This window comes from Haliotis rubra, unplaced genomic scaffold (genome assembly GCF_003918875.1).
Source record: "Haliotis rubra isolate DU_JTF1 unplaced genomic scaffold, ASM391887v1 Scf733, whole genome shotgun sequence".
NCBI classification, from domain to species: domain Eukaryota; kingdom Metazoa; phylum Mollusca; class Gastropoda; order Lepetellida; family Haliotidae; genus Haliotis; species Haliotis rubra.
This window is the reverse complement of record NW_025767450.1, coordinates 398,077-470,165: the sequence shown is the minus strand read 5'-3', so window position 1 is coordinate 470,165 and position 72,089 is coordinate 398,077. Positions and strand designations below refer to the sequence as shown.

The window sequence follows — 72,089 nt, the reverse complement described above, 5'->3', positions numbered from 1 at the left end:
AGCCATGGTGTTATGTTTCTGTGGGTGGTAATCCAGCCATAGTATTATGTTTCCTGTGTGTGGTAATTCAGCCATGGTGTTATGTTTCCTGTGTGTAGTAATTCAGACATAGTGTTATGTTTCCTGTGTGGTAATCCAGCCATGGTGTTTTGCTTCCTGTGTGTGGTAATTTAGCCATGGTGTTATGTTTCCTGTGTGTGGTAATTCAGCCATGGTGTTATGCTTCCTGTGTGGGTAATTCAGCCATGGTGTTATGTTTCCTGTGTGGTAATTCAGCCATGGTGTTATGTTTCCTGTGTGTGGTAATTAAGCCATGGTGTTATGTTTCCTGTGTGTGGTAATTCAGCCATAGTGTTATGTTTCCTGTGTGTGGTAATTAAGCCATGGTGTTATGTTTCCTGTGTGTGGTAATTCAGCCATAGTGCTATGTTTCCTGTGTGGGTAATTCAGACATGGTGCTTTTTTCCCTGTGTGTGGTAATCCAGCCATGGTGCTATGTTTCCTGTGTGTGGTAATTCAGACATGGTGCTTTTTTCCTGTGTGTGGTAATCCAGCCATGGTGCTATGTTTCCTGTGTGTGGTAATTCAGCCATGGTGCTATGTTTCCTGTGTGTGGTAATTGGGCTTCATGGTGTTATGTTTCCTGTGTGTTATGGTAATCCAGCCATGGTGCTATGTTTCCTGTGTTTGGTAATTCAGACATAGTGTTATGTTCCTGTGTGTGGTAATTGGGCTCATGGTGTTATGTTTCCTGTGTCTACTATTTCAGCCATGGTGCTATGTTCCTGTGTGTGGTAATTAAGCCATAGTGTTATGTTTCCCGTGTGTGGTAATTCAGCCATGGTGTTATGTTTCCTGTGTTTGGTAATCCAGACATAGTGTTATGTTTCCTGTGTGTGGTAATCCAGCCATGGTGCTATGTTTCCTGTGTGTGGTAATTCAGCCATGGTCCCATGTTTCCTGTGGGTGGTAATTCAGCCATAGTATTATGCTTCCTGTGTGGTAATTCAGCCATGGTGTTATGTTTCCTGTGGGTGGTAATTCAGCCATAGTGTTATGTTTCCTGTGTGTAATTCAGCCATGGTGTTTTGCTTCCTGTGTGTGGTAATTCAGCCATGGTATTATGCTTCCTGTGTGTGGTAATTCAGCCATGGTGTTATGTTTCCTGTGTGGGTAATTAAGCCATGGTGTTATGTTTCCTGTGTGTGGTAATTCAGCCATGGTGTTATGTTTCCTGTGTGTGGTAATTAAGCCATGGTGTTATGTTTCCTGTGTGTGGTAATTCAGCCATAGTGTTATTTTTCCTGTGTGTGGTAATTCAGACATGGTGTTATGTTTCCTGTGTGTGGTAATTCAGCCATAGTGCTATGTTTCCTGTGTGTGGTAATTCAGACATGGTGCTTTTTCCCTGTGTAGTAATTCAGCCATGGTGCTATGTTTCCTGTGTGTGGTAATTCAGCCATGGTGCTATGTTTCCTGTGTGTGGTAATTAAGCCATGGTGTTATGTTTCCTGTGTGTGGTAATTCAGCCATAGTGCTATGTTTCCTGTGTGTGGTAATTCAGACTTGGTGCTATGTTTCCTGTGTGTGGTAATTCAGCCATGGTGTTATGTTTCCTGTGTGTGACCTTCCCTGTGCTGTGTTGACGTGTCTACTTTCGTTATGTACAGGGAACCGACTACCCTCATCTCACACAAGTTCGTGTGTGGACTTACCGATGCACTGACGTCAGTAAATTACTATGCCTATCATGATCATATCTACACATAATACAGTTTTGAGAAAGTATGGGTGTATAGTGTCAAGTGGCACTGCATTTGTTGGGCAATCTCTTACAGCCTACTTTCGTTATAGAAATGAGTTTTGCAATCTAGGTTAGTCCATTGTATACGCGATAATAAACGGAAATGCACCTGTTGATAGCGCCTCTGGTGATACATGAAAGACCTTTATGAGAGACTAACTAGAAATCTAAGCTTGCTTCAATTCTGGCTTTAGCACTGCAGGGAAGGCTAGGCTGTAGGGAAAATAATGTGGTTCAGGGACTGTGAGACAGACTAGAAAAAATATATGTCAAATTAGTTTCAAAAGTCGTACATTGGGAGGAAATGACTGAGAGATAAATGCACGTAAGCAATGGCAGAAGTATATGTGCTTTATCGTGTTGTATACTTGACACGCGAACCCTGACCCCCTCATGTCTTCTCGGAGGGTGCATTTACGTCGTGTTGTGTGTCGTTGCTGACCAGTAGCCGTTTATTATGTGGCTCAACCTCACCCTTCACCGACTGGCTGGAACGAGGAAATGAAGTTGAGTAAACGTGCAGACGGTATTTGCCAGACTTCACGTACACTACAGTTCTAACAATGACCAGGTATAGCGACGTAATTACGCGGTGATCAAACGACAAGGTGTGAAGAAATATGGTGATAATGGTCTTAGAATTCAAGTCCTTCCCTCTGTGCTCCGTGGTCTACTCTCACTATATACAGATATATCGATATGTACAGCCTAATCTCAGGTGACTCGGTCTGTGGACATAACGGTACATTGACTCAAGATGGAAAACTATTAGGGCTGTCATTTCTACATTTAATCAAATATTTAGACAGTAAATATTCACAGCTGGAGTTGCGTTTGTTGGCGCAAGCAGTTGACACTAGCCTAGGTACTTTCGTTATGCAAATGAGCGCTGATATCGACGTCAGCGCTTTATGTGGCAAGTGCACGAGTCATTGTTGCTTCTTGGTGTAAATGGCGGGTGTGTTGTCGTCTTCATCAACGTTTTGCGTCAAACGAAAGCTGGACGTCCACGTAGTTGGCGGAAGCAGTGTGATTGTTTGGACGCCAAGTTTACACAATGGCAGAAACAAATGTGTTTCATCTTCGTCACTTCATCACAGTACCGAGATCACGCAAGCTGAAAATAAACCTGTCAACCATCCAAGGACTCTCTGTGTACAACATTGCTTAACTTTGACTGATAAGTGACCTGGGGTATTTGCACAAGACGACACCCCAACAGGCTGTTCTTGTCTCCCAGGGTGGGCACACAAAATATTGATTGCAGAAGACCTTGATCTTAGAATTTTCAGTCTTTCTCCAGAACACACACACACACACACACGTGCACGCACGCGCTCGCGCGCACACACACACACACATACATCTGTGAGGCTTGTCGGCTGTGGTTGCGCTGGTATGTCCAAAAATTTGAAATGAACACTTACTATCGTTTATATATAGAGAGAGAATACTAAATGGTGTCCCGTATAAGACCTTATTCATTCGTTAAATATTCATTTTTTACCCATCCAACATTAGCACAAAAATATATCACAATTCAACTTACAGAACGAGTGCATTACGCCGTCATAACAGAGGTCAAGGGTATGAATACATTTCATAAATGATTGTCAACAATAGTCTGTTTAATTTGATTTTTTTAAATGAACAAGGGCTTATGAAAAAGGGTTCAAATAACTTCAACCAACATATCATTTATTTTGTATAAATGCTATTACACGCAACCGTTACTTTGGCCATATTGCCTAGTGCAAATAGTCCCGTTAGCATGCAATGCGTAATAACATTGTAGATTTAATGCATCTTCATTTTGCAGATGGCGACGTCTCAGAAACTGCAAGAACATTTTCTCACATGCACCATATGTACAGAAGTATTTGACAATCCATGCACCCTTGTCTGTTATCACACATTCTGTCGGAAATGTGTCGTCAACTACACCAAAACCAAACCGGAAGCCATCAGTGCCAAGTCTCTGCTGTGTCCTTTCTGCAGCAAGATGACGAAAGTGACCTCCCCTGAGAGACCAATAGATGTGTGGGCGGATGACGTCAAACCGAGCTTTGTCATCCAGGGACTGCTAGACTCATTTGGTCCCGGATGTAAAGGTAAGGATCAATGGTAAACTGGTACTGCAATGCACGATGGTCTTTTGGATGTGTCTTGCATCACTCTCAAAAGAAAGGAAGGATAGACACGTGTAAAATCTGTGAAATATTCGTCTGTGGTCATCGTATAAAGTTTGTAGCCGCCCCATGTTCGACTCTTAACCTTTGCGAAGGCAACACACTCCCCTTACTCAATGTGAAAATGACTGATCTAAATCTACATGTAATTGTAAATACATTCATTATTTACTGATACAAATTTCAATTTTCATTATGTCAAACTAGTCATTCAAGTTCCCGAAATCTGAAGTCAGTCTTGCGGATATCTTTGTTTAATATATCGTGTTGTGAGGTAGCTTACACTAAAATTACTAGTAACAATAATTCATAAACCACAACAAATTGTGCAATTACGTATACAGATAGAGTGAGTGAGTTTAGTTCTATGCCGCCTTTGGCAATATTACGGCAATATCATGGCGGGGAAACCAGAAATAGGTGTCACACATTGTGCCTATCTGGGAAATCGAACCCGGATTTTTGGCATGACGATCGAACGCTTTGACTACAAGGCTTGCCTACCGCCCTTAAATAGCTACACGTGAGAACAAACACTCGATGATACGATGCTGAATGATTTTCATTCAACCATGGTTTTTTTGTCCAGATACAAAAAACTGCACGTTCTGTCATCGCGAAGGGGAGACAACTCCAGCGACTGTGTGGTGCTCTGTTTGTGATGACGCCCTGTGTGATGAATGTGCTAGGGCGCACAGTCGCATCTCATCCACACGTCATCACGATACAACTGACCTGACTAGTGAGGCCAGTATCCCCAGGAAACGAAACATTAAGTGTAAAGAACACAAGGATGAAAACATCAAATTCCTGTGCAAAGATTGCAAGAAAGTCACCTGTCACACCTGTTGTGTTATCTATCACAGGAAATGTGAATCAGTTGTCACACTGGAGTCGGAGTTACCTGCATTAAAGTCCCAGCTGTTGAATAAGAAGAAAACTATTTGGAAGAAGCAAATCCAAATGGAAGCAAAAGTTGATGCTGTTAAAGTGAACGTCGTTTCTGAGAAAGATCGATATGCAAGAATGGAACATGACATCAAGTCTTTTGGTAACAACGCGAGAGAAAAGATAACTTTCATGGAAAATAAACTTCTAGATGAACTGAAAGAAGTTTCTGAAAAGCACATTGAACAACTGACAGCCGACCTAAAGTCTGTTGAAATGTCAGTACACATGTACCGACGGCAGGCTGAGCTGATAGACCAGATTCTAAAATCTGAGTGTGACGTGGGCGTGTATGAGTTGTATCAGGGATGTGAGGCCGGTGATGTGGAGGTTGATGGAGACATAGACGTGAAGAAGAGGGGTAGAATAGCCAGGATCATGTTGAGACAGAATGAAGACATGTTGAGTAGAGCTCTGGACGATCTACAGCTGGGGGAGATAGATGTCCAGTATGACGGTATGGTGAACTTGGAGGCAACACCTGTATCTCAAGACACCAGTAACATGCTGGACCTGAAGGCTGCTCCTGTGTTACAGGACACCATTAGCGTTAAGGTAGCTGGAGATGAGAGTAATATGTACAATGGTGACTTAACAGTGTTGCCGGTGAATGGTACAGACACAGTGGTTGTAACAGACTACAGCAACAACAGTGTGAAGTCCTTCTACACCAGGAACAAACAACGACATCACAGCAAGCTCAGCCTGGGAGGTAAACCGTGGGGTATAACAAGACTGAAAGATAACCAGGTTGCTGTCACTGTGCCGCGTTCCAGTCAGATTGTAACAGTTGAAGTGAACCCTGACCTGGTGCTGCTGTCGACCATCAGAACCAGCAAACAGTACCGGGGTATAACGTCTGTGACACCGTCAACACTAGCAGCAGGTTCTAATAGTGACAAATGTGTGGATATTCTGGACACTAGAGGAAACGTCCTGAAGTCAATTAAACCTATAGTTCGTGGGAAGGAAATTATACATATTCCTGAGTTTCTTTGTACAACAAGAACAGGAAACATCCTTGTGTCGGATAGCTGTTCGAAGCGTGTCCTGTGCCTGACAGCTGGAGGGGACGTTGTGTTCACCTACCCTACACCAGGACACACAACACTGGGAAGTCCACGTGGTATCACAAGAACCAGCACAGGTGACATCCTGGTTACTGACTACTATCAACATACTGTTGTTCAACTGACTGAGTCAGGACGGTTTGTCAGAAACATACTCACTGCAGATGATGGCGTCTCATACCCGTTCGGAGTTTGTGTAGATGGACGTGGCCGTGTGTATGTTTGTAATTTGGACTCAGGTGAAATCAAAGTATTCAGTTTCAGTAACACAGTATAGACCTTTGATTCACTATCATTTGATCATTACATCTGAACATACTATAATCAACCACATTTACCACCACCTCCTGACTGCAGATTGACGGAGCTGGTAATGTACAGTGTTACAAGGTTTAACTACTGAATAGTGTGATTGAGTGTGAGTAAGATACAGTGTGACTGGGTGCAATTACTGTACAGTGCGACTGGGTACAATTACTGTACAGTGTGACTGGGTACAATTACTGTACAGTGTGATTGGGGACAATTACTGTACAGTGTGATTGGGGACAATTACTGTACAGTGTGACTGGGTACAATTACTTTACAGTGTGACTGGGTACAAGTACTGTACAGTGTGATTAGGGACAATTACTGTACAGTGTGACTGCGTACAATTACTGTAAAGCGCGACTGGGTACAATTACTGTACAGTGTGACTGCGTACAATTACTGTACAGTGTTACTGGGTACAATTACTCTATAGTGCGACTGGGTACAATTACTGTCCAGTGCGACTGGGTACAAGTACTGTACAGTGTGACTGGGTACAATTACTGTACAGCACGACTGGGTGCAATTAATGTACAGTGTTACTGGGTACAATTACTCTACAGTGCGACTGGGTACAATTACTGTACAGCGTTACTGGGTACAATTACTGTTCAGTGTTACTGGGTACAATTACTGTACAGTGTTACTGGGTATAATTACTGTACAGTGTTTCTGGGTACAATTACTGTAAAGTGTTACTGGGTACAATTACTGTACAGAGTTACTGGGTACAATTACTGTACAGTGTTACTGGGTACAATTACTCTACAGTGCGACTGGGTACCATTACTATCCAGTGTGACTGGGTACAAGTACTGTACAGTGTGACTGGGTACAATTACTGTACAGTGTGATTGGGGACAATTACTGTACAGAGTGACTGGGCACAATAACTGTACAGTGTGAATGGGTACAAGTACTGTACAGTGTGATTGGGGACAATTACTGTACAGTGTGACTGGGTACAATTACTGTACAGTGTGACTGGGGACAATTACTTTACAGTGTGACTTGGTACAATTACTATCCAGTGCGACTGGGTACAAGTACTGTACAGTGTGACTGGGTACAATTACTGTACAGTACGACTGGGTGCAATTACTGTACAGTGCGACTGGGTACAATTACTGTACAGTGTGATTGGGGACAATTACCGTACAGTGTGACTGGGTACAATTACTGTGCAGTGTGACTGGGTACAAGTACTGTACAGTGTGATTGGGGGCAATTACTGTACAGTGTGACTGGGTACAATTACTTTACACTGTGACTGGGTACAATTAATGTACAGTGTGATTAGGGACAATTACTGTACAGTGTGACTGGGTACAAGTACTGTACAGTGCGACTGGGTACAATTACTTTACACTGTGACTGGGTTAAAGTACTGTACAGTGTGACTGGGGAAAACTACTGTACAGTGTGACTTGGGAAAATTACTGTACAGTGTGACTGGGAACGATTACTGTACAGTGTGACTGGGTACAATTACTGTACAGAGCGGCTGGGTACAATTACTGTACAGTGCGACTGGGTACAATAACTGTCCAGTGGGACTGGGTACAAGTACTGTACAGTGTGACTGGGTACAATTACTGTGCAGTGCGACTTGGTACAATTACTGTACAGTGCGACTGGGTACAATTAATGTCCAGTGCGACTGGGTACAAGTACTGTACAGTGTGACTGGGTACAATTACTGTGCAGTGCGACTGGGTGCAATTACTGTACAGTACGACTGGGTACAATTACTGTACAGTGTGACTGGGTACAATTACTGTACAGTGTGACTGGGTACAATTACTGTATAGTGTGACGGGACAATTACTGTTCAGTGTGACTGGGTACAATTACAGTACAGTGTGACTGGGTACAATTACTTACAGTGTGACTGGGGAAAATTACTGTACAGTGTGACTGGGGAAAATTACTGTACAGTGTGACTGGGAACAATTACTGTACAGTGTGACTGGGTACAATTACTGTACAGAGCGGCTGGGTACAATTACTGTACAGTGTGACTGAGTACAATTACTGTACGTGCGACTTGTGTGAATGGTGACAATCACTGAATTGTAAGGTCCAGACTCAGTTTGTTTGCAAACAACATCGTGCATCTGTTATACTGCTGAAACAAATATATGCTTGTGATATAGTCACAATTGTACACTCGACTCAGCGTTTAACAGAGATTTCCTATGAATGGGGAAACGGTTTTGACGCTTTTGTTAGTATGTCTAACAAAGTGTGTGACTGAGGTAATCTGTCAGTGAGCATCTCCTGAATGTCCTTTGAACGTCTTGTAACGTATGCAAGTTAGAATAAGTTTAATGTTGTATTGTCTACGCAGCAGGGCTAAACCAATGAAGACACGGTTATTGGTATGGCATTACATTACATACTGAATAGTGCGGCGGTACACAACAAACCAAACATCCAAGCGTTTGGTGTGACATCACTATTTCTATTGCATTAACAGTTTCTGTTTATTAGATAAATGTCTTTCCAATAAACAGAGATTACGTATGACCTGTTATGTTGTAAATAGCCAATACCAGACACTGCTGGCATTTCCTGAGTGCAGATATTACTGTAGAGAGTATAAGGTAAACTCTACAGCACGTGAGATGAACCTCCTTTCTTTCACACCTGTGAGTGAGAAGTCCTTGTTACTGGTATCAAACGGGTGGCTACTCCAAGATGATGATCTGAGATGTTTTTATTCTAAATCCTTTTATAGTTTGCTGCCGTAGCAATGAATTCCAAGGGTCTCGAGCAATTAATAGTACCCGTGCAAACAATTATGAAGATATCGCAGGTAAGGTCAAGGATCTTGTTATCTCCATTGTGGATCCTATTGGAACATACAATGTGTACAACATTTGTATTTTTACTGGAGAGATGCGTTAAATTTCATGCATCGTATTGCAAATGTACTGATCCATTAACGTCAGGGTCTGTTTATGGTGTGATGGATTTGGCGAGTGGTTAGAGTTTACACGTTATATTTGGGACTATGCTTTCTCAGTAAAGTAGAGATTCTAGTAATTTTGTTGTGTTGAGTCCCTTCCGGAATTCGAACCCGCATTCTCAGAGTCAGGCACCTAATCGCCAGCACACACAGTCAGCCATCTAACCCACTCAGCCACTGATGCTTTCACAAAAATGGAAGTCGGACAACTGGTAGTCTAAATCACGGACTTTGTGTGCCCCTCTGACAAGTGTAAATTGGCTCGGCTCAAACGGCCGGAAGCTATGACTACACAATGCCATTTAGAAAGTGGTCAAATTTAACACATGTTATATGTGGGATTACACTTTTTCAGTAAAGTGCAGATTGTAGTCATTTTGTTGGGTTGAGTCCCATCCGGGACTGTAACTGTAACATATATATACATGAATTGAAAATATTGCCGAACATAACAAATTATTGTAATCAGTCATGGCAAGCCTTTTTCACATGTAGCATGAATTAATTTATTTAAATATATCAAACACGTTTAAACATAATTATTTTAAGTAATTGAAGATGTCCTCAATTAATTTCTAATGTTCAAAGTACAATTTATATGACATCTTAAACTGTACACTTCTGTGATATGTCTGAGAGTGTGACGTTATAAAAAAACAATTTCTACCACACTGTAAATATTCATATAAATCCAGATATCTCGAAAGGTTTTATCCACAAATTCATCACATATATTATTGTATTTCAGGCGTCTTTAATTCAGTCCATGATTTCATATCAAAAGTGAAATTAAAGATATAATTATTCTGAGGATTATTTGCATCAATTGTTGAAATAAATTAGAGCTTACACTCGAGGTGACTTCAACACATCTTGAAATGATATCTCAAATACAAATGATTTCAGATATCTGCAATTTAATTCGTGATATCACAAACGATTTTAGGATATGGTGAAGCAAATTATTATTTTTTCTATTTTTATATTGGTACATAGATTCCAGTCATGTTTAAATACATATTGTAGATTTCAGTTAGAAAACATTTAACAGAATACATCATGCAGAAGTTAAAACATCATTCTGAAAGCGGAATGTGGCAGATCGACCAGAATTTGAATAAATGATTTATTCTTGAACGTATCATAGCAGAATATTTTTGTCAGCTCGTAATATTTTTTTAAGCTCCTGTTGTAAAAACTGAAAGGTTGGCATCTGTTTGGATATTTTATAGCTAAGAAGATATTTTTGAAGAGGATAAAAATCACGTTGATTGGATCATTATTTTTATGGCCGAATCAGAGCAAACTTGGTTCTTTCGTGAACTTAACATTTACATCCAGAATTCCAGATTTTGCCAAATAGGAGTAACCTTGCTACAATCATAAAATAGGTGTGTTATAGTCTCTAAAGAACCAGAAGAATAGCTGCACAAGTCATGGTCGATTGCATCTTAAAAAGTCTATTATTTGTTGGCAAAAGATAGAGTTTGTATTGAAACCATTGCAGATTGGTGTCTTTGGGACAGCGGAACGGGATATGGTTATATTGTTGCCAATAGTTTGTATCGATTTCATTCTCTGGTATCCTATTCCATTTTACACAATGCTGATTTTTGATTGATTTTGTTTCAAGTAAAGTCCTGTAAAATATTTGACTTTCGTGTTTTTGTCTAGTCAAAAAGTTTAACATATATGGTTGCTAAGTTGACATTACTTCTTTTGAGGAATGCTCTAACTGAGTTAATGACTCCTGAATATATTAGAAAGTTTGTTTTAACATACACGTAAAATAGTTTTCCTATCGATTAAGATGTTTTGATTATACCAGATACATTTATTGAGAGGTGAATTTTGTGAATCTGCTGCCCAATGTCTTGATGGCAAGTCCCATCAGGCATTCAGAAGATCACAGTAGAAATTGTTGCGAACAAGTGGAATGATAACTTTTTCTTAGATTGGACAATTATATTCAAACATACTGAAGGAAATTATGATATCTTGAAAATATTTTTCTATTTCTTAAATTGGATTAATGACATAGTAAGAGAATTTTAAAATGTTGAATCATGTTTTTCTAGTGATATCCGTAATTTAATTCCTGATATCCTGTCATTAAATATAGATATGAAACATATATACCCGACATCTTGAATTGATACGTTTCTTATAGGCATCTTCAAATAATGAAGTACTCTGGGTAATGTTTCAAATCATGGCGTTAAGCAGACACGCCATGATATAACTTGGCGGTGGGGTAGCCAGGTGGTTAAAGCGTTTGCTCGTCACGCCGAAGATCACTGATTCGACTCCCCACATCGGTGCAATGTGTGGAGCCCATTTCTGGTGTAATCCGCCGCGATATTGCTGGAATATTGCTACAAGCGGTGTAAAACGATACTCACTCACTCATGAAATAACTGGACAGGGGGGTTGCTACCATTGTAAAAAAAGCCAGGCCTTACACATAATTGTTGCTAAAAAGTTGCGCGAGCCCTCAATACTATCAAATATAAAGTTTTGCAATCTATCGGGCTTGCACGAAAAAATTGGCTTGCAACGCGCCTGCTGGAATACTGTTTGAAGCGGTGTTAAGCCACAATTACTCACTCACTCATTCTCCCTTATCCGGAGGCGTATGCCTTCACTTCGGTGATAACCATAAAGACCTAGCCCAGATGGGGTCTGCCCTTGCCATGCTGCAGTCTGAAATTTCGAACTATGATTCTATGAAGTGGAAGACAAAATATCGTTAGCACATAGCTGGGCAGTCAAATGTCCAACCAAGATGACCAAGTCAGTTCGCCTGTCATGTGTGATGCCTACCCCAACGATGGCACAATGACACTGGCATAAGGCTCCGTTGCAAACAACGTTTTCTGCCATTTGTCGATTGGGGACAAAACTTTGATTCGTCTGTAAACATGACATAAAGCAATTGAGCCATTGACCGTTCCTAGTGTTGCAAGCCTGGCCCCAAAATTTGCCGCCTGTGGTAAGCCGTTAGGGGCACGTCCTTTACAGAACGCCGTGCTTTCAGGCCGACTGTATCCTTGTGTCATGTAAGTTCGATCACTTACGAACTGTCGCTGAAGTTTCAAAGTTTTATTCATATAATCTTATTTTCAAATCTCTTACCTCTAAACTTGTTTATTTATGTCAAACATTTCCAAAATCCAGGTATTTTTACTGCTTTTCACAATCGCGGCATGGCCGCAATCTCACTGTCAACGCAAGTGACCCAGAAAGCTACGTCACATAAGTTCGATCATATGATTGGCTGGCTTGTCGCGTAAACAGGATGACTTGTAAGGACGAACTCTTGTGTCAAATTCAGAGCTAGAGCAGTTCCAAGTAATTTAATGGTATTTATGTCCATGAAACGTTCATTATATGTTTCAATACTTCTAAAAACGATGAAAAGTCACCAATATTCAGCTTATATACAAGTATTATGCAGGGAATTATTCTTCAGGCACATCGTGACGGGCTTCAAACCTCAGAATGTAGACAAACACCACGAACTGGCTTGCAGAAACGTAAATGTGTTCTGTGCTGACATATAGGGTGGGTACATTGTGCCCAGGCTGTATTTATCAATGAGGCAATAGCTCGAACTTTATCAGGTACAAATTCACGGAAATTCTCAAAAAGCATTAAGTTTTCTATAAGAAATGTCCCTTACTTGTTTCCAAAGTATATCACGTGTCTGGACATGTCACCATTAGACGAGCAATGTAAACAAACAGAAGACAGGGTTTCTGTCAATTTACAACGTGTGAAAATTATACTGTTTACATTTTATTTGAGCTGATAAAGTTACATTATTGATCTAGGGTTAAAAAGTAGTTGTTTGCTGAAAATGAGCTATAACGTACATTTGGTAACTTGACACGAAACATTTTCCGGTCCAAACGTAAGAAAGTGGTGTCACCAGAAGATCAAAGCTGCAAATATCGTAAGTTATCCTTACATATTGCGACAATTACTATTCAAAATGGGCGATCGAAGTTACATGACGATCGAACTTGTGTGACTTGACGATACTTAGAGACGCATTTAGGATGGTGTTGAAGTTCGCCTTCCTGTTATATTGTACGGAATTATCTACTGATATGTCTGAATCTGTTTTCTCTTGAGTAGTCACTTAATGTAGTGAGAGGACGTTTGAACGAGCCCGTCCCAAAATTACACTTTTGATTTGGCCAACATACAGTGGTGACATTACACCCGGAATTCGCCATTTTGTCTGTCCACCGCCATTTTGTCTGTCCACCGCCATTTTGTCTGTCCACCGCCATTTTGTCTGTCCACCACCATTTTGTCTGTCCACCGCCATTTTGTCTGTCCACCGCCATTTTGTCTGTCCACCGCCATTTTGTCAGTCAGGGAGGTGTTATCAAGTGTATGATGAACTCAGTTGCACATGTACAAGTGCAGTCAAAATAGTTTTAAAAACTTTGTGATAATCTAGTTGTAATACTGTCCTCCGACGACTTATCATTGATGTATAGTGTTCTCTCGTCACCCTTCTCCATTACGTGCTGTTGATGTGTACTTTGGAACTGTATTGTGATTAGTTGTTGCACTCAGATAGAACCCGCAGTATTGTAATTTACACCTTTACGAGTGCACGATTCGGATGATTAGTTCCCGCGTTTAAAAGACATTACATATACATATTATGTCTTGTATATTTATGACTTATAACCTTATCCAACGTCAAACCTAATTAATTTCAGTGTTATGATATGAAGGAAAAACTCACTACATTACTGGTCTATTTAGAAAACATCAGGCATGCATTAGACACGCTAATAAAGAAATACCCGACACGGTGAGTCAGAGTTTGTCCTACCAATGATGTTTATGTACGCTAGGGTAGACTTGTCTTTAGAGCGTTCGCTCATCCTGGTTTGGGGTTGATTATAAGGGTACAATGATGAAGCTCAACTCTGGTGTCCTTCGACGTGATATTGCTTAAAGCGGCGAACTCTTCTCTCAATCACTAACTGGTCCACTTGAATTTACCTCTCCAGGTTGCTTCAAGTTATGTGTTCAACATAGAACATGTATATGCCACGCATACTTAATATCATTCTGTTTATGTTATCGACTCAGCTGTGTCAGCTATAAGTATTACATCAACAACATGTAATCTTTAACTTATAGCCATCATCAAAGGGGCGGTTATGTGCGGTGACGCTTTGTTGATGACCAGCCAATAAAGAATAGGACTGAGGCCACTGCCTTGTTGAACACCGACAATAAGTTTCCAAGAAGTTCACTTGATACGGCAGCTTAATGTGACGTCACTCATGTTCAGATCATGTTCATATTTAGTCATATGTGATATAGTCAAATGAACATTCTTTTGTATCATTCTTTTTTAGTAATTAAACACCTGAGCACAGAATGCTTTTCTCTAAGGGCATTTGATACTAGTCCTATGTAATGTTAGAAAAGATATTGTAATTTTCCTACAATGAACTGCGCATGTGCACCGACATGCGTATTTAGTTTTCCGTGGACATGAGTTGGATGGCTGTCATGGTTGTCCAACGAAATCCACATTCCGAATTTCCACTCCTGAAGCAACATCCCAGATTATGTAAGCACTACTTTTATAACTGGTCCTGTCATGTATCTTTATTTATCTTTATGGACATTCAAACTAATAGATTATTGTTCAGATTTTGAATCTTGTTATATTTGTAACTGTGTGTAAGCAATGACGAGTCCACTGGACATGTTTTTCTTAATGATAAGTGAATTTATTATAGTGTCGGCTGTACAAGTAGAAATCGCGTTCTTAAAGAAGTATTTTCCTCCTTAGTTGAAACGTTTCATGTTTGTTTACAACGTAGTATTCAACGGTGATCTAATCATATAATGGACGCCATTTGCAATCCACATGACATTAAACAACAATGAGCAAAGTGTTCCAGTATAGAAAACTCGCAATACAAATGTTACAATACAATAGAAGCAACTATTAAGTACATTGATGTTCTGAAAGATACATATTGTGTTCCTGTAGAACACTGCTCTCTCGTATGTATTCCAGTGAACTGTAAATGAACTGTTTTACTTGGAAAAATGAAAAAGAAAGTAGGAAACCGGTTTTATAATCTAGGTCAATACATGAACAACAACGGGCGAGGCGTTACATGCAGCTGACAGAAGGCTGTGGTTATCTCACTGGAATGTTTGCCTGACTTATCAAGTGTACACGAAAATGAACCTATTTTTCTTGCTCTTTTTTAATATGAAAATTATTTACTTGGTACTTTTAAAGACGAAAACAGTAAAATTATAAAATTAACTATATATTTTTTGCAGGAAAACGATTTTTATTTTACACATTTACCAAGTGTTCCATTTCAATAGTAAAAACACCATGGCTTATGTCCCTTGGAAATGACGTAATTGGTGCCACATTTATAAACAAATGACGTCATCAGGTTGTATGGAACCGCTTCACGTAGTGCAAGCACAAGTGTTTGATTCCAGCGTCTCAGATGCGCATACTATTGAATTGAACATGGTGCACTGTTCGGTTCCTCGCTGTATGAACCACAATGCAAACAAACATGAAACCAAAGTAAGAAGACAAGAATGGATAAAATTCTGTAAAAAGAAGGATAGCGACTGTAATGGCCCGACTTGTGAATCGCGGGTGTGTGTCGCGCACTTCGATACTTGCTGTCGTGTGTCGCGATCGACGACTCTCAGTCAGTCAGCTGATCGGAAACAACTACGCCCCGATGCGGTTCCATCCTTGTATGGTAATGAGGTCAAGGGACAGCACTCTCATCAAGCGCCCGACTGGTCAGTTTTTGTAAACAAACGACGTAAAGTCGAGGGAACTCTGGTAAGTAAGTGAATACCAAAATAATGTAAACATGCTACCCTAGTTTATAAGACTGTAGTTTATATATATAAAATAAAGAAGTATTTATTCATAGTTTCGGTAGCTAATTACGTGTGCGTCTCGTTCACTTCCTGGTTTCAATGACATCGATCCTCGTTGATCAGCTGATCGTTGAGCTAAAGTATTGTGCTTGGTTTTGTGATTTTGAATCGGAACCATTTGTGGAATTTGGGGGGGGGGGGGGGTGGTGAATAACGTCATCGAATGCTTTTCTTTTGAAATTTGTAGCCGTTCTCATTCACGACTGGGGGTAGTGTTTACCAATACCAGTTCCTCTCGATGCCGGAGGGCAGTCAGTGTGTGGAGGAAAACGAAGCTGTCAACATCCAATCACGTACATCTCTACTACTGAGACAGTTGACGTGGGAACAGACACAAACCAACTCATTTCGGTAAGAGCATTAATAAAGATATAAAATAAAGAACAAAGTACCTGTATGTTATTTCGCATGTTAATTAATACAATATTTAAATCTGACTTTCCTTATAGACCATGCTTTAAAAAATACAGAAAAGTTAGGGTAATAAAACAACACTTACTGACAATTTTTAATTAATGTAAATTATATTGCATATTCTTTTACAATTTTTGAATGTTTGTATTGTATATTCCAAATGTGTAGTGTCGGAGTAAGTCCTGTCAGTGTGTGACACCCTCCTTGATGTCGACTGGTACCCAGAAGAGCATGAACACATCTTGGTGCACAATTGCTGTCCAGTGTACACCAGATACATGCGACTGTGCTACACAATATGAGGTAACAATAACATGTTTACAATAACTATCCTTTCAAAATCTACATCCAGTGACTATTGTTCTGTATTGAAACATGTACGTTATGTTATGTTTTAGTGATATTGTAACAGAATTGATTTTGATGTAAATATCTGGTAGTAACTGAGCGTTAGTGTATGCACTTACAGCCCTAATACTATTTAGGCAAACTGGTCACATTGTTACACAGGCACCAGGTGATGCTGACAGCAAGAACAATATGCCTGACACAACTGATGATGGAAATGACACTGATGAAGATTACAATCCACATTCAAGTCAGATCAAGTTCGAGGAATTTCAATCCCCGCCAGAGTATGTATTAAATGTGCCAATTCCCAATTCATGATATACCTGCCATATAACGTGTAATAATTGTGATCGCACTGATGTAACATGTACAATCTTCTATGTGATTTTGACAGTTGTTAATTCACATTTCAGGTCCCTGAACAACCATATGGAAGAAACAAAGTTCCTGGTGTTTGAATCCAATTTGCTGTCACTTTTCATGTTTTGCAAATTCTGCTCTTATTCATGCAGAGCCAAAATTTATCATATCTGTGGTAGTCTGGTGACAGTGCAGGTACAGTGCCTCAGACACCAAGATCATGCATACTTCTGGAATAGTCAGCCAATACATAAACAATTGCCACTTGGCAATTTAGCCATAGCTTGTGCTGTTTTCTTTAGTAGTCTTTGCCCAGCAAAGGCTCTAAGGAGCTATTCAACTATGAACATGTACAATATAAGCATGTCAACATTTCATAAACTCCAGAGAAGCTACATAGTCCGAGCTATTTCAAGGGTGTGGTCAAAACACCAACCTCAGCTATTAGCTGAAAGGAAAGAGAAATCTGTACGTCTGGCATGGGATGCAAGGTGTTGTTCACCTGGACATACAGGTATGTCCACACTAGTTTGGCTTCAATAACTTATTTGGCTTATAAATTTCATGTGTAACTGGGAATAGTAAGAAGAATTGGCTGAAAACCATTATGAAATAGAAATGTTTCACTGTATTTGATATATTTAACATGAGCATGTCTTGGAAGAAAAGTTGTGTCAATTGTACATAGTATGTATGTGTTTATGTATTACAGCTAAGTATGGAAGCTATACATTGATCGATGTGGACACACATCAAGTTTTGGACATCCAGTTGGTGCAGGTAAGAATACAATCCTGTCATAACATAAAATGACATGCACAGCATAAGAGTGACCATGCTCAGTTGTGTACAGTAATACTTTCTGATATCAAATACTTGAAAATGACTTAATTTACATTGCTCTGTTTCAGTCAAATGAAGTGGCCAATTCGAATGCCATGGAACTTGAAGGATTGAAAAGGGGCCTTGCACATCTTGAGAATGCCAGAGTAAATGTTTCAGACATAATAACAGACCGACACATTCAAGTAAAAGCCTATATAAAGAGGGAGAAAGGTGGCATTAAACATTGGTTTGATGGATGGCATGTTGCTAAAGGTGAATAGTTTTTAAGACCCATCATATCGTGATTAGACTTAATATTTAGTGTCATTGACACAGTTATGGCATGAAAATGCTTTTCAGAAAGTGGAATATAACTTAAATATTATTCGACAAATATATTAAATCACCTTAACCTTAACAAACACACTCCGAGGTAAGAAAGAAAAGCCGTCTGCACGTGTGTTTCTGAGCGAGGCCAATATATCTTTTACACCACGCCAAGAAAGAAAAGCAGGCTGCACGTGTGTTTCTGAGCGAGGCCAATATATCTTTTACACCACGCTACGACAGAAACGCAGGCTGCACGTGTGTTTCTGAGCAGGGCCAATATATCTCTTACACCACGCTACGAACGAAAAGCAGGCTGTACGTGGGTTTCTGAGCGGGCCAGTATATATCTTTCCTCACGCTACGAAAGAAATGCAGATTGTACGTGGATTTCTGAGCGGGGCCCATATATCTCTTCAACACGCTACGAACGAAAGGCAGGCTTCACGTGTGTTTCTGAGCGTGGCCAATATATTTCTTACACCACGCTACGAACGAAAAGCAGGCTGCACGTGTGCTTCTGAGCAGGGCCAATATATCTCTTACACCACACTACGAAAGACAAGCAGGCGGTACGTGGATTTCTGAGCGGGCCAGTATCTTTTACGCTACGCTACGCTACGAAGCTTGTTGTCTACGTCTCCGTGATAGTGAGGCGACTAACAGGATAGGGTGATCAGTCTCGTTGGCTTGGTTAAAACATGTCATCATATCCCAACTGCATAGGTCGATGATCATGATGTCAATCACTATAATTATGATTTGGACCTGACTCGGCTATTTTAGACTTTCGTAATACAGCTGACACGCTCCAGAGTACGCCGTTTAACAAAAACACCCCAGAACACAAAATTCCACGAATCGTTTAATCCTATTACAGTTTCCAAGAGCCTTGAAGCAGATGTACTTCACATATCCAGCAAATAGATAGTGAGTGAGTGAGTTAAGATTTTATGTCACACTGGCAATATTTCAGCCAGATCGTGACTAAATCAAGTTATAGATTTATACAAAATATAAGTAAATTATAAACACCTGTCAACGAAGGACAGTAAAATACGTAGAGTATCACAGATATAAATTTTACAACTAGTAATTAAATCTAAAACATTTAAACTATAGATGACAATACAATATAGAAACAGGCTATAGACTGGCGACAACTGACGGTAGGTAGCCATATCAGGTACCATGGGGACATTACAGCAGTAAATAGATAAGTATTTTAGGGTGGCCAAATGATTTCGGGTTAAGGATATTTTCTTGTATTTTATTGTTTTGTATTGTGAGTCTATATATTGTTAGTCCCGTTGTCTTTAAATATATTCAGGTAGCCCATAAATACATATTGCTAATCAGAAATTAAAGATCACCACAAATGAAAGGGCATGTGTTGCTATTCCCACCAGTCAGAATACCAGATTAACTACATGCATATCATGTGAGAAAACAGGCTGTTCTTTAACTTCTTTTTAGCACCAGTAGTATATCAAACCAACGGAATTTCTTTCCTTAACAATTTACATGTTATTTAAAAATTGATTTAACTCAACCAGCGTCTCCTCTATGGATTAGCTATGAAAGTTATATTTGTACACGAAGGTTTCTACTTAAGTAGCTCGTCTTCTGTCTCATACTTTTGACGTGAAGTTGTGTGGCGTCAGTCATGCATGAAAAAATATTAAAAAATAATGAAGGCTTTTATCAACATTGAGTTGTATTTAGCTTCCCTAATGCTTTGATACAATGTTGAGGTTTGTGTTATCTGCTGCCCCGTGAAGGGGCAATATAAATATCCACTTACGAGTGCGTTCACTGTTTAATTATACAGCTCTTAATGACGAATGTCTGTATTTCTGTGTACGTTAAATGCGGAGTGAGTGTACTAGGGTCAGCACCTGTTCAGTGATGAGGACTTCAGTTATAACACTATGTTTGAGCCTAGTGTTGGAGGAATGTATTCGACGTGTATAACGTCAGTGAGTGCAATGGACTTTATCGCATCGCGTTCATGTCTATTGTATGTTTATGATAGCGTACTAGTTTTGAATTAAGAGCTGTGATAATCTAGTATTTTTACTGCCCTTCGGTGACAGGTTTTTACGTTCTAAATTTCTTGATTTTAATATTGACATACATTTAATTGTTCTCGCCACGACATGTCTGCAATATATATTGCCGATGTGCCGCTACATATTAACTCACTCACTCATGTCTATTGCACTTAAACAGCGAACGTAAACCAGTTTCATAGTGCTAGGCCAGTGAGGTACCATGCCGCGGTTTCACGTGGGTACCCCACTCAAGCACGGTATACTGACCCAGTCAGCCCTTGTTTCAGCCCCTTTTGTCAGACGTTCCTTCCGTCCACTGAACCGCGAGGTGGTTAACCTTTGTGAGACTAATGAACATGGTTATAACACTGTGATATCTGACTCAAACACAGAATACTGAGCCAGTCAGCCCCTGTTCAATCAGAATTTTTGTACCAGCTCTGCTGACCTAACCCATTTCGGTGAAACTTTCAGGGATGAAATATCTCCAAAACTAGAAGAGTTAAACTGACCAAATTTTCACCCAATGTAGACATCATCATCCTTTATGGATTCAACGCATAAAATTTGTCGGTCAGCAGATTTCCGCAATTTTGGAAAAACTGATTTTTTTGCAGATTTTCAGGTTTTGAAGGTGCCTGTGTTTCAAAAAAATCTCTTCTCCACAACGGCAAATAGTACAATCGTGTTTGATACGCACTTGGAAAGCCCACACTCCGGATTACAAAACTTGCGCAATGAATATCGATATCTTGAATGGTTTTGGAGTTATCGCCCTTGGAAGTTGGTGGATTTTTGTAAGACGCATTTTCATAGGGTTAATAAAAGGTCACAACTCTGCGAAAACACAATGGATTCGATTTTTGCTTCAGATTGTTATTATGTAATAATGAATAATTACCTCACAATTTCGACACAAACACAAACATTACGATTTTTTATATTTCCGCGCGTTTTGACGGTGCCTGTGTTCATGAACGTCTCCTCCTGATCGGCAAATAGTACAATCGTGTTTGATATAGCGTTGTAAAGCCCACACTCTGGTCTCCATAAATTGTTCAAGGCATGTCGATATATTGAATGGTTTTAGAGTTATCGCCTTTGGAATTTGATCAATTTTGTAAAAACGCATTTTCATAGGGTTCATATATATAATAATGATAATAATAGTGGGTATTTGTAACCGCGCCTATATCCGCGCATTCAATGCTCGCTCAAGGCGCTACAAAAGGAGTAAGTCTATGTACGATGTTGACACGAGATTACAAATAGTTGTAGTTAAAAGGGAAGAAAAGATCTAAGAGAAGGCTCTGGAGAAGTAATAGGTTTTAAGAAGGGACTTGAAAGAGTTCAGTGGCACATTTGATGTCAACTGGCAGTGAATTCCAAAGCAATGCTGCAGTGTAGGCAAAGGTCCTCTGACCATTGGAGACAAGTCTGACTTTAGGGACTGTAAGTAAGTGCTGATTTACAGATCTTTGACATCTTGCAGGGGTTTAAAGTGTAAGGAGTTCAGACAGATACTCTGGAGCCTGAAAGTGGAGACATTTGTACACAAGGCACAGGATCTTGAAGTTGATGCGGTATTTAACAGGGAGCCAATGCAGGAAAATGAGTGATGGACTGATGTGATCACGCTTAGATTTCAGACACACAATACGAGCAGCAGTATTTTGAATTGCTTGGAGTTTCTGTAATGTGGGCATCAAGTGAGACATTAGAGTCTATGTACACACCAAGGTCCTTGGCAACAGAGCAAGGTTGAATGACAGAGGATGCCACCTTGACACCAGAGACTGATACTACTGATACTACTGCTGTAGACAGGTTGAAATAGTCCCAAATGACGTCATCATCGAACACCTGGCTGACCTCATTTCACAGGGGTGTCAATGACCTTGTACTGAGCTGACCTTGGGATAAACAACTTTCCCAAACGTATTTTTAGACTCGAGTGGGCAATATAACGCACCCGAACAGTCCCCGTGTCATTCAGTCGCCAGAGAGAACGCACGCATGCTCTTAACTCTGTTGGTTCTGGTAGCCGTTTACCTCGAAGATAGAAAATGGAAGCCTCGCACCGTGATATCCGGAGGAAGAATCGCTCCGACCTCGTGTTAGCTATACAGCGTGTAAAAGAGGTGGTCGACAAACTGGTACAGTTTGAAGTCCTTACCATCTTCATGAAGGCAGAGATTATCGACAAACCAACAACCTCCTTTGACCGGGTCAGAGCTTTATTAGATACCCTTCCCCGACGAGGACCCCAAGCTTACACCCTCTTCTGTAAAGCTTTGGAGGAATGCGGAGAATACAAGCCATGACATTGCTGGGACTAGAGACAGACAAGACAGAGTATCCTCATGGTCATGATGAGCTAGGTGGGTACCTATGTATGGACAGTATCCCTCCCAAACCTCAAACACGGTTCCAAGAACGGCTGAATTCTTTTCAGTCTTGGCCTGTGCAGATGAAACAGAGTCCTAGTCAAATGGCCGGGCAGGATTTGTGTACTTAATCAGAGGAGACGGTTGCAAGTGTGTTCAATGTGGTGTTGTTCTCAAGAACCGGGATGTAGAGGATGATCCTTGGGTCAAACATAAAAAATGGTATCCAAACTGTCCATATTTGGCCCTGGTAGTAGTACCTCAGAAAGAGGTGGTCCGCTGGGGTAGTCAAGTAGATTGACATGGGTAAGAGTGTGATGTCCATTATGTCCATTGTACAGTACTGTGTGTATTTGCGACTATTTGAGAATAAATCCATATTGGTTGTCATTGGTTGATGTGATGTATAAAATTGAGATCCGTTGTTTTCTCGCAGAGCTATGACATTTGTATGTTGTAGACAGGTTGAAATAGTCCCAAATGACGTCTTCATCGAACACCTGGCTGACCTCATTTCAAAGCGGTGTCAATGACCTTGTACTGAGCTGGCGTCCAAAGAAAGAGTACAAGTAAAGGCAGCCACGGGGAGTGTATGGGGAAGTCTGAAGACCGTCATGTTTATTGCCCAGGAGGCAATCCTAGTATGTTTATTTGTTTTGAAGTCATATTTCTTTATCTTACCCTTATGTGAAATACTTTAATTACATTGGTCAATGACGCTTTAACTAGTTTTCGTTTCACTCTTCCCAGGAGGTTGACAACTGGAAAAAGTATTACCCGCTGCCACGGTAACCGCCAAACTGTCCGCCTAGAAGCTGTATCGCTAACAATCGTATGACGTCATAACACGACGCATGCAGTGTCCGGAGTTCTAAAACCGTTCGATTAGCTGTTTTTGAGTTCACTATGTTCAGATCTATTTTACCGAATTTCACTTCTTTATTTAAACTATTTTATACATTGAATCGTTTGCACACTCAGCTTAAACATAATTAGCCATTTTTATAGCAGTGTTAACCTTGTCAGAATATGTTTCACTGATTTAGAAAATCCAGTCGAGGGGCAGACGCCATTTTGTTTACATGTAGTCAGTAGCGATCTTTGAAATAAAATAAAATGATAGTTTGTACATTTAACATGGCGGTAAGACATATACGTTGTATGCTTCTCCCTGGGGTAATACGGTCTAATGTACGCCTAGGCGTACATCAGACGGTATTACCCTCGAGAGAAGCATACAACTTATATTATACAAAGATGCTTGTTGTGTAAATATGCGCAGTAGTGTTATGAGCAACTGCTTGCATCTTCCTGAACCGTTACACTAAAACCTTGTCAACATTTCATATACAGATAATGTGTTACAAATGTGTCATATTTTTTCGATTAATAAATATATTGTTTGGGTACAAGTCAGTGTATAGTTTGACATTTGCCTCTGTCGTCTCTGCTACACATTCGGTGAAATATTATGGGCGTGGTCATGTCTGAAGTGTTTATCCATAATTGTGTAGCGGACAATTTTTCGCAACGTATATGCACATCAGCCGTTCATCAACCCTATACACGCAGTTATACATCACAGGGAATATACATCGGGGTGGGGTTAGTTTATTGTTTAACCCTGCAATACATTCTCCGCAATACGTCGGACCAGACAATTCAGTGATTTATTAAGTGATTCACGCCGGCGGGGTTCGTTGACACGCCATCGATCAAATCACAAAGCCTTACCACCCGATCCAATTTCGTCCCTTCTCACAACCTGCATGGGTGCTGGGGACCTGTTCTAACCCGTAGTGCCCACGGGGGATACAGGGATGTAATGTGTCACTCAAAGGTATTTTACTGAACGTTTCAGTGAAGGCTGATGATTAGTGAGATTACCTGATCAAGATGAGTAGCGTTTCACATCGAGATGTGGTGCAATCGCGACATGTGCGATGGAAACATAAGCAATGTAAATCCTCAATTTCTGACTCGTGAAATAAGATCAAATGTAATCACAACCATAACTTGAATTGCACCGGGGAAGATGTCAGCTTAATCAGTTGAGAGGTCGGTTGCTGATGACTATGCTAACATGAAAGTTGTTTTCAATAACTTCTATATTTTATTTATAACCACGTTTCATACCCATTACACACTCACACACACGCGCACGTAAGCACGCTTGCATTCAGGCGATAGGCAGTATGTGTTCCTTGCATTTGCGGTGAAGTGGTCCTTGATAGCAGTGCGGCTGTGGGTAACTTCTCTCATTTCTCGCGTCACGGCTGTCACGTGACTGTCCACCTGTATTTGCCAAGTATGTCCAGTCCATTGTTGAATATCACGTCGGGATAACATGACTACCTTTATTGTCCACTTTGCCCTCTACTTGGACGCTGAGCTGGACAGAGAGGTCATCGTATTGAGTCTGAAAATATCTCAAAGGCCTGCATCACGGTTAATACAGATGGATTGGTTTTCATCTATAGCACTTACAGCAAATATTTAATTATGATGAAGAAGAAATTCACATTCAAAAACAGAAAAACTGAAAAAACGGGTATAAACACGAACAAATTTAACATATTTTGAAAGGGACTTGGGTAGCAGTAAACGTGATATTTGGGCTGGTATTTTATCTCAACATCTAACTATGCAGAACACATATGACACAATCGCGTTGTTCAAACATCACAGCGTAAACAGTGAAACAATACCTTGCTTGAGTGGCATTTTACAAGTTGACACGTACAATATACAACCCACTTAATGGATAACAACTTCACGAAATGAAGAAGCTGTTATCCATAAAGTGTGTTCTATATTATAATGAAACAATACCTTACCAGTATATACACGTTCAACACTGCCAATCACGCTGAATAATTCGCTTATCTAATCAATTTACCAATCTAATCAAATGTACCCGTCCACAGAATAAATCAGTTTATTTTGACGCCTTGAAAACAATGAAACAAATTGAAGTAAGACATGGATGGACAGCGCTTCAGGCATGACACTCAGTACGATCGTTATGAAACTGGCTCCTGGAGATACGTTAACCATGTTTGGGGCTAATCACATTGCCTCAAACGTCCCGAAAACGGAATATTAGTCATTGGACAGGTCAAGTGGACGATACAGGGCAGTTGTCGTCCAGTTGTCGTCCGACTCTCCTGGTGTGGACAGGGCAATGGCTAGTTGTGAACAGCGCCGTAACAGCGGTGTCTTCATGATCGATATCTACCGACACAAGTGGAACCTCTAGATCACTAACTTTGGAGAGTTACATCACTGGATTGATGAGGTAATCTGTCATTCGGTGATTGGACACTTACCGCGTTAGCAGTTGCATCTGGAGACGTCGAGTCGTGACAGAACGTTACATATTCGTGTTATGCATCTAGCAAGGACGTGATACATATTTAAAGGATTACATGGACTAGCCGGCGTCCAAGAAGGAGAGATGGTCAACAGTCACCACGAGGTGTATTAAGTGAGTGACTATGTTCCGTATCTTTGTCACATTGATTTAATGGATTAGAAGCTCTGTCAATTTAAAAGAAGGATTTTCAATCATGTTTGGAGCAGTTGCATCTGTGTTTGACGTGCATCTATCGTCATTGTCCCCACTTCTCTGCGTGTGTGTAATCATCTTACTGGTTTGTTTTACATTAAACCGGTCCCCAGCGGGAAGAGGGGACAATGCTCCCCCGGGGCCCTGGGGCTGGCCAGTGATCGGCAACCTTCCTCAGCTCGGCAAAAAGCCTCACGTGACATTAACGCAGCTCAGGAAGAAATACGGAGACGCTTGGCAGTCGACAGACAGTTGTCTTAAATGGACTTTTCACAATCAAACAGGCGCTCGTAAAACAAGCCGAGGAGTTTGCTGGTAGGCCCGACTTTTACTCCTTCAAGTTCATAGAAAACGGGAAGAGCATGGGTTTGGGTGACTACGGCCCGCGTTGGAAGATGCATCGACGTCTGGCGCAAAACGCTTTGGCTGGATGCATAAACAAGAAAACTAATCCTATCGAGGAATCTATCGTTTCCGAAGCGGAGGTGTTGGTTTCTAACCTCCTGGCATCAAACGGGGCTCCTACAAATCCGCACAACGAGATCTACTTATCGGTAGGAAACATCATATGTGCCTTGTGTTTTAGTACGATACAAACGTGATGATCCAGATTTCCTGCAGCTTATAAGAATGAAAGATGAGTTTATGGCGTCTGCAGGGGCCGGTAACCCCGTGGATATCATGCCGTGGGTCAGGTTCTTCACGTTCCGTTCATTCAACACCTTCGTGGGTATCCTGAACACAATGACCGCCTTCTGCGTCAAGAAACAGAAGGAGCACCTGGACACCTACGACCCCGCAGTTGCGAGGGACGTCACCGACCTTCTCATCCGGGCGGTTCAGGAGACACCAGATGAAGAGAAGGAAGCGGTGGGTGAGACGGATGAACACATCTTGACAACGGTTCAAGAACTCATCGGTGCCGGCTTTGACACAATAGCTAATACTCTGCAGTGGAGTGTTCTGTTCATGATGGCTTATCCTGATCACCAAGACAAAGTTTACGAAGAGATTAGCTCTCACGTTGCTCTGACCGGAACGCTAGATCTGGAGGACATGAACAATCTTCCATTCACGGAGGCTTGCCTTTTGGAGATAATGCGTCACTCTTGTAACTTCCCTTTCGCCTTGCCGCACAGCACAACAAAGGACACGTCACTGAAGAATTACCACATCCCCGATAAAACGCTGATCTTTGTTAACATGTGGTCAGTCAGCCATGACGAGGACCTGTTTCCTGATCCAGACAGGTTTGACCCCTACCGTTTCCTTGACGACACTGGACGCCGAATTGATAAGGCAAAAACTGAATTCTTCCTCCCGTTTGGAGTCGGCCGTCGACGATGTCCCGGGGAACAGTTGGCAAAGATGGAACTGTTTCTGTTCTTTGCTACCATGATGCTGAAATGTAAGTTCGAGAGCCCGTTAGGTGGCGCTCCTGTGATCGACAGCAAGTATGGCCTTACTCTCAAGCCCGTGGACTTCAAGGTAGTTGTTACCAAAGACAACCAAAGGACATCAAGTGAGTGGTGACTAAGAGGTACCCAAAGGACATCAAGTTAACAGGTTATCCAATGTGAAGCAAACTTCTACAATTGCCTGCTATTTGTGTAAGATATACTGCCAATATAGACACTGATGTCGAGAATACATGTCGATACACAGAAGTCGGATATTCCCCATATATGCCGAAGTCGTATATACCACCTATATGCCGAAGTCGGATATACCACCTATATGCCGAAGTCGGATATACCACCTATATGCCGAAGTCGGAGATGTATGCGCTTTCTTATCAGTTCGGATTTAACTAGTTTTATGCATTGTGAAGTTAGATTTTGTTGTCCATTTGACTGCAGCAGAATCAGAGGTGAATAATAAACGTACCCTCATTAAACATCATGTTGTTGTAATGTTATTCTTTTTATTTACCTCAAATCAACGAGGAACAGCCGTGCCTAGAGTGAGTGAATAGGTTTTACCCCGCTTCAAGCAATATTCCAGCAATATCACGGAGGGGGACACCAGAAATGGGCTTCACACATTGTACCCATGTAGAGAATCGAAGTCGAGCCTTCGGCATGACGAGCGAACTTGGATACAACCCCCACCCCACCCCTATAACACCACACCACACACACACACACGCACGCACGCACGCATACACGCGCCTGGAGGCCTGTGTCTGAGTCATTCGTGACCAACTCGTGTTATCCCGGGACAAGCCGAAAAGCGACTCGTGCCGCAATGGAAGGATTTCATATTGGCGTTTGAACATCAGAACTACTTTAAACAAGAACGACAACCCAATTCTAACAGTGATAAGCATTACAGAAACACTCGAAAATTGATGCTTTTAAAAAAAATTGACTTGTTAAATAAATAATAACAATGATAATTTATTGTATACACGCTCTTTTGTAATTAATACCAGCTTTTCACTTTATATTCCCAAATACGGCTTGCGAATCACACATGTTTTTCTTCTTCCTGAATAGGCAATTAAAATAACATTTAGATGTGATCAGAGAAAATAAATCCACAAAAATTACTTTAGCATATATATCGAACAGGAGAATTTGTGGAGAGTCCTATCATGAATTAGTGTACGCGGTGTCAACCAATTGTTTGAGCTTGCATGCAATCTTGCTGCCATACCCCAGGTGGAATTTATGATGAATACGCTGACAAAATATGAAGAACCAAAGAAGCTAAAATATGCCCAATGACGTGAAATGTAAGCACGGTGATTAGCTCGTTATTTGTATAAAATATACTGAGTCAAAAAAGAAACTTCACAAAATGTAATTTGAAATATAATGAATAATATTTCACTGATGATACATCTATGTCTCCGAAATGGGATCCCTATCTGTCGACTCTAGAAAAACGGTAGCAAAACCCACTCAAACCCATCCATTCGTCGTGCAAATGACGTTAGTGCCAAATCAGATTTTGCACGTGCAGTCGATCACGTGATCTTCGCATCGAAGTTTTCTTCATATGCACGTGTTTGCATTGGCCTCAAGAATTGAAAAAACACTTTTAAACCACAGTTCTAACGGTACTTGAAATGCCACGATTGTCAAATGTGCAAGCGGGAAGATCAGTTATTGACGTCGCAAGAGCAATGGGATGCAGCCGTCGTACTGTGTATGACTTGTGAGGTCGTCTACAACAAACTGGCACCACTTCTGATCGCCCAAGGTCGGGTCGTCCACGTGTGACGTCACGAGCAGAAGACCGTCAAATCGTCCTACGTCACCTTCGTGACAGATTTCTGCCGGCTACACGAACCAGGGCTGAGATGTTTAGAGGTCGACTGTCCTCACAGACCATTCGAAATCGGTTGCGGGCTGCCAATCTCCATTCTCGACGTCCATATCGTGGGCCAATATTGACGCCGTTTCATCAACGTCAACGTCTGCTGTGGGCCCAACGTCACCTCCGATGGACCCAGAGAGACTGGAATCGAGTCGTCTTTAGCGATGAATCCAGGTTTACCCTCAGATTCGCGGACGGCAGGCATAGAGTCTGGAGACGACGTCATGAACGGTATGCCCAATGTTGTGTACAGGAAGTCGACAGATTCGGGGGCGGAAGTTGCATGGTGTGGGGTGCTTTCTATGGGAACAACCGTTCACGACTTCTGGTCATCCGTGGAAACCTCACAGCTGCTGCTTACCGCGACCAGGTGCTCACCCCTGAACTCGTTCCTTTCATGGCGGCTCATGGCCCAGGTCTACAGTTCCAGCATGATAATGCTCGGCCGCATACCGCGATGTTGACACGAATTTCCTTCAAAACGCTGGAATCAACGTCATGGACTGGCCATCGAGGTTCCCTGACCTTAATCTAATAGAGCAAGTTTGGGATGCACTTGGGAGAAGGCTTCGTGGTCTCAGGAACCAACCTCAGAATTTGCAGGAACTTAGCGCTGCCTTGCAAGAGCAATGGCGCAGAATCCCCAACCACGTGTTCACAAGCATCAGGCAGTCGATGAGGAGACGGAATTGGCAGTGGCCATACACGATATTTCGCATTTTTATTCTTGTGACTTGACTTTCTGTATACCCATGTTTTGGAACGGCGGTGTAGCCTAATGGAACTGATTAAGGCACTGTCAGTGTATCGAGTACATCACACAGATCTCAGCAATGAAATAATAACAATTTCACCATCTTACCATCTCTTGTTCTTTTATAGTGCCCCGAAGAAAGAATGTGAAGTTTCTTTTTTGACTCAGTATATATTGTTTTGCAACTCATGACTATTTATAATTACATTAACTAAAATAAGTCGGAAGCGCACGTAGAATCTCCAAAATATGCCCGCAAATTGCCCGAGAAAACATTCAATTGTATAGAGGAGAGCCGTTATGCCAACAAAAGCACGTGCGTGTATTTGAATCTCCCAACGTCAACGGCATTATCCTTACTAAAGACATCACATGAGGCAGCACAGTTCCGTTAGCTACGCTCTTTGTACTTTCAATATGACGATATATTTTTTTCATGATCTTTTAACAATGACATTGTGCCATAAATAATTTAAGTATTCGGGATTATTATTATCAAAGCACCGCAATCATTACACGCGTCTGATTGGTTTGTCGTATTTTTGCATATAACAAGCATCGAGACGGTAACCTTGGAGGTTACGGAAAGGGGCGAGTGGTGACGAATGGGTCCGGGCCCGAATCAAGGTCCTCATATGGGTAAGACTTGAAATGTCCCTGGTTACCAAGCCGCAAAGTAGTGGAATATTAACAAAGAGGCACATACCATGGTGTATTCCCATACTGCCTACAGTTCCAAACTCACTACAGGTTAAAACAACATGATACGGTCCAGTGATCAGGAAGTGAATACACCGATTTGACCTTTTCTAACCCTGCTAAAATCAACTTGACTAGTTAGCTGGTATTTCGACCAGCCAGGGGGTGGCCTAGAGTTATAGCTAGGGTTACGGGGGTGAGCTAGGGTTAGGTTTATTTCGACCCTTCTGGTCGATTTGGGTGCGGTTTTTCGTTTGAACGTGTTGGGGGGTTGTGTGCGGAGGTGGTAAGCGCAAAAAAACGCATGTTTGGCACTTATTTGGGCCCTTTTTAGCCTAACCCTAACCCTAGCCTGTACAAGTTGAGGTAACGGTGAGTGTTTGAGGACTTGAGGCATTCATGTAAGGACGCTGATATTGAATTGTAGTGGCGATGTAATGGGCGAAACATAACTTAAATACGTGTGACATGTTTTCATAAACACTCTGCAATATGACTGAAATTTCTTGTTTTCCAAAACATTCACAACGATTCTCGGTTCATCGGCGATGTTTCAGAATTGGTGATTCGATCAAACAACAACAACAAAAATACCGGTGATCACAATTAAAAGGTTTTTTTTATCAAATTCAATACTCCCAGTAAAATTCGACATTTAAATTAAGACACAGAGCGGTGTCGGGTTTTACCGAAAAGCTGACACCATATCCTGCCTATTTCCTGTTGTGTTTTATAATATGAAGTAATAAGTAATACTAACAAAGAACCCGTCAGTGGGAATCATATACACATACACAGACAAGCAAGTTCAGTCCCCCAATCATTTTGCTAATACATATTTCACATCATCAAGGTTTCATAATTGTTTGAACTCTTATCGACTCGTCTGAACACCCTTGCCAGGCTATTCCGCACAGCCATGTCGGGATATTCCGAACAAACGGTGTGCCATAAAGATTAGTTGTGACCGAAGTGTCTTTGCTTCAATGCATTATCATTTGTTTTCAATCGTGTACAGAAGGTTGATAAAAACTTTCCTCGTTCCTGTTACTGAATTTTGCAAATTATGAAAAGTTCAGTAACAGGAAAGAGGAAAGAGTCCCTTGGTCGATAGTATTTGTAAAGAACGAATTGACGTCAAATTCAAATTCTAACAAGGATGTAACTGACACAAAATACCGGCCCAAATTTAAAATAAGCCAAGGTAACATTAGTCACAACTGTTATTTGACAGGATAACCCTGATAATCGAGTCCTGTTCCTATATGAAAAGCAGCAAACATGATTTGTACTTCCTCAGTATCTTGTGAAATACTAGTAACCAATGACTACATAGAGACGACATGCCGACAGTGAGTGAGTGAGTACTGAATGAGTTGATATTTATCGTCACATCGGCAATATTTCAGCCATAACGTGACGAGAACAGCTAATTATTGTATTGCAGAACAATAAAATTTGAACGTAAAAGCCTGTTGACGAAGAACAGTAAAACTACCAGTGTATCACAGATGTTGAAGTATAACTAGCATGATTCATAAAACGGTATTTTTAAAGAGAGCAATACAATATATAAACAGGCTATAGATTGCCAAGAGCTGAAGGTAGATCACCATACTAGGGACCATGGGGACTTACAGTACATTTGCTTCCTGCATGGACCCTAGCTGGATTTACATCATCCCTTCAGCTATTAGCATCATGCCGAGAGCACTGAAGTTACATTTCTGATTAATAAACTGCAATTATGTCCCTTTTTGTGTTTGTATATAATTATCAAAGTGCATGATGTACTTCATGAATGTAAGGGTGTTGTTAACAACTGCCTCTAAAGTTGTCACATGAAACGTCACACATCCTTAAGCCTACATATTTCTGTACTTCTTACTGCACCAAGTCCGTGATTTCATGAGTGGTTATTCTGCTACAATGGCCAAAGTGTATTCCAGCTCTATGTCCGCCCCTACTATATTGCACTTAAGGAGCATCAACAATGGTGATGGGCAGCGAACTGACCATGACTGCTGTCCATAGAAATGATCACATCAAAGCACTCGAACGGACTTACGGGAGATGCGCAGGGTGACCTGAAAACCTGTATGTGTGATTGGCGCAAATAACATACGGCTGAAAGTGTGGAGTACATTTGCAATGTAACAACTGACATTGTTAGCCTGATAAGAAACCCGGAAGAAACGTCGGTGTCGTCCAATGCGGAAGAAATTCAACAAAACAGAAATTCAGATAGTGAGAACATCAGAACACGAGCTCTACAAAGTTGGACTAGAAAACACATTCTAACGTTTGCATGTGTGAAGCACTGTCAACATTAACCGCCTCCCGCGGTACAGCACAACAGAAAGTACTTCCAACCAGCCGAAACCAATCGGTGCAAGTTCGTAAGGATTACCGACCGATGGAATGTTATCAACTGTAGCAACAGAGAACCTTGGGCCCTGCGAATGACGGAAACCAGTATGCGATGTTGATGACTGAGACCTTCACGTGACACTGTAAGTATATCATGTTGTTTTCCCTACCTTGAGTTGAACTAGCTAATTGTGAAAGCGGGGTGAATCACCAAGCAGGCTGGTTGACGCTTTTGTTATTGTTTTTTCTCCCACGACTACCTGGATGATTTCCTAATTATATTGACTGGTTTGCGATCTCTGTTGCGCCACCCGCAAGTGCAATTCGTAGTATAAGGGCGTATCCTTACATTGATCAACAGAGATGAAGTACAGTTTCGTATAGGAATTAATTGGAAACGTAATAATCGTTGAACCCTTTAATATTTCCAGCTTCATTATCATGATAAATATTGGATACATTTTGAAATTTAACTTCATCTGCAGGTATTAAAAAATGTCTTCGTATCGCATGGTGACAATCACCGGATTGTCTGGTTCAGACCCGATTTGTGTACAAACAACACCACAAGGCTGTAATACCGCTGAAACAAATATCTGCTCAGGATATAGTCACAATTGTACAATCGACTCTGTTTCTGGCAGAGATTTCTTACGAATGTGGAAAGGGTTTTATCGCTTCTATTTGTGTACCATCTGTACAACCCTGATGAGCGGCAGTCGCTAGTTCATTTATTTAGAACGAAAACAAAAATGGGCTCAGTATACACCCTTGAAAAACACCAATATTACAGTCAAAAGTTGCTGACAAAACTCCATGAGTTCTTATACGTTCTGTAACATTGTCATATATGCTTTGTAACATGTTCCTCATTTTATTACTCAAACCATTTGCTGTAAATAGCTATTTCTATAAACAGAATCAAATGCTTTAGAAAAATCAACAAAAAAAGACATCAAACTTCGAACCTTTACAAGAGAGATATCACCGTATGTGGCTGTTTAAAATAGATACATTGTCAATGGTTGAATAACCTTCTCTAAAGCCTGCCTGCGCTTCATTAATCTTATTTGTAGCATCAGTCCAAAATATTAATCTTCCATTAATGATATACAGAAATTTTTTAATAAAATCGCCAAGCAAAGTAATTCCTCGATAATGCTCTGGATTATTAGGATCTCCACTCTTATACAAAGGATTACTAATACCAACTTCCCATCATTTGGGAAAATAAGCTTTTTCCAACATTAAATTAAATATAACACACAGGTAAGGTATAAGCATATCCTTAGAACATTTAAAAAACTCTGGATAAAGATTTTCTATTCCCGCAGATTTATTCATTTTCAAATGTAGTATATTTTCTTGTGTTTCTGTTTCTGTAATAGGAGCATCTAAAACATCAGTATTAAGATCATCTTCAGAAATGTCCACATCACAATTAAAACTGTTAGAAGAATAATCTTAGCCTTTATCACTATCCTCATTATAACAAATACTACTTATACTATTCTCAGTGAAACTTGTTATAACTTCCCAGAATTTCTTGGGCTTATGAATTAAATTTTCTAATAACTTTAGCCTTTCATTTGTGTAATACACTTGTTTCCGACGACATCATTATACCTACTTCTGGCAGAGTTGTAATCTTGAAAGGATTGTTTAAGATATCTGAACATATTTAAAGCCCCGCAGTATTACCTGACATTTGGACTAGGTCCTTAGTCTCGTCCTGAAGCACCCCTTGTCTCCTGGCTCACGTTAGTGGATCTCACATCACTCTGTCTGTTCCTTTCCTGTCTCGAACTCTCACTTCTACCCTCACGTCTCACACTTCTCATTATTTTATTTCCCTTGTAATAAAAATGTGTATCAGGATTTCCCTCTCTCAGTTTATTCAGTTGCAACACCATAACCAGTTTGTCTCAAACTGTCTCTCTGACCTGTAATTTGCATTTTATCCTCCCACTGCAGAAGCTTCAAAATCACAGGTCTGGGTTTGTTGTGGTGTTTTGCTCCTATACGGTGTGCCCGTTCAACATCCCAGGGGATAGAACACAAAGTGAGGTTTTGATGTTTTTCGGGCTGTGTTATTGACATCAAGCACTTTCTGCTTACACACTCTATATGAATCGTGTGTACTTTCAGGCATACCGTACAGAATAATGTTGTTTCATCTACTCTACTAGTTTTCTTGCTCCTCTATACATACTGTCGGATATCCTCAGTGTCTAACATCCTGTCTGACAGCGCTGATATATCTGCTAGTATAATAGCTTGCCCTTCTCTTGTGTTATCTATTTCTTTCCACAAATCTCTTCCTTCGTAGAGTGAACATCTACTTTCAGTGAGTTAATGCTTTTAGACAGTTTACCTTCCGACTCTTTGTTTTAGTATAGCATCTTATAGATCATCACACTCTGTATTTGTTGGGCTTTGGTTTACTTCAATGTCACCGGCAAGATGCAAAAGAGATACTGGACAGTTTATCTTGACGACAGATGAATTGTACGTTTTACAATATGTAAACAATGTCCCGTTGTACATGGGATTGTTGCAACATTTATCACTGTCGCACAAAAATGACTGGGTATAAATGTAGGATTGTGCTGATTAAACTGAACTCACCAGAAATACTGCTGTTCAACACACTGAAAAGACGTATCAGACACAGGAGAAGACAGTATGTTATGTCCACACCTGGCGATATGTTATGTCCATACCTGGCGATATGTTATGTCCATACCTGGCGATATGTTATGTCCATACCTGGCGATATGTTATGTCCATACCTGGCGATATGTTATGTCCATACCTGGCGATATGTTATGTCCACACCTGGCGATATGTTATGTCCACACTTGGCGATATGTTATGTCCACGTCTGGCGATATGTTATGTCCATATCTGGCGATATGTTATGTCCACACCTGGCTATATGTTATGTCCATACCTGGCGATATGTTATGTCCACACCTGGCGATATGTTATGTCCACACCTGGCAATATGTTATGTCCACACTTGGCGATATGTTATGTCCACACCTGGCGATATGTTATGTCCATACCTGGCGATATGTTATGTCCACCCCTGGCGATATGTTATGTCCATACCTGGCTATATGTTATGTCCACACCTGGCGATATGTTATGTCCACACCTGGCGATATGTTATGTCAACACCTGGCGATATGTTATGTCCACACCTGGCTATATGTTATGTCCATACCTGGCGATATGTTATGTCCATACCTGGCGATATGTTATGTCCACACCTGGCGATATGTTATGTCCACACCTGGCGATATGTTATGTCCACACCTGGCGTCCATTCTGTGTCAGTGATTGTAGGGCAGGATCGTTTCAATCTGTTTGAGTCCACTTGGTGGGATACATCTGCTGATTCGAACTCTGCAGGCATTTATGGATATCCCCATCTTGATATATGATGTTTTTTTAACTCTTTCTCGCAGATTTAATTCGGATTCACAATTTATTGACTGTACATGACACCCACACCGTACTTCAAGAGAGCATTTATTTCTGCATTAACTATGTTCTACAGTTCTACTACAAATGAAATGGCAAATGGCAAATTTAGTCTTATATATGGACATTTTAAAAACCTGTTTTCATTTGTTTTCTTACAACTCCTCAAACTGTGGATTTCCTTGGCCATTTGATTTTTTTCCATTTCTCTCTTCAGCCGTGCTTTGGCTTGTTCGACCTTTTGTTGAGTAGGAGTAACAAAATTAATCTTAGGCTGTTCTGAGGTTTCTGTTTCTTTTTTGTCTGTTTTCTTCCACTCTGACACGATCCCCAGACATGATGGCAGATTGTTATCCTAATAGCATAACTGAATCATAACGATCTCCTTTACCTTCAGCCCTGAGCATATAACATCGTGTCCATTTATCAGTATCGGGTATCAGTATCGCAGACCAAAACGAGAGTGGCTTGAGGTAAGTGTCACCCCCCTGGTCCACGGATAAATGAAGCTGGATTGCCCTTGTGGCGTTTTATATAGATATCCACAGTCTTTCACGGATCATACAATTTAACAGGGCTAGCATAACTCCCAGTGATTAAGTACATAAATCATGCCAGGGTCATTTTACTAGGACTCTGTTTCATTTGCAAAGGCCAAGACTGAAAGGCATTCAGCTGTCCTTGGAGCCTTGTTTGACGTTTAATCAGAGGAGGGGTACTGTCCATACACAGGTCTTGGTGTCCGCATACATCACCCCCAAGTCCAAACGACAAAGGGGATCCTGTAACTCTGTTATATTTTTGTCAGTAGGATCAGGAGTTTCAAGAGCAAGCAATTCCGTTGCTTCTGTCTCTCCACATCCCTCCAAAACTTTACAGAAGAGGTAGTAAGCTTCGGGGCCCCGTCTAGGTAAGGTCTCTGGCTCCGTCAAAGGAGGTTTGAGGTTATTTGATAATTTCAGCTTTCATGTAACAATTAGGGCTTTAAACTGTACCACGTCGTCTATATGTATGTACTAGTCTGGACTGATTCTTCCTGAGAATATCACGGTGAACAGTTTCCATTTTCTATCTTCGAGGTAAACAATCAACAGAGCCAGTAGAGTCAAGAGCATAGAACGGTTTTCACTGAGAAGAGACGTTCACTTCAAATATTCAGATGAGAATGAATTTCCAAACATTGTTTGTAGCCTTATATTCTCTCACTGTGATCTAAAATAGTAATTTGAGTCATAGTCTAAAAATAGACTGTTTCTATGGGCAAAGACTCATTTATCATCTGGGCCAGGTGTTTAACTAGATCAATTATCTGTTTTCAAGTTGTCTAAATAGGTCATCCAGGTATTTAACTAGGTTAGCCAGGTGCATCATGAGGAAACAAAATGGCCGACGTTTCTTCGGTACCCCCGCTCAACAGCATCTGATGGGAATCCACCGTTCTTATTGTATCACTGGATAGGTTGAAGGAACTCTGCCTAGGTAGACAGCTGCTCAGTCCCCAGTTGAGGGAGCAATGAGTATCCACCAGGAAGCTAAACGACGTAATAGCTCTGGGTCAGTGCCCATGTAATGCTGCATTCAGCAATAGTTCAACTGTATGATGGCAGTCACTAAAATATCAAGCCTGGGCCAGTCAATCCAGTAACTGACATCCGGAGCATCGATAATGGGATTGGATGCAATGACATGTGACAACCAATCTTATGAGGCAACGATATAGCAATATTGAGCAACAATGTACCTATACAGATATATATTAGGCTTGTACAGTAGCCTTAACACGGGACTTTTGGTTCATGGATTCACGGCAAAATATCGATTTTTTCTTGTGCACAGTTAAGGTTTTGTGTTTAGTTTTGTGTGCCCAATCAGAAACTCCTTTGTATCGTCAGAAGTGAACAGTAATGGTGTGAAATGAAAATAGAAACAAACAATGAAACATGACCGGCCATCACAATTCACAAGTCTCTGTAATGCTATGCTAGGAGTTGTTGTATATGTAGAGATAAACATTTCAGTGTGCATTTGTATTGTCAGCTAAGCCCGAAATAGAAACCAACGTTGCTGTACGTTGTTGGATACAGCTGAATTCGCTAGTTAAGCCTTACAACAGGAGGAACCTGAGTGAGTGAGTGAGTGAGTGAGTTAAGATTTTAAGTCACATCGGCAATATTTCAGCCATATCGTGACTACAAACAAGTTATGATTTTACAATAAATGAAGGTAAATTATATTTAAAAATCTGTCAGCGAAGGACAGTAAAACAAATAGTTTATTACAGATTTCAAATTAAAACTAGTAATGAACACTAAAACATTTTAACTTATGACAATACAATATAAAACCGGCCTTAATTGCCAACAGCTAAAGTTAGATGACAATGCTGGGGACGGAGTAACCTCTGCATAACAGCAGATGTTTTGATTGGCTATCTCTCATGACGGAAACAATTTTATGACAGCAGTTTAACCGAGACCGCGATATCGCAAAAGGGTGTCCTGTACTATATTTAGACCGAGTGTTTGACTGTCGTAGAACTCTTTGATGCAGAAAACATTATAGCTTTTTCTAGCAGCTTATTTTTGTGTATATAGGGTAGCTAGATACCTTCTCGGAATAGAAGCTGCGTGCTAAGTGGACCTTGGATTGTTAACAGAGTTTGAAGAAATTAAATGAACTTATTATAGTGAGTGAGTTAAGATTTAAAGTCACATCGGCAATATTCAGCCATATCGTGACTAAAACTAGTTCTAAATTCATAATACATACATATAATATAGAAAACCCTGTCAACGAAGGGCAGTAAAATTACTAGATTATCGAAAACTGAGGTAAACCTAGCTATCATATATCTTTAAAAGTAGAAAGTTATTATTAGACAATACAATGTAAAAATGGGCTTTTGATCGCCAATGAAGGTGGGGACCATGGGGACTTACAGTACTTTTGCTACCTGCATGGACCCTAGCTGGATTCACATCAACCTTCAGCCGCTAGCGATTGTAGTCGAATTTAGCCATAGATTAAAATCACGAAAACATCCAACGTTTATAAAATCTGGTAACTTGAAATTTACTATAATTGTTTCGGGACTTACGTACCCTCTCAGGAGTATTAATTATAGAGAAGTAGTGGCTTGTAAAAGTAGAAATGAATGAATGATTCATTCGAATGTTGACACCAATGGAACTTATCCTTTGCCACGGCACCATCGTATTGTTTCTTCCTTACCCAGAACACCACATGAAATATGTCAGCAATACCAGCACGGTTGTTTCGAATTTCCATGGAGGGGTAAACCGAATAAGGCGAAAATAAATGCTATTATGTGGATCACTAAGAAATCTTCTCACCACATCTGTTGCTCATATGTTTGCGCGGACACTTGAGTTATCCAGATTGGATTATTGCAACAGTTTGCTCGGAATGTCTCCCAGGAACATTTTGTTTGACTTCAGCGTGTGCAAAATACTGCTGCACGTATAGTCGCGAGGACTAAGAAGCCTTCAGACATTACACCCGGCCTTATATCACTGTATTGGCTTCCTTTACAAGCAAGAGTTCAATACAACATTTTGACAGTTGTCTACAAATGCTATCATCAGTCGGCTCCACAATATCTGAATGATCCCATTCACAAATATGTACCATTGAGATCACTTCGATCTGCCGACCATCATCTACCTGAAGTACCAAAGTACAATCTGAAAAAGTCTGGATTTAGATCCTTTGCCTACTCGGCTGCCACTTCATGGGACCCATTACCTCTTCACATCAAGGAGGCAGAATCCCTTGACATTTTTAAGAGCGACCTCAAAACGTATCTCTTTAGGACTTCCGATAACTTGTGAGAACCCATGACAAAACCCGCCTTTACTTTTTGCAGTGACTTTATTTTGTTTGTAGCACCATGAGCAAGCACTCTGTGACTTGAGTTTGGCGCAGTATAAGTGCACATATTATTATTATGTTTTACAGATTAAAAATAGTATGCAGCAAAGAGGGTTCGGGTGATCCTGGCACAGTCGGGCTGGTAAGGATCTTCATCAGCTCGGGTCCTTAGCCCTTCTACGCGCCCAGCCAGATAGCGAATGGGACTTCTCCAAGGAAAGCGCTGCCTTGTCGAACCATCCAAGAACTTTCCGGAGAATATGTAGACTCCCCAACACTGCAGCCAAAATTCAATGATATAAATTCATTCATTCGCTTTATTAAAAAGGACAAGATCAGCTTTGTTGGCTGTATATGGGCCTATTCCAAAGAAGTATAAAGCTGTCATTTTCCATGCCGCCCTGAACATGTCGAAGCTAATATCAGAAGCAACGAGCCATGCCATCATGACAAGATGGTCATCCACTGACAAGGCATTGGACAGTCTCTGTAAATTCATTGCAAAGTCGACATTTTATGTTAATATTTTCTCTTTGAGAATCAGATTTAGGCGATTGCGAGAGGGAAGTGATTGGTCCTTGGCAGCAAAAGGAAGCCCTCTGTTTCACATTTAAGACCAGTCGACTTCATCCAGGCGAAGGAGGTGGTTGGATTGCTTTCTTGTTCCACACTGCATGTACACACGATGCAGTGACTACTCAGAAAGCTTCTCCACAAATGATCGGCTCCTAGCAGACTTGGTGTAGAACTTCACCTCGTTTACTCCCATCGCTGTACAGTCCAGCAGAACATCACCATCAACAAAATCAATCTCAAATTTCAGATTCCGTCAAACACCCTTGGCACGCTTAAAAATTCGTTGTTTTCATCATTAGTCTTGACATGCATCAGCAGAGGATCATCCAACAAGTAAATATACTGAGTCAAAAAAGAAACTTCACATTCTTTCTTCAGGGCACTATAAAAGAACAAGAGATGGTAAGATGGTTAAATTGTTATTATTTCATTGCTGAGATCTGTGTGATGTACTCGATACACTGACAGTGCCATAATCAGTTCCATTAGGCTACACCGCCGTTCCAAAACATGGGTATACAGAATGTCAAGTCACAAGACTAAAAATGCGAAATTTCTCAGTTCAATATCGTGTATGGCCGCCCCGAGCATTCACCACTGCCAAACACCGTCTCCTCATCGACTGCCTGATGCTTGTGAACGCGTGGTTGGGGTTTCTGCGCCATTGCTCCTGCTTGTGAACCCGTGGTTGGGGATTCTGCGCCAAGTTCCTGCAAATTCTGAGGTTGGTTCCTAAGACCACGTAGCCTTCTCCCAAGTGCATCCCAAACGTGCTCTATTGGATTAAGGTCAGGGGACCTCGATGGCCAGTCCATGACGTTAATTCCGGCGTTTTGAAGGGAATTTCGTGTCAACATCGCAGTATGCGGCCGAGCATTATCATGCTGGAACTGTAGACCTGGGCCATGAGCCGCCATGAAAGGAACGAGTTCAGGGGTGAGCATCTGTAAGCGGTAAGCAGCAGCTGTGAGGTTTCCACGGATGACCAGAAGTCGGGAACGGTTGTTCCCACAGAAAACACCCCACACCATGCAACTTCCGCCCCCAACTTCCTGTACACAACATTGGGCATACCGTTCATGACGTCGTCTCCAGACTCTATGCCTGCCGTCCGCAAATCTGAGGGTAAACCTGGATTCATCGCTAAAGACGACTCGATTCCAGTCTCTCTGGGTCCATCGGAGGTGACGTTGGGCCCACAGCAGACGTTGACGTTGATGAAACGGCGTCAATATTGACCCACGATATGGACATCGAGAATGGAGATTGGCAGCCCGCAACCGATTTCGAATGGTCTGTGAGGACAGTCGACCTCTAAACATCTCAGCCCTGGTTCGTGTAGCCGGCAGAAATCTGTCACGTAGGTGACGTAGGACGATTTGACGGTCTTCTGCTCGTGACGTCACACGTGGACGACCCGACCTTGGGCGATCAGAAGTGGTGCCAGTTTGTTGTAGACGACTTCGCAAGTCATACACAGTACGACGGTTGCATCCCATTGCTCTTGCGACGTCAATAACTGATCTTCCAGCTTGCAACATGCCAACGGCACGTTCACGTTGCACATTTGACAATCGTGGCATTTCAAGTACCGTTAGAACTGTGGTTTAAAAGTGTGTATCATCAGAGAATAATTATTCATTATTTTTCAAATTACATTTTGTGAAGTTTCTTTTTTGACTCAGTATATGTGCAAAAGTACGCAATAAAAATCTGTCATGAAGAGCCTCCACATTAATCAAACCCCGACCTCCCGAATTGATTGACATATATTAACGATTAAGAGAGGAACGGGGTCGGTGGGCTCTGTTATCAGACATGATCCTATTGGGAACATTAGTTAGTTAGTTTGTAAGACATCACATAATTTCGGGAGCATTTCAGAAAATAGCTATGTCTCTCCTGATGTCTCAAAGGTATCCTTAAGCAATTCTCTCCTTTCTTGAATAGTGCACAACAGCAATATGCCGATAAACCCTTGCTTACCTATCAAGAACCATCAAATTCTCACTATTCGTACGTTTGAACTAAATAGAATGTTGTACGGTTGTAGGTAGTAGTGAGGATAAACACATACCTTCCGTTTCTGTGGTATATAACTTAAAGTTTGACCTGAACGCTGAAACCCAAGTTTACTGCTCTGCAATGTCTGTTAAAACGTCAGTGTAATTTGTTATGCACGAAACTTACTGTCCGGTTGACTGAAATAGTTTAGGCTTAAACATTACGAACTTTTACCCCACTTCAGTGCCCTCCATGCTCATTACACTTCTTCATCATACTGACAATATGTTTTCACTGAAACCACTTGAACGGCCAGTCAAGCCGAAACATGCTTGTCCCCACATATGATGAAACCTGAATGTGTTTTGAAGGTTCGAATCCGGGCTACAACGCGGAACCCGTACAGGTTATATTGAAAAAGTTATTTCTGTCTATAACTCACTTATTCAGGTTGAACCTTTTGTGTATGAAATTGACATTTGAGTGGTTATTAGAAGAATTCAATATATGTTCCGGTTTGTATGGGTTTTCCCCCTTTTTTTTATCTCGTTTGTTTTTTCTTGTTGTTTTTAATGGTACTGAAGGTTGTAATCTTTGCTACAACATGGTGCCCAGTTATCACTTGCTTGATAACATGTTGCTGGGTAGCATCCACACCAAAACATTGCATCTTTTGCAAGAAAGAAGTTGTCTATCTATAAAAAGAAATGTTCCTCTTCGTTATTCAAAAAGTTGAACACACATTCGGTTTGTTTGTTTGTTTGTTTTTGTCTATTTTATCTTTTTTGTTTTTGTTGTTGTTTTTATTGACGATGGAGATTCGAATTCTGGCTATAAGATGGTCACTATGCTGCCCATATTGAATAGGTTATTTCTGTGTGTAATGTTGATACTCGTTTACATAACAGTTCACAAAAATAGCCAGTGAAAAAGTCAGTGTCACAATAATCTTTGCTTCTTGGGTATGCTTGTACGTTTTCCCCATAAAATCATGTTTAGTTCTATATCTGGGATTCGAACACTCATCCTCAGAGTCAGGCACCTAATCGCCAGCACACAAAAGCCAGCTGCCTAACCCCGGCTCAGCCATCGCGGCTTCCACTAGCTCTGTGGAAGACGCGGTAGCTGAGCGGGTTAGGCAGTTGCATGCCGAGCATGAAAATAATGGTCACAACCGCTGATCTTGGTGTAATGAGCGACGCTTAGGACAAACTTTATGCATGAACGACTTCTTTATTCAGGTTATGCGACGTTTCGATATAGATTTTTGTATCGTTGTCAAGCAAGTTTCAAACAAGGATCTGTATTGAAACGTCGCATCACCTGAACAAAAAAGATTTTAATCTAACTTCTACAAATGTCACTCAAACGTCACCTCGTCAATATTTCAGCCATATAGTGACGAGAAAGACTTTGCATACGCCATAAATATATGTTGTTATATAATCAGTCATTGAAGGACTGTACAATAACTAGCGTATCATGGGTGGTGTCTTAAAAAGCATGGAAATATAAAACTATTATATTTACGAAGACATTACAATATAAAAACAGGCTATAGGTCGCCAACAACTTATAGTGCTTTTGCTAACTACACGGACCCTAGTTGGATTTACACCATCCCTTCAGCCGCTGGCACCCACTCAAAGAAGTTAATGTGAGATGATATAGACATGCACATGCCCGCTTAGATAGTCTGTATACCTTTTTCAGAAATTTCCATACGTTGAGGACTAGTCCATGCTGTTCTAGAATATTCAGGATTACACTTGACCCCAAAAGAATCTAAATATAGTGACTTCTACACCACGTCTTACATTAGGAAGTACAACCTTGCTGACAACTGATTGTTGTTGAACCATCTTAACCTAAACAGAAACAATGTAATACAATTACACCACTCTTTCACAATATATTACAGTACCATATAAACACTCTTATTGATCCATGCTTCAAGTTTGTCAGTGGGTCATTTTGATTTCTTTTAACTAAATACAGACACTCGATCCTTGTAAACATATGTATTCTCCTGACTGCTGTCTGAGACATTCCAACATACCTATTGGGTTTTACTTATGCTTTGTATCATTGAATTCCAGAAAAGGGTAATGGTACATATTACAAAATGAGCTCACCCTCTCGCCAAGACAGCGATGACTCGAGGAGCGATTCAGGAACTGATGTTGTCGAGGGGGAGGAAGAAGAGGAGATGGTTCGTATCAGCAACGATTTCGATCCTGCTTTGGAGGCCATATATCCCATTTTTACATTGTATTGTTGAAAATTAATATTCTACTTTTAAAGATATATTCTAGCTAGTTTTACCTCACTTTGTGATAATCTAGTATTTTTACTGTCCTTCGTTGACAGGGTTTTATACATTATATGTATGCATTTTGTATTTAGAACTAGTTTTAGTCACGATATGGCTGAAATATTGCCGATGTGACTATAAATCTTAACTCACTCACTCACTCCTTGGTTTGTCGACCCGTGTAGATCAGGGTTAGAATTTATCTTCAGTAGTCCATGCTTGTTGTAAGAGGCGACTAACGGGATTGGCTGGTCAGGCTCGCTGACTTAGTTGACACATGTCATCGTTTCCCAGTTGATAAGGTCGATGCTCATGATGCTGATCACTGGCCATGGACTGTGTCGTCTAGACTCGATTATTTACAGACCGCTGCCATATAGCTGGAATATCGCTGAGTGTGGCATTAACCAGCCAACCAACCAACCATAGCATCTACCGTCCAAGATTTGCGTCACTTCTGTATTCTCATTCCACATCATGTTGGCACGTCATGATAAAAACTTAAATATTGTCGTGTTCAAGCTCACTTAATATCAGTCTGATTTTCGTCTCAAATACTCTTTATATCTTTGCTAATATATTTATAAGTTGGCGGTCGGACAAACAAGTGACACATAGGGTATAAAGTGCAGCATAAAAATGTCCTTTTTGTCTGCATTTTGTTCTGCATGATGTCACGTGTAACTATAACATCGGCAACAGTTAATGCTTAGACTGATGTTTTGCAGCAAACCGGAAGATTGTCAATCGATAAGCAGAATAAAAGAGGAAGTACTATGTTGTCCAAAGTCCTACAATGTGGAAACGCTACAGCCGCCCGCGTCCTTTTGGAGCATGGAGCTCATGTTAACAAGACTGGTGATGATGGAAAGACAGCATTTCACTGTCTCTGTGAGAGAGGCGATGTTGATGCAAGGGTTGTAGAACAGATGATACAACATGGTGCTGATGTTAACAAGACCGATTGGCGTGGAAAGACAGCATTTCGCTATCTGTGTGAGAGAGGCGATGTTGATGCAAGTGTTGTAGAACTGATGATACAGCATGGTGCTAATGTTAACAAGTCTGGTGATGATGGAAAGACAGCATGTCACTGTCTGTGTGAGAGAGGCAATGCTAATGCAAGTGTTGTAGAACTGATGATACAACATGGTGCTGATGTTAACAAGACCGATTGGCGTGGAAAGACAGCATTTCGCTATCTGTGTGAGAGAGGCGATGTTGATGCAAGTGTTGTAGAACTGATGATACAGCATGGTGCTAATGTTAAAAAGTCTGGTGATGATGGAAAGACAGCATTTCACTGTCTCTGTGAGAGAGGCAATGCTAATGCAAGTGTTGTAGAACTGATGATACAACATGGTGCTGATGTTAACAAGACCGATTGGCGTGGAAAGACAGCATTTCGCTATCTGTGTGAGAGAGGCGATGTTGATGCAAGTGTTGTAGAACTGATGATACAGAGCATGGTGCTAATGTTAAAAAGTCTGGTGATGATGGAAAGACAGCATTTCGCTATCTGTGTGAGAGAGGCGATGTTGATGCGAATGTCATACACCTGATGAAACAACGCGGAGGTCATTGATTTGGAAAAACAGCATTTCACTGTCTCTGCGAGAGAGGCAATGTGGATGCGAATGTTATGGAACTGGTGATACAACATCGAACTGATGCGAGTGGTAGTGGGTTGTGGTGGTGGTTGGTGGTTGTGGGTTGTGGTGGTGGTGGTGGTGGTGATGATGGTGGTGGTGGGTGGTGGTGGTGGGTTGTGGTGGTTGTTGTTGTTGGTGGTGGTGGGTTGATGTTGTGGTGGTGGTGTCGGTGGTGGGTGGTGGTGGTGGGTTGTGGTGGTGGGTGGTGGGTGGTGCTGGTTTGTGGTGCTGGTGGTGGTGGGTGGTGGTGGTGGGTGGTGGTGGTGGTTGTGGTGGTGGTGGGTGGTGGTGGTGGTGGTGGTGGTGGTGGGTGGTGGTGGTGGTGGTGGTGGGTGGTGGTGGTGGTGGTGGTGGGTTGTGGTGGTGGTGGGTGGTGGTGGTGGTGGTGGGTTGTGGTGGTGGGTGGTGGTGGTGGGTTGTGGTGGTGGGTGGTGGGTGGTGCTGGTTTGTGGTGGTGGGTTGATGTTGTTGTGGTGGTGGTGTCGGTGGTGGGTGGTGGTGGTGGGTGGTGGTGGTGGTGGGTGGTGGTGTCGGTGGTGGGTGGTGGTGGTGGGTGGTTGTGGGTTGTGGTGGTGGGTGCTGGTGGTGCTGGTTTGTGGTGGTGGTGGTGGTGGTGGTGAGTAGTGGTCACATCTACATTGGTGAGACAGGCTGACCAGTTGCTACACGTGTGAAAGAACACAAAACTTCACAAATCGGATCTGAAATCTGCAGTTTCTCAACACATTATGAATAATCCCAATCATGAAATTGACTGGGAATGTACCTCCCGAATGCATGGTACATAAAACAATGGACAATATCCCACTGTTCCCATGTATAAACCATAATTTCTAATGTATACACTGCAATTTCTTTACATTCTATACATTTAATACATTTATTAATAAGTATCTGTACATTTCTAAATTAAACAACAATTCATTATGATGAGTAGCTGTACATTTATAAGCTAATCCAATAATTTTGCAGTAAACAATATTTTATATATTCATGATAACATGTAACGTCACGGGCAGAGTTAACAGTTCCTGTTCTTTAGTTCTACCTGATGATGTGGCCAGAACAAGCCCTGAAATGTTGTACCAAACAATAAATAAAAAGATGAAACCCAGAAAATTCTAGATAGCGAGGTCATGCTTCTAGGCGATTTCTTACCTCTGCATAATTAGATCATGCAGGTGTTAATTAGGTCATCTAGGTGCATCATTAACAAACAAAATGGCCGTCTTTTTTTCTGCTGAAATAGACCCACCTCCCTCCCCTTCCCCTCCATCTTCACGCACACTGACGTATACACAGGTAACAGTCTCACTGTATGCCAATAGCCATCATTTACACATTTATCTAGTGGTACAATGTTGCTCATTTCCTACAATTTGTAAATACAAGGCCCCGATTTGGTACATGATTTACATTTTGAAAGGAAGGTTCAACCTAGATGTCCCAGACTGGTTAAAACTATATTATGTTTTAAGATATGATTGATTGAGTACAGAACATCAATATATGTGCATTATAATAAATGTTTTCAACTCGGTGGTGTGTGTGTGTGTGTGTGTGTGTGTGTGTGTGTGTGTGTGTGTGTGTGTGTGTGTGTGTGTGTGTGTGTGTGTGTGTGTGTGTGTGTGTGTGTGTGTGTGTGTGTGTGTGTGTGTGTGTGTGTGTGTGTGTGTGTGTTGGGGTTGGGGTTGGGGGTTGTCGGTGTGTGTGTGTGTTGGGGAGCTCCGGTGTGTGGAGCGATGGGTGAGCGTGTGCAGCGGCGTGTTATATTTTACTGTTGTACCACGGAGCTGGTTGTATATATATTTTTTCGGAGTAGCGGATGTTGCCGGTAGAGCAGGACATACTTATATATACACCCATATTTTAGTGATGTATTCTATGCTGTTGAACTATGTTTTCCTCTTCATCCCCAATGGAAAGTGTTTCTGCAAAAACAATTATTTCCTGGGATTGACGTTTTGTGTATTCAATGGATGATACAGTATGGTTCTGTAGATTGAACGAAGAGTGACAAAAACATAGTCGTTTGATTAAGTTTAATTCAAATTCAAATATCGTATGCCAACAATCTGTACAGTTGTGTTATTATGAGCTGAAACTCTGTTGTTTTGTGAAGTCTATATCAGATGTGACACACCTGAATGTGTCCTGTACACAATGCAGTATATGGTTACTTACAATGCAGTGAGACGTATCAAAATATGACGACTCACAGGTTTTAATGGGTTCATCAATCGATTGGTGCACTCCATGCGTAGACGCCGTGCTGCAGCTATTGCCGCTCGTGGTGGTCACACTAGATACTGAAGTCAAGAGTCTGAATGGACTGCAAAGTTGACGTAATGTTTTGAGTTATTCATTGATGTGTCAAGATATTGAACCCCTAAAATGTTTTTGATCCACTTATTATGTCCATTTCTGTAATGATTTGATTACAGTGCCTATCTAATTTTGAATTCGTACTGACGGTTTTTTTGCTGCTGAGTATAAATTCAACGAAACTGTCTACGGTCCAAGGGAGATAATGTTTGTATTAATTCCAGACTGGGGCGGCTGAAGTTACCAGAAGCTGCAACAACATGAACGAAATAAAACCTGAAAACTTATACATGAAATTAAGGCAATTTTATACTGAAGCCCAACCACAGAACACCCCTCAATGCCAGCCCACCTGCCGAGTACAAAAAATGTGAGATCGGCAATACACAGTCACTTGCGTGACATCGGCAGAGATATTGACCATCCCGTTGAGAAACTGATATTCAATGCTGAAAATAGGCATAAGAGACCAACGAAACTTTAAGTCATAAATCAACCGGCACATTTACTAGACATTTTAACACCCCCTCATTCGACCACATGTTACCCTCGGTCACAGTATGGTACAAACTGGCCTCCTTTTGTCAGTAAAACGGATGCTTCTGCAGAATCACTGTTTAAACACACCCAATCTTGAGAACACCTGGAACTCAGACAAACATGATTGGAATCTGGATCAATGCAGGTATGAAATCACTTTGTGTATCCTGAAGCGACATGTCGGTGGCCAGAATTAGCCGCCACATGCTGGGAGGTATCATAACTGAAGAAGTGCACGTGAAATATAGACTAAGCCCCAGTTGTGTTATTTGTGAACAAAAACACGTGCAACGTCAGGGAGCAATTCATAGATGGCATTTTCTTTTCTACAAACTGGTCCACGTAAGAAAGAGGCTGACATCAGTAAATTCTCTCTTGTAAGTATTACTTCTAGATGTCAAGCATTGTCTTGAGATCAAATGCCCTGCTTGAAATATGAACTCGATTAAACGTGGAAGCAAGACCTTATTAAATTTCAACAAACGCTATTTAAAGAAGGCATATTCCATTAAAAAGCCATACCGATCATGTAAAACGTATTGATATGTTCATATATATAAACTAAGTTTAGAAACTTAGGTGGGAAAATACAGGCATAGACTTATTCCTAAAGTGAGTTGCGTTTATAGTGAGTTGCCGTGAACAGAATACAATACATTTATGAAACATTCGACCACGTGTTGTATGCTGACAAATCTAGAAACATTCAACAGAACTGGGAATCAAACGCATGGTCATAGTCATTGATCTGTACAGCACAGTAACGTTTGGTCCACCACAGTAACGTCTGGTCCACCACAGTAACGTCTGGTCCACCACAGTGACGTCTGGTCCACCACAGTGACGTCTGGTCCACCACAGTGACGTCTGGTCCACGACAGTGACGTCTGGTCCACCACAGTAACGTCTGGTCCACCACAGTGACGTCTGGTCATCCACAGTGACGTCTGGTCCACCACAGTGACGTCTGGTCCACCACAGTGACGTCTGGTCCACGACAGTGACGTCTGGTCCACCACAGTAACGTCTGGTCCACCACAGTGACGTCTGGTCCACCACAGTAACGTCTGGTCCACCACAGTAACGTCTGGTCCACCACAGTGACGTCTGGTCCACCACAGTGACGTCTGGTCCACCACAGTGACGTCTGGTCCACCACAGTGACGTCTGGTCCACGACAGTGACGTCTGGTCCACCACAGTAACGTCTGGTCCACCACAGTGACGTCTGGTCATCCACAGTGACGTCTGGTCCACCACAGTAACGTCCGGTCCACCACAGTGACGTCTGGTCCACCACAGTGACGTCTGGTCCACCACAGTAACGTCTGGTCCACCACAGTGACGTCTGGTCCACCACAGTGACGTCTGGTCCACCACAGTGACGTCTGGTCCACCACAGTAACGTCTGGTCCACCACAGTGACGTCTGGTCGACGACAGTAACGTCTGGTCCACCACAGTGACGACAGTGACGTCTGGTCCACCACAGTAACGTTTGGTCCACCACAGTAACGTCTGGTCCACCACAGACTGGCAGACTGAGCAAACATAATATATGCAGTTCGTATGGCAATAAAGAGTAAGACATGTACGATGTCTAACAAGTAGGGATATTGGGAATAGGGGTGACTATTGAGGGTGAAACAACTATTGCGATAGCGATAGTCTATTGCGACTAACTATTGCAATACTATTGCAACAGTGTTTTTTCTCCTTGAATTGTCGCATTTGAAGTCATTTCTCAAATGAATGTAAAGTTTATATGACATAAAAACAAGTTGAAGTAGCTTCAGTCTCTTTTAATAACTGACAAGAAACTTCAAGTAAACCATAAACTCAATGAAGCTGCAAGTCTGCACCCAAACATTATGTATTTGTGCTGCACATTTATCAACGGAAGTCACTTACTAAACTGTCGATAGTCACACATACTATCGATGCATCGATAGTTTTTCGTTTCTACCATCGATTAAGTGCTATTGGAGACTCAACAATTGCAATCCATCGATAGTTCGATGCATCGTTACAACCCTAACTGGGAACCATCACGGTATATCTTCTAATCCATATGGCATAGGCAACTGAAAACGATATGATACTGTCTGTGGTGGAGTAGGCGATCTGATCTAATGGGTTCTAATGGCTGATGTGATAAGATTCTGGCGAACGTGGTCGAGGATTCTATTTTGCATTTTGCAGCTAACTTTACCAGGATCCGGTAAGCCTAGCTCTGTTGCCTTGACATGTACGAATTATCCCAGGAACGCTTTTGATGTGTCGACCAATGTCACCATCACTCATGGTGCGCCATTTATTAGTTAGATTAGTTCCGTGTTTATTGAGAGCAATTTTGGGACACAATCCTGAGAACGTACATTATCATCTTAAATATGAAACGTAGCCCTCCACTGACTATCAATACACTTATAACGAAAATGACACCTACTTTTAGTACACATGCAGTGGTTATACATATGATGAAGGCTCAAGAATGAGAACAGGCGCGCATAAGCCTATCCTTCACCAAGCATAAGCATTACATGATTTACACAGGCAAAATCATATGCCCTAGTGTACTGTTATGTCGGTCACATTTATGTTTACTGAGTATGTGTTTAGAGTCTTTGAAGGGCATTTAGAGGTGAAACACATAAAGGCAAGAATTGTATGGATGTCAACTTTTTCGTTGTGAAGGGTCACGACGTTTCGAAGTATATTCTTACTCCTTCATCAGGTGAGTATGTGTTTGTATGTTTCGTCATTCAGGTAATTGGTTTATCATATCTAGTACACTATGTCTTGGAGTTGTCACTGAGCAGATCAAACAGAAAACACATGGAGATCTGTAGCTGTGGTTGTCTGCAGCTGTCTTCTGGTGGTCTTAAAAAACGGAAATTTGTCACCATCTCCATCTGTATTTTAGTCAGCTTGTATATTTGTTAACTTGGGTATATGCAAATGAGGCAGCACAGAGATGTGACACCTTTTTGTTGACACGTTACGTAGTCGCAAAGATCATAAGCTCGTACTTAGTCTCTGAAAATATACAACTATCAGATAAATCAATTGATTGAAAATGAGACCCAGTGAGATGTTCGATTCAGAATTAGAGAACCTAAACTTTCAGGCAGTGCTGGACCAAAGGGGAAATAATATACAGAGACAAAAAGACCAGTTCGAATCTGAACTTTTAGCGAATCCATGGACAATCAGGGCAGGTAACTCGGCACCACGTGTGAATTAGACTCACAGTGCAATATTGGAAACCCGACTTCCAGGAACCATGAAACGTGTTTTTAAGGCGAGTTGACTTGAGAATTCCAATACTCCAAGTATGCATTCCCATGAGCCCTGACTTACAGCTAGGACACATGTTTTAATGTTCACTGTTGGAAATAATGATTTCAACAAACCACCACTTCCTGTTAAAATTTTGTGTGAGAGGCAACAGTGCACTTTTGCTTGACAACGATATAACAATGTATACCGAAATGGTTCATCATAATCGCATCCTTCCCCACCGGTGACACCTTCACAAACATATGCTAATTCTTGTCAGTTGTTCCCCTGAAATAATTCGGGTAGAAAATCGTTCCTCACCTTCACAGACACCGTGACAGGAAAGAGCGGAAGTAGATACAAACTGTACGCTTTTCAGCTGCGTTCTCAATTGCAGATGGGCAAAAAGATCTGGTATTTTCATGTCAAATGAGCAACAACAGGAACTTTCTGATGGAATGAAACAAGACTGGTTCGCCTTGTGGCAAGTGTTGATTCCTGAATTGAATCTCAAAAGTTAAGCGGGAATCAGTCCGTAAAAGAACTCGGTGTGAAACCAACCAACAATAAATACACGTGCTGTAATCAACTGCTGTATACAAAAATTAACCAAGGTCTGAATCAATACAAATCAATACAAAGGTATCATTGTGGCATTACAAAACAGTGTGTCATTACACGTTCAGAGGAAGTAGATACAAGGGCAGTGACTATAGCAATAGAGACAATAATGGTAATCGTCACTTCTCAGCAACATCAATACAACTTGCAACTAGGGCTAGGCAGGGTATGATCATCACACACAATGCCGGTTTTGAGGTGAAACGTAATGTGAGATAAGAGGCAATTGCTTGCTCATATATAGACAGAAATAAGCTGCCTTAACATCTACGCTGAGGCATAACTTACTATAATATTCTCTATCAGAGTAAGGTTCTCATACATTGTCTGCACGTATATTATAAGTCTAGCACACCACTGTCCCTCGCTGACTTAACATGTACAATGAATAAAATACATATGTGAAACAGTTGGACAACGTACAGCACTGTTTCATAACACAATAATTTCACAAACTGGTCTCGAATGGCGCGAGTTCTTGAAACCAAATGGGTCAGTGAAAATGAAACCTTTCTGTCATACTTGGCTGTAGATGGGGATAAAATAACATTTATATTCAGACACTGAATACATCCACCACGTATGGTGTGTGCATATGGTTATGGCGTTTAATTTACGCCGTTGTTATATTGTGGTAGAGTTAGGCAGTCAGCAGTGTGAACGTAAAATTTAGTTTACATTCACACAGCATCTCAATATTTACCACACCCCATTGCCTCTAATATGGCGGGAACAACGGGAGCACTTGAAGATATGTAAGGACGAACCGTCTTAAAAACCTGACGCGTTTATATAGTCAGTGAATTCACTACTGTCTGTTTGGGGCAAAATATACCGATGAATCACAGTTGGATATGTCTTGCATTACACTCAACAGACAAGAAGCATAGCCACGTGTGTAGAATGTACGCGCTGTGATGATGGCTGCAAAGAAAGAGAATGCATGGCGTGTGTCAGTTATGGATGCGGGTAATATATGTACATTTGACCATGTTGTGTTACTAAGGTTTATCATCACGTTGCCGCCGGGCAGGGAGGTAAAGGAGTTGCTTTGTCTTATAGACGGGTGAGCTTATTTTGAATAATTATGAAATGTTAAACATATACCTTTCATTCTCATATGGAGAACATACCCATTATATTGAATTCCTATTACAAACCCAGTCTCATTATCTAAGTGAAATAATTCAAAGGGAAAACTGTTTGTTATTAATATATTTATTGTTTGTTCAGTGTGATCATGCGTTACATGTTTTTCAGTTTTTATCCCCCTTTTCATTTCTCATAATATACATGCTAATTAATCTGTGATACTACTGTGATACCAAACATACCGTGATTTATATTTATTATGAAATGTTTATAGGGTATTTTTCTTCTGCTGATCTGCTCGACAATAAATGGATTCACGCCCCACATCGAGTCGTGTTTTCGCGGCGTTAGCTGTTACATTAAGGGAGAATTTGCATTGTTTTCACCACCAACTTTTTGAATATCAGTGCGTGGGATACTTTCTGTTTTTTGTATAGATTTCTTTTGAATATGTAAGGTTTTTGGTCTCTACTAGTTCATCAAATATAAGATAAAAGTGAAAGCTTTTGACACCATTCCTGATATTACTAGCTCTATTCAACATACCCAAAACATGGACAGATTTTAGATTTATAATTGTGTTATATGTAATCAACGTTCAAGAACATGTCTGGTGACATGGGGGGTTTAGATAGTGTGCATGATGGATAGCTATGACCAAAGTAAATCAACATGTGAAATTACAAATATATTTCTGTCTTGGATATATCTCAAAGAAAAGGTGCTTTTCTCAGGCATAGAAATTACACAAAATATGTCAAATAACTCGATTTCCAATAGGAATTTATTCCTCGTACCATCTTTGGGAAAGAAAGAACGATTAATATTAAAATTTGATGATATAAATCTGATCTGGGAAAGTAATTCTGAATCCTCCCTTCATGTTCATGTACAATGTATTTTGGTCAGAGAGTGAGTGAGTTTTGGTGTTACGAGTTTTTCAACAGTAATCTAGTAATAGTTATGACGTAGTTGTAGGAAAGCCCGAGGTAATGCAGATCTCAGACGTTTATGTTTTTGTGAAACCCAGGAACACGTGTATGGCACTGACACATATAGAAACTTAACTGGGGAAAAGTGAGATTCGAACGCACAATGGGACACAACTCTGCAGAGTACATAGTCGACTGAACCCCCGTCATAGTTGCCATTACACACACAAAGAAAACCTAAAAACCAAAAAACAAACAAAACATTTTTGTTGTCAACAAAGAATCAGATTGCCCAAAGACAATCATCACTTGCACACTTGTTAATAGTTTTGATTGGCCGTGGGTCGACCAATCATGTGAAGCGCCGCTATTCGCAGAGTTGCATCCCTTGGGCATGCCAGAATTCTGCTGTGTCCAATTATGAGGTATCTCAGCACCATTCCCGTGCGTGTGTGTTTCACCCAGTCTTGGACCTGTATCAGTGCAGATATCAACTAAAACATGCTTTGATCACGAACGAGGTTTGAAGTCGTTTCGCTCTGTCATATTGCAGATCGTCAACAAGAGTGAGTGAGTGAGTTAAGTTTAACGTCACATCGGCAATACTTCAGCCATTTCGTGACGAGAACAACATAATTTATATCAACATTAAAATCAATAAGTATAGAACATAAAAATCTGCCATCGAAGGACAGTAAAACTACTAGTGTACCATAGCTCTAAAATATAAAACTAGTACGTTATCATAAAAAATATAACTATAGACAACACTACAATATAAAAACGGGCTATAGATCACCAGCAACTGAATCGTCAACAAGATAAAGAGGCAGACATCAGATATCAGGCACCACAAACAGATCACCTCTGTACACACCAGAAATTAGCTTCGCGCATTGTACCCATGTTGAGCTCCGAACCCGACCTCTGGCGTGACGGCCAGAGAATGTTTTGAAATCAGTTTGTATGATCCTATAATCGAAAGACACGACACGCAGAATGAAAGAGGTGCGAAGAAACTGTGTGTGCGTTATCGTAATATTCCCGTGATACCTCCAACCCCTGCCACTAATCAGTAGATATTCGTCACGTGGTACAATTTCTATCTGCATCACCTGTATGGAACGAGCACGTGAAGGTAAGTGGGCGTGTTGGGGATATTTGCCAGACTTCACTTACACTACAAATCTTCCAATGTCGGGTTATAGTCAATTCATTACTCTGTGATTGATGGACAAGGTGTGAAGTAATACGGTGGATATCGTCCACTATTTCAGCCATGGTGTTATGTTTCCTGTGTCTACTATTTCAGCCATGGTGTTATGTTTCCTGTGTGTGGTAATTCAGCCATGGTGTTATGTTTCCTGTGTGTGGTAATTCAGCCATGGTGTTATGTTTCCTGTTTGTGGTAATTCAGCATTGTTGTTATGTTTACTGTGTGTGCTAATTCAGACATAGTGTTATGTTTCCTGTGTGTGGTAATTCAGCCATGGTGTTATGTTTCCTGTGTGTGGTAATTCAGCCATGGTCCTATGTTTCCTCTGTGTGGTAATTCAGCCATAGTATTATGTTTCCTGTGTGTGGTAATTCAGCCATGGTGTTATGTTTCCTGTGTTTGGTAATTCAGACATAGTGTTATGTTTCCTGTGTGTGGTAATTCAGCCATGGTGTTATGTTTCCTGTGTGTGGTAATTCAGCCATGGTCCTATGTTTCCTGTGGGTGCTAATTCAGCCATAGTATTATGTTTCCTGTGTGTGGTAATTCAGCCATGGTGTTATGTTTCCTGTGTGTGGTAATTCAGACATAGTGTTATGTTTCCTGTGTGTGGTAATTCAGCCATGGTGTTCTGCTTCCTGTGTGTGGTAATTTAGCCATGGTGTTATGTTTCCTGTGTGTGGTAATTCAGCCATGGTGTTATGCTTCCTGTGTGTGGTAATTCAGCCATAGTATTATGTTTCCTGTGTGTGGTAATTCAGCCATGGTGTTATGTTTCCTGTGTTTGGTAATTCAGACATAGTGTTATGTTTCCTGTGTGTGGTAATTCAGCCATGGTGTTATGTTTCCTGTGTGTGGTAATTCAGCCATGGTCCTATGTTTCCTGTGGGTGCTAATTCAGCCATAGTATTATGTTTCCTGTGTGTGGTAATTCAGCCATGGTGTTATGTTTCCTGTGTGTGGTAATTCAGACATAGTGTTATGTTTCCTGTGTGTGGTAATTCAGCCATGGTGTTTTGCTTCCTGTGTGTGGTAATTTAGCCATGGTGTTATGTTTCCTGTGTGTGGTAATTCAGCCATGGTGTTATGCTTCCTGTGTGTGGTAATTCAGCCATGGTGTTATGTTTCCTGTGTGTGGTAATTCAGCCATGGTGTTATGTTTCCTGTATGTGGTAATTAAGCCATGGTGTTATGTTTCCTGTGTGTGGTAATTCAGCCATAGTGTTATGTTTCCTGTGTGTGGTAATTCAGACATGGTGTTATGTTTCCTGTGTGTGGTAATTCAGCCATAGTGCTATGTTTCCTGTGTGTGGTAATTCAGACATGGTGCTTTTTTCCCTGTGTGTGGTAATTCAGCCATGGTGCTATGTTTCCTGTGTGTGGTAATTCAGCCATGGTGCTATGTTTCCTGTGTGTGGTAATTAAGCCATGGTGTTATGTTTCCTGTGTGTGGTAATTCAGCCATGGTGCTATGTTTCCTGTGTTTGGTAATTCAGACATAGTGTTATGTTTCCTGTGTGTGGTAATTCAGCCATGGTGCTATGTTTCCTGTGTGTGGTACTTCAGCCATGGTGCTATGTTTCCTGTGTGTGGTAATTCAGCCATGGTGTTATGTTTCCTGTGTGTGGTAATTCAGCCATGGTGTTATGTTTCCTGTGTTTGGTAATTCAGACATAGTGTTATGTTTCCTGTGTGTGGTAATTCAGCCATGTTGCTATGTTTCCTGTGTGTGGTAATTCAGCCATGGTGCTATGTTTCCTGTGGGTGGTAATTCAGCCATAGTATTATGTTTCCTGTGTGTGGTAATTCAGCCATAGTGTTATGTTTCCTGTGTGTGGTAATTCAGACATAGTGTTATGTTTCCTGTGTGTGGTAATTCAGCCATGGTGTTTTGCTTCCTGTGTGTGGTAATTCAGCCATGGTGTTATGTTTCCTGTGAGTGGTAATTCAGCCATGGTGTTATGCTTCCTGTGTGTGGTAATTAAGCCATGGTGTTATGTTTCCTGTGTGTGGTAATTCAGCCATGGTGTTATGTTTCCTGTGTGTGGTAATTAAGCCATGGTGTTATGTTTCCTGTGTGTGGTAATTCAGCCATAGTGTTATGTTTCCTGTGTGTGGTAATTCAGACATGGTGTTATGTTTCCTGTGTGTGGTAATTCAGCCATAGTGCTATGTTTCCTGTGTGTGGTAATTCAGACATGGTGCTTTTTTCCCTGTGTGTGGTAATTCAGCCATGGTGCTATGTTTCCTGTGTGTGGTAATTCAGCCATGGTGCTATGTTTCCTGTGTGTGGTAATTAAGCCATGGTGTTATGTTTCCTGTGTGTGGTAATTCAGCCATAGTGCTATGTTTCCTGTGTGTGGTAATTCAGCCATGGTGTTATGTTTCCTGTGTGTGACCTTCCCAGTGCTGTGTTGACGTGTCTACTTTCGTTATGTACAGGGAACCGACTACCCTCATCTCACACAAGTTCGTGTGTGGACTTACCGATGCACTGACGTCAGTAAATTACTATGCCTATCATATCTACACATAATACAGTTTTGAGAAAGTATGGGTGTATAGTGTCAAGTGGCACTGCATTTGTTGGGCAATCTCTTACAGCCTACTTTCGTTATAGAAATGAGTTTTGCAATCTAGGTTAGTCCATTGTATACGCGATAATAAACGGAAATGCACCTGTTGATAGCGCCTCTGGTGATACATGAAAGACCTTTATGAGAGACTAACTAGAAATCTAAGCTTGCTTCAATTCTGGCTTTAGCACTGCAGGGAAGGCTAGGCCGTAGGGAAAATAATGTGGTTCAGGGACTGTGAGACAGACTAGAAAAAATATATGTCAAATTAGTTTCAAAAGTCGTACATTGGGAGGAAATGACTGAGCGATAAATGCACGTAAGCAATGGCAGAAGTATATGTGCTTTATCGTGTTGTATACTTGACACGCGAACCCTGACCCCCTCATGTCTTCTCGGAGGGTGCATTTACGTCGTGTTGTGTGTCGTTGCTGACCAGTAGCCGTTTATTATGGGGCTCAACCTCACCCTTCACCGACTGGCTGGAACGAGGAAATGAAGTTGAGTAATAATAATAATAATAAGTGTTCTTGTATAGCGCACAAATCAAACTGCAAGGCAATTTCTCTAGGCGCTAAACGTGCAGACGGTATTTGCCAGACTTCACGTACACTACAGTTCTAACAATGACCAGGTATAGCGACGTAATTACGCGGTGATCAAACGACAAGGTGTGAAGAAATATGGTGATAATGGTCTTAGAATTCAAGTCCTTCCCTCTGTGCTCCGTGGTCTACTCTCACTATATACAGATATATCGATATGTACAGCCTAATCTCAGGTGACTCGGTCTGTGGACATAACGGTACATTGACTCAAGATGGAAAACTATTAGGGCTGTCATTTCTACATTTAATAAAATATTTAGACAGTAAATATTCACAGCTGGAGTCGCGTTTGTTGGCGCAAGCAGTTGACACCAGCCTAGCTACTTTCGTTATGGAAATGAGCGCTGATATCGACGTCAGCGCTTTATGTGCCAAGTGCACGAGTCATTGTTGCTTCTAGGTGTAGATGGCGGGTGTGTTGTCGTCTTCATTAACGTTTTGCATCAAACGAAAGCTGGACGTCCACGTAGTTGGCCGAAGCAATGTGATTGTTTGGACGCCAAGTTTACACATTGGCAGAAACAAATGTGTTTCATCTTCGTCACTTCATCACAGTACCGAGATCAAACAAGCTGAAAACAAACCTGTCAACCATCCAAGGACTCTCTGTGTACAACATTGCTTAACTTTGACTGATTAGTGACCTGGGGTATATGCACAAGACGACACCCCAACAGGCTGTTCTTGTCTCCCAGGGTGGGCACACAAAATATTGATTGCAGAAGACCTTGATCTTAGAATTTTCAGTCTTTCTCCAGAACACACACACACACACACACACACACACACACACACACACACACACACACACACACACACACACACACACACACACACGTGCACGCACGCGCTCGCGCACACACACACACACACACATACATCTGTGAGGCTTGTCGGCTGTGGTTGCGCTGGTATGTCCAAACATTTGAAATGAACACTTACTATCGTTTATATATAGAGAGAGAATACTAAATGGTGTCCCGTATAATACCTTATTCATTCGTTAAATATTCATTTATTACCCATCCAACATTAGCACAAAAATATATCAGAATTCAACTTACAGAACGAGTGCATTACGCCGTCATAACAGGGGTCAAGGGTATGAATACATTTCATAAATGATTGTCAACAATAGTCTGTTTAATTTGATTTTTTTAAATGAACAAGGGCTTATGAAAAAGGGTTCAAATAACTTCAACCAACATATCATTTATTTTGTATAAATGCTATTACACGCAACCGTTACTTTGGCCATATTGCCTAGTGCAAATAGTCCCGTTAGCATGCAATGCGTAATAACATTGTAGATTTAATGCATCTTCATTTTGCAGATGGCGACGTCTCAGAAACTGCAAGAATATTTTCTCACATGCACCATATGTACAGAAGTATTTGACAATCCATGCACCCTTGTCTGTTATCACACATTCTGTCGGAAATGTGTCGTCAACTACACCAAAACCAAACCGGAAGCCATCAGTGCCAAGTCTCTGCTGTGTCCTTTCTGCAGCAAGATGACGAAAGTGACCTCCCTTGAGAGACCAATAGATGTGTGGGCGGATGACGTCAAACCGAGCTTTGTCATCCAGGGACTGCTAGACTCATTTGGTCCCGGATGTAAAGGTAAGGATCAATGGTAAACCGGTACTGCAGTGCACGATGGTCTTTTGGATGTGTCTTGCATCACTCTCAAAAGAAAGGAAGGATAGACACGTGTAAAATCTGTGAAATATTCGTCTGTGGTCATCGTATAAAGTTTGTAGCCGCCCCATGTTCGACTCTTAACCTTTGCGAAGGCAACACACTCCCTTACTCAATGTGAAAATGACTGATCTAAATCTACATGTAATTGTAAATACATTCATTATGTACTGATACAAATTTCAATTTTCATTATGTCAAACTAGTCATTCAAGTTCCCGAAATCTGAAGTCAGTCTTGCGGATATCTTTGTTTAATATATCGTGTTGTGAGGTAGCTTACACTAAAATTACTAGTAACAATAATTCATAAACCACAACAAATTGTGCAATTACGTATACAGATAGAGTGAGTGAGTTTAGTTCTATGCCGCCTTTGGCAATATTACAGCAATATCATGGCGGGGAAACCAGAAATAGGTGTCACACATTGTGCCCATCTGGGAAATCGAACCCGGATTTTTGGCATGACGATCGAACGCTTTGACTACAAGGCTAGCCTACCGCCCTTAAATAGCTACACGTGAGAACAAACACTCGATGATACAATGCTGAATGATTTTCATTCAACCTTGTTTTTTTTGTCCAGATACAAAGAACTGCACGTTCTGTCATCGCGAAGGGGGGACAACTCCAGCGACTGTGTGGTGCTCTGTTTGTGATGACGCCCTGTGTGATGAATGTGCTAGGGCGCACAGTCGCATCTCATCCACTCGTCATCACGATACAACTGACCTGACTAGTGAGGCCATTATCCCCAGGAAACGAAACATTAAGTGTAAAGAACACAAGGATGAAAACATCAAATTCCTGTGCAAAGATTGCAAGAAAGTCACCTGTCACACCTGTTGTGTTATCTATCACAGGAAATGTGAGTCAGTTGTCACACTGGAGTCGGAATTACCTGCATTAAAGTCCCAGCTGTTGAATAAGAAGAAAACTATTTCGAAGAAGCAAATCCAAATGGAAGCAAAAGTTGATGCTGTTAAAGTGAACGTCGTTTCTGAGAAAGATCGATATGCAAGAATGGAACATGACATCAAGTCTTTTGGTAACAACGCGAGAGAAAAGATAACTCTCATGGAAAATAAACTTCTAGATGAACTGAAAGAAGTTTCTGAAATGCACATTGAACAACTGACAGCCAACCTAAAGTCGAGTGAAATATCAGTACACATGTACCGACAACAGACTGAGCTGATAGACCAGATTCTACAATCTGAGTGTGACATGGACGTGTATGAGATGTATCAGGGGTATGAGGCCGGTAATGTGGAGGCTGTCGAAGACGTAGACGTGAAGAAGAGGGGTAGAATAGCCAGGATCATGTTCAGACAGAACGAAGACATGCTGAGTAGAGCTCTGGACGATCTACAGCTGGGGGAGATAGATGTCCAGTATGACGGTATGGTGAACTTGGAGGCAACACCTGTATCTCAAGACACCAGTAACGTGCTGGACCTGAAGGCTGCTCCTGTGTTACAGAACATCATTAGAGTTAAGGTAGCTGGAGATGAGAATAATGTTTACCTTGGTGACTTAACAGTATTGCCGGTGAATGGTACAGACACAGTGGTTGTAACAGACTACAGCAACAACAGTGTGAAGTCCTTCTACACCAGGAACAAACAACGACATCACAGCAAGCTCAGCCTGGGAGGTAAACCGTGGGGTATAACAAGGCTGAAAGATAACCAGGTGGCTGTCACTGTGATGTATAGGAGGCAGATTGTAACAGTTGAAGTGAACCCTGACCTGGTGCTGCTGTCGACCATCACAACCAGCAAACAGTACAGGGGTATAACGTCTCTGACACCATCAACACTAGCAGCAGGTTCTTATAGTGATAAATGTGTGGATATTCTGGACATGAGAGGAAACGTCCTGAAGTCAATTAAACCTATAGTTCGTGGGAAGGAAATTATACATATTCCTGAGTTTCTTTGTACAACAAGAACAGGAAACATCCTTGTGTCGGATAGCGGTTCGAAGCGTGTCCTGTGCCTGCCAGCTGAAGGGGACGTTGTGTTCACCTACCCTACAACAGGACACACAACACTGCGACTGCCAGGATGTATCACAAGAACCAGCACTGGTGACATCCTGGTTACTGACTACTATCAACATACTGTTGTTCATCTGACTGAGTCAGGACGGTTTGTCAGAAACATACTCACTAAAGATGGTGGTGTCTTGTCCCCGCTCGGAGTTTGTGTAGATGGACGTGGCCGTGTATATGTTTGTAATTATGTGTCAGGTAAAATCAAAGTATTCACTTTCAGCAACTCAGTATAGACCTTTGATTCACTATCAAGTGCTCATTTTGTCTGTAAATATTGAAAATAACTACATTTACAACAACCTCCTGACTGGAGATTGAATGACACCGTGTTGACAAATCATCACATGTAATATACAGTGTTGTGGAATATGATTATAACTACTACATAGTGTGACTGAGTATAACTACTATACAATGTGACTGTGTGTAGGTACTATACAGTGTGGCTGAGTATATCTAAAATACAGTGTGACTGGGGAAATCTGATGTTTAGTGTCAGTGAGTCTCATCTGAATGTCCTTTGAATGCCTTGTAACGTATGCTAATCAGAATAAGTTTCCTTGTTGTGTTTTAGTGTATGCAGAAGGACTACTTGAATGAAAACACACGTATGGATATCAGTGTATGCCACTTAAACCTAAACTTTGAAATCAAATTTTTATGTGTACATTGGGTTACTTGGTCTTTCAGACCTATTCGTAAATAAGGGTAGGAGATTGTCAATAGAGAAATGTTTAAGATCATGTCCTTTATGTCATTCAGCCATTGAAAATGAAATCCATTTCACATTTTTCTGCCCATTTTATTTTGATCTAAGAACCAAATATATACCAGTGCAATATCAGTCAAAATATCCCCAAACTGCCTTTGAGTCAATTTCATCCTCAAATAATGAAAACGTTATTCTCCAACTTGCCTTTTATGTAAAACATGATTTATCTTAAGATATGAAGTGTTAAGCATTGATTAATTTTATTTCTTTCATCCTTGTATGATTGTGTGTATTTATATATGTATACCATGTATTTTCCTTGTATATGGGCCGGAGGCCTTAAATACAATAAACACTTTGACTTGACTTGTCTACTGCACCATGCTCTGAATTTCTAAATTTTGATCCTCAAGTTAGACTGTTATTCTGCTATGATGATCAGTTCCGCGTATGTGCTACTCACCTTTACTTTAACTTAGGATTGATGTCTGATTCCACTAGAAACGATCTTGGTTAGAATTGGTCTTCAGTATCCCATGCTTCCCGTAAGAGGCGACTAAAGGAATCGGGTGGTCAGATTTGCTGACGTGATTGATTCATGCCAACGTATCCGTATTGCGTAGATGTATTTTCATGCTTTTGATCACTTGATTGTCTGGGCCAGATTCGATTATTTACAGACCGCCGCCTGCTGGAATATCAAATAGCGCGGCGGTAAACAACAAACTCAACATACAGGCGTTTGATGTGAAGATATTATTTCTCAATTATTAACTATTTCTGTTTCTAGATCAACGTGTTTCCAATAAACAACGATGAAGTATGCCCTGTTGCCTTTTAAATAGCCAACACAAGATACTGCAGTCGTTTCCTAACTGTTGGAATGACTCGCTCTTTAACACGCTGTTTACACAGAATCCCACAACGACTCCTTTGGCATTATAAAACACAGCATAAAACATCAGAGTGTGGCACATAACGCAGCCTATCGTATTGTCGAAGTTTCTTTACCTTTTTGCTTTTTGTTTATGTCATTGCGAGAAGACTACAATGGCATTTCTGAAGTCCATTGTATAGCGACCACAAAGGTTTTGCAAAGAGTAGAAATAATGGTATCAAGAGACTCCCAACAAGCAAATATCAAGAGGATTTACGTGTCTGTTTAGTAACAATGTAGAAGTAAACATACGTAAACCAAAGATATCATGGAAGTTGTATCCTAGCATATATCATTGTAGTGAGTCTAAGGTATATTTTCCAGCACAACAAACGAACCTTCTTTCTTTCACACCTGTCAGTGAGAAATCATTGTGATATTACTGGTATCAAACAGACGTATGTGGCAGAATTATAGATCCGTGGTTACTCCACAGTGATGATCTGAGACATTTTTCGATTCTAATTTGTATTATAGTTTGTAGCCTTGGTAATGAATTGAATAATCAATAATACTTGTGTAAACAATTATGTTGATGTCGCAGGTTAAGTCAAGGCGCGTGTTATCTCCACTGTGGATCCTCTTGGAACACACTTTAGTCATTTTACTGGTGAGATGCGTCAAATGTCATCCGTCGTCTTTCAAAAATACCTCACATGGTAACGTCAGTGTCTGTCCATGATGAGATGGATTTACCGAGTGGTGTGATTGATGAAATTATGAAGACTGACGTTCTTAAGCATGATGAACAAAGATGTTAGATGTACTAGCAATGATGACGTGTTATATGCAATCAACCTTTAACACTCGGGTGCCTAAGACATTTTTAACGATCTAATTTTGACCAAAGTAAATCTCAATACAGCGGAAATTAACATTCCTGTTTTGGATATATCATGGAAATACATTTTTTTCATTCATAGAAAATAGACAAAATATATCAAATAACTTGACTATCTATGGGACATTTCAAAACGATTCAAAGTAAGTATTATAGTTAATTATCAAACTCTGATCTACAAAAGTAATCCTGAACCCTCCAGAGACTCCAAGTCAGCCATTTCAGAACACACCCAACCGGCCAAACTGCAAGATAAGAAAACTCACCTAGACAGTCAACATCAAACGACCCAACCCGACAGTCAGCAGAGATAATGGTTATTACATCCCTGCAGCTAACGATCATCACTTAATACACCCAAATTTAGTTAACTACTGTTTGATACTTTAGAAAACATAATCAACTTCGTTGAAATAACAAAATCTGTATGATCTACGAGAAGCCCAGGTATTGGTGGATCCTTAATGCAGCAGTGACGTTTTCACGTATTTTTACATTGTAGTTTGTTTATTTAAAAGTCAATTAAAAAGTTATACGAAAACATTTCCTTTTTATTGTGTTATACAGTTTTGTGGGTAACAGTATCATTCATGGTATTCCCTTTACCTGTTGTCTGTGTAGGTCAGGTTGATGAATATGCATATCACGTGCATTTCATGTTAGTGGGAATCTTTGTGATAATATTGAGGATTTTGATTGGCTGATTAGATCATCTGTTTCAATAAGATGACACCTCGTGGTGCCTTGTGGTTGTCATTGAGTGCCGAATATGTGAGGCCAAACCAGAGTTGTCCCCAGTTTAGTTTAGATATGGTTGTACAAATGGTTTGTAAAGTTGTCAGGTTATACAGTATTAGTGAAGAAGTTTAGCTACTGTTTTAGGCTAAAAACGTGTATTAAACAGTCATTAATATTAGCATTTTAAAAATGTAAACGTTATGCTTAGCTAAACTGGTTTAGGCAGGAAAGTATTCACACCAAATGGTGTATTGTCAGTTTATTCACATATGAATTTTTTGCAAGTTGTCTCGTGTGTACGCGCTGTGATAATGGCTGCTAAGAATGAGAATGCATGGCGTGTGTCAGTTATGGATGCGTGTAATATATGTACATTTGACCATGTTGTGTTACTAAGGTTTATCATCACGTTGCCGTTGGGCAGGGGGTAAAGGCGTTGCTTACTCTTATAGACGGGTGAGCTAATTTTGAATAATTATGAAATGTTAAACATATACCTTTCATTCTCATATGGAGAACATACCTATTATATTGAATTCCTATTACAAACCCAGTCTCATTATCTAAGTGAAATAATTCAAAGGGAAACTGTTTGTTATCAATATATTTATTTTTTCTTCAGTGTGATCATGCATTACATGTTTTTCAGTTTTTGTCCCCCTTTTCTTTTCTCATAATATACATGCTAATTAATCTGTGATAATGTTTAAAGGGTATTGTTCTTCTGCTTATCTGCTCGACAATAAATGGATTCACGCCCCACATTGAGTCGTGTTTTTGCGGCGTGAGCTGTTACATTAAGGGAGAATTTTGCATTGTTTTCACCACCAACTTTTTTAATATCAGTGCGTGGTATACTTTCTGTCTGCTTTTTGTATAGATTTCTTTTGAATATGTAAGGTTTTTGGTGTCTATAGTTAATCAAATATAAGATAAAAGTGAAAGCTTTTGACACCATTCCTGATCTTACTAGCTCTATTAAACATACCCAAACATGGACAGATTTTAGATTTATAATTGTGTTATATGTAATCAACATTCAAGAACATGTCTGGTGACACGGGGGGTTTAGATAGTTTGCATGATGGATAGCTATGACCAAAGTAAATCAACATGTGAAAATACAAATATATTTCTGTCTTGGATATATCTCAAAGAAAAGGTGCTTTTCTCAGGCATAGAAATTACACAAAATAAGTCAAATAACTCGATTTCCAATAGGAATTTATCCCTCGTACCATCTTTGGGAAAGAAAGAACGATTAATATTAAAATTTGATGATATAAATCTGATCTGAGAAAGAAATTCTGAATCCTCCCTTCATGTTCATGTACAATGTATTTTGGTCAGAGAGTGAGTGAGTTTTGGTGTTACGAGTTTTTCAACAGTAATCTAGTAATAGTTATGACGTAGTTGTAGGAAAGCCCGAGGTAATGCAGATCTCAGACATTTATGTTTTTGTGAAACCCATGAACGCGTGTATGGCACTGACACATATAGAAACTTAACTGGGGAAAAGTGAGATTCGAACACACAATGGCACACAACTCTGCAGAGTACATAGTCGAGTGAACCCCCTGTTTGTTGGTTCAAATTTGTGGTTCAAGGCAGACAGTGACTTTTCTGTCATAGTTTCCATAACACACACAAAGAAAACCTAAAAACCAAAAAACAAGCAAAACATTTTTGTTGTCAACAAAGAATTGCCCAAAGACAATCATCACTTGCACACTTGTTAATAGTTTTGATTGGCCGTGGGTCGACCAATCATGTGAAGCACCGCTATTCGCAGAGTTGCATCCCTTGGGCATGCCAGAATTCTGCTGTGTCCAATTATGAGGTATCTCAGCACCATTCCCGTGCGTGTGGGTTTTACCCAGTCTTTGACCTGTATCAGTGCAGATATCAACTAAAACATGCTTTGATCACGAACGAGGTTTGAAGTCGTTTCGCTCTGTCATATTGCAGATCGTCAACAAGAGTGAGTGAGTGAGTTAAGTTTAACGTCACATCGGCAATACTTCAGCCATTTCGTGACGAGAACAACATAGTTTATATCAACATTATAATCAATAAATTTAGAACATAAAAATCTGCCATCGAAGGACAGTAAAACTACTAGTGTACCATAGCTCTAAAATATAAAACTAGTACGTTATCATAAAAAATATAACTATAGACAACACTACAATATAAAAACGGGCTATAGATCACCAGCAACTGAATCGTCAACAAGATAAAGAGGCAGACATCAGATATCAGGCACCACAAACAGATCACCTCTGTACACACCAGAAATTAGCTTCGCGCATTGAACCCATGTTGAGCTCCGAACCCGACCTCTGGCGTGACGGCCAGAGAATGTTTTGAAATCAGTTTGTATGATCCTATAATCGAAAGACACGGCATGCAGAATGAAAGAGGTGCGAAGAAACTGTGTGTGCGTTATCGTAATATTCCCGTGATACCTCCGACCCCTGTCACTAATCAGTAGATATTCGTCACGTGGTACAATCTCTATCTGCATCACCTGTATGGAACGAGCACGTGAAGGTAAGTGGGCGTGTTGGGGATATTTGCCAGACTTCACTTACACTACAAATCTTCCAATGTCGGGTTATAGTCAATTCATTACTCTGTGATTGATGGACAAGGTGTGAAGTAATACGGTGGATATAGTCATGGTGTTATGTTTCCTGTGTCTACTATTTCAGACATAGTGTTATGTTTCCTGTGTGTGGTAATTCAGCCATGGTGTTATGTTTCCTGTGTGTGGTAATTCAGCCATGGTCCTATGTTTCCTGTGTGTGGTAATTCAGCCATAGTATTATGTTTCCTGTGTGTGGTAATTCAGCCCTGGTGTTATGTTTCCTGTGTGTGGTAATTCAGACATAGTGTTATGTTTCCTGTGTGTGGTAATTCAGCCATGGTGTTATGTTTCCTGTGTGTGGTAATTCAGCCATGGTGTTATGTTTCCTGTGTGTGGTAATTCAGACATAGTGTTATGTTTCCTGTGTGTGGTAATTCAGCCATGGTGTTATGTTTCCTGTGTGTGGTAATTCAGCCATGGTCCTATGTTTCCTGTGTGTGGTAATTCAGCCATAGTATTATGTTTCCTGTGTGTGGTAATTCAGCCATGGTGTTATGTTTCCTGTGTGTGGTAATTCAGACATAGTGTTATGTTTCCTGTGTGTGGTAATTCAGCCATGGTGTTATGTTTCCTGTGTGTGGTAATTCAGCCATGGTCCTATGTTTCCTGTGTGTGGTAATTCAGCCATAGTATTATGTTTCCTGTGTGTGGTAATTCAGCCATGGTGTTATGTTTCCTGTGTGTGGTAATTCAGACATAGTGTTATGTTTCCTGTGTGTGGTAATTGAGCCATGGTGTTATGTTTCCTGTGTGTGGTAATTAAGCCATGGTCCTATGTTTCCTGTGTGTAGGTAATTCAGCCATAGTATTATGTTTCCTGTGTGTGGTAATTCAGCCATGGTGTTATGTTTCCTGTGTGTGGTAATTCAGACATAGTGTTATGTTTCCTGTGTGTGGTAATTCAGCCATGGTGTTTTGCTTCCTGTGTGTGGTAATTTAGCCATAGTGTTATGTTTCCTGTGTGTGGTAATTCAGCCATGGTGTTATGCTTCCTGTGTGTGGTAATTCAGCCATGGTGTTATGTTTCCTGTGTGTGGTAATTCAGCCATGGTGTTATGTTTCCTGTGTGTGGTGAATTAAGCCATGGTGTTATGTTTCCTGTGTGGTAATTCAGCCATAGTGTTATGTTTCCTGTGTGTGGTAATTCAGACATGGTGTTATGTTTCCTGTGTGTGGTAATTCAGCCATGGTGCTATGTTTTCCCTGTGTGGTAATTCAGACATGGTGCTTTTTCCTGTGTGTGGTAATTCAGCCATGGTGCTTATGTTTCCTGTGTGTGGTAATTCAGACATGGTGCTTTTTCCCTGTGTGTGGTAATTCAGCCATGGTGCTATGTTTCCTGTGTGTGGTAATTCAGCCATGGTGCTATGTTTCCTGTGTGTGGTAATTCAGCCATGGTGTTATGTTTCCTGTGGGTGGTAATTCAGCCATGGTGCTATGTTTCCTGTGTTTGGTAATTCAGACATGGTGTTATGTTTCCTGTGTGTGGTAATTCAGCCATGGTGCTATGTTTCCTGTGTGTGGTAATTCAGCCATGGTGCTATGTTTCCCTGTGTGTGGTAATTAAGCCATGGTGTTATGTTTCCTGTGTGTGGTAATTCAGCCATGGTGTTATGTTTCCTGTGTTTTGG

The 72,089-nt window shown here is 40.9% G+C and overlaps 4 protein-coding genes and 3 long non-coding RNA genes across 8 annotated transcripts in view; all 7 read left to right on the top strand.

Moving 5' to 3' along the window:
- LOC124259703 (protein wech-like) overlaps nucleotides 1–8,849 on the top strand; it is a 9,648-nt gene extending 799 nt beyond the window's left edge. Inside the window, exons 2-3 of the mRNA XM_046693892.1 lie at nucleotides 3,624–3,915; nucleotides 4,583–8,849. Of these exons, the coding sequence (XP_046549848.1) occupies nucleotides 3,624–3,915; nucleotides 4,583–6,288 (1,998 nt within the window). The 3' untranslated portion in view covers nucleotides 6,289–8,849. The remainder of the gene's footprint in view (nucleotides 1–3,623; nucleotides 3,916–4,582) is intronic.
- A 7,265-nt stretch (nucleotides 8,850–16,114) lies between these two features.
- LOC124259714 lies at nucleotides 16,115–17,301 on the top strand. The gene is made up of 4 exons (XR_006893897.1): nucleotides 16,115–16,165; nucleotides 16,454–16,617; nucleotides 16,849–16,983; nucleotides 17,191–17,301. It is a non-coding gene; the product is annotated as an uncharacterized LOC124259714 (long non-coding RNA).
- A 617-nt stretch (nucleotides 17,302–17,918) lies between these two features.
- Nucleotides 17,919–24,000, top strand: LOC124259715. Of its 2 annotated transcripts, none has more exons than XR_006893898.1 (3): nucleotides 17,919–18,171; nucleotides 18,303–18,489; nucleotides 23,735–24,000. It is a non-coding gene; the product is annotated as an uncharacterized LOC124259715 (long non-coding RNA). The 2 variants fall into 2 exon arrangements; XR_006893899.1 differs by lacking the exon at nucleotides 23,735–24,000 and adding an exon at nucleotides 22,421–23,567.
- Nucleotides 24,001–26,553: 2,553 nt separating this feature from the next.
- LOC124259701 (cytochrome P450 1A1-like) lies at nucleotides 26,554–28,085 on the top strand. Its single transcript, XM_046693891.1, is given in 3 exon segments — nucleotides 26,554–26,783; nucleotides 26,785–27,138; nucleotides 27,140–28,085. Coding segments are annotated over 3 exon segments (1,530 nt in total).
- A 5,402-nt stretch (nucleotides 28,086–33,487) lies between these two features.
- On the top strand, nucleotides 33,488–47,611 carry LOC124259712 (ankyrin repeat domain-containing protein 27-like). Its single transcript, XM_046693901.1, has 3 exons — nucleotides 33,488–33,842; nucleotides 45,759–45,871; nucleotides 46,702–47,611. Exons 2-3 carry the CDS (start codon nucleotides 45,785–45,787, stop codon nucleotides 47,533–47,535), a joined length of 921 nt encoding a protein of 306 aa, XP_046549857.1. The 5' UTR covers nucleotides 33,488–33,842; nucleotides 45,759–45,784; the 3' UTR covers nucleotides 47,536–47,611.
- Nucleotides 44,865–60,742, top strand: LOC124259717. The gene is made up of 3 exons (XR_006893901.1): nucleotides 44,865–44,945; nucleotides 45,119–45,122; nucleotides 60,733–60,742. It is a non-coding gene; the product is annotated as an uncharacterized LOC124259717 (long non-coding RNA).
- A 1,590-nt stretch (nucleotides 60,743–62,332) lies between these two features.
- LOC124259700 (E3 ubiquitin-protein ligase TRIM71-like) lies at nucleotides 62,333–65,770 on the top strand. Its single transcript, XM_046693890.1, has 2 exons — nucleotides 62,333–62,441; nucleotides 63,108–65,770. The coding sequence occupies exons 1-2, from the start codon at nucleotides 62,333–62,335 to the stop codon at nucleotides 64,811–64,813; spliced, it is 1,815 nt and encodes a 604-aa protein (XP_046549846.1). The 3' UTR covers nucleotides 64,814–65,770.
- Nucleotides 65,771–72,089: the final 6,319 nt, after the last annotated feature.

Coding starts and splice junctions, on each gene's coding strand:
- LOC124259700 (XM_046693890.1), top strand. CDS start 62,333: ATGACGAAAGTGACCTCCCTTGAGAGACCAATAGATGTGTGGGCGGAT. Junction 62,442..63,107: donor ATTTGGTCCCGGATGTAAAG/GTAAGGATCAAT, acceptor TTTTTTGTCCAG/ATACAAAGAACTGCACGTTC.
- LOC124259712 (XM_046693901.1), top strand. CDS start 45,785: ATGAGCTCACCCTCTCGCCAAGACAGCGATGACTCGAGGAGCGATTCA. Junction 45,872..46,701: donor GGGAGGAAGAAGAGGAGATG/GTTCGTATCAGC, acceptor GATGTTTTGCAG/CAAACCGGAAGATTGTCAAT.